This window comes from Glycine max, chromosome 10 (assembly GCF_000004515.6).
Source record: "Glycine max cultivar Williams 82 chromosome 10, Glycine_max_v4.0, whole genome shotgun sequence".
NCBI classification, from domain to species: domain Eukaryota; kingdom Viridiplantae; phylum Streptophyta; class Magnoliopsida; order Fabales; family Fabaceae; genus Glycine; species Glycine max.
In genome coordinates this window covers 1,752,512-1,823,026 of record NC_038246.2, presented here as the reverse complement: position 1 = coordinate 1,823,026, position 70,515 = coordinate 1,752,512, and the positions used below count along the sequence as shown (strand labels likewise).

Sequence of the window (70,515 nt, the reverse complement as noted above, 5' to 3'; positions counted from 1 at the left end):
TTTTAAATTTTAAATTCATTGATATATTAAAGACACTCATTAACACTTGTTATTTATGAAAAAAGGAATAAAATAAATATCAACATGCATGAATGTAAAGTAAGAATTTGGTGGAAGGTATAACTTAAGAATATGGTAAAGATGAAATGGATCCACCTCCATATGTTTGGTTAGGTCAAGATGAGAATTAGAGATCATTCTTACAACGTAAGAATAAACATTCTATGAAGTTACGGAATCTGAATTCTATTTCACTAAAATAAAGGTATTAGAGAGCTAGCTTAATTCATTATGCTAGTTTTTCAGTTCCAGGGTTATTTTTGAGTCATTGTTTTCCTCAATGGGAAAAAATTATGCTAGAAGACATATAGCTCAAATTAAATTTTTCATTACCGTAACATTACACTAAAATTAATTAAGGCTTTGTCACTTATAAATTCATAAATTGATATTTTGTTTGTATCACTTGTAACATATACTAAACATAAAAGAATGGGGCCATTATTTATATTTTTGTCACTCCAAACAAAGCTTAAGAATGAACATTTTAAATCCATTATATTTTCTATTTTCACTTTTATTCCTTTAAAATAATTTTATCCAATCATACATAAGGAAAGAGTAGACTCATTGTTGTAATTTTCACAAGATTTTTAGCATGGGTCATAGTTCCATTGGTTATTCGTACGATGGCCCAGGGCTAGCTAGCTCATGATTAGAATAAGCCTTAAAATTAATTAAAAATATATATAATTGTATAATTTTTTGTTATAAATATACAGATTCAAATTTTTGTTTCATTTCTCTTTTTATCTAAATTAAAATGTGATAAGTAATTAGAAATCTCTCTCTCTCTCGGTTATTTGTTTCTTTTTTTAAGATATTTTTTATATTCATAAATCTATGTTAAATAAATTTTCAACTAATTATGACATATCAATATATATAATGTATATGATAATAGGCTTTAAATGTTTGTTTTTTTAAACAAGATAAGATAAGAAACATAAACAAAAAATCAAATCATAAAGAAAATAATATTAAAAGTTGATATATTTATAAAGAATAAAAAATATATATAAGTTTTACATTGAAATGATGAGAAAATAATAATTATATACTTTTTAGGTATTATCTTGAGTAGTAAAACCTAAAAGAGATAAGACAAGAAGAGAGAGAAAACATACATGTAATAGAAAATATACATGATGTGATAGAAATATAAAAATAGAAGGAAAAAAACAATAGAGGAGTTATAATAAATAAAATTGTATACGATCATTATTTAAAAATAATATATACATATTGAGTGTATATGCTTTTTCTTTTAGGGAGTATCCTTATTTATAGATATTTGTGTGTGTACTTTTTTATGGGAAGACAAAATGATAAACAATAATATAAATTGAATATCAACTTTTGCTTCTAAAAAAAATGAGTGAAAAATACATCTTTTTATAGTTTGTTAAAATTATATTATTCACTTAATGCAACAAATATATCATTTTAATAATAAAATTATTAATTTTTATTTTTTATGCAATATGTACAAATTTTTTAATACTTATATATAAGGAACCTTATCTCATTTTGTCTCAGACTCATAAAATATCAAGGATGGTCTGAATTTCTTAGTATAAATTTATTGATTAATGACGACTTTATTATGGTTTTTTTTACTAAATAATGTAATTTAGCTTCAATTGTTTTTTCCTACGGTAGCTCCAAAGTTGTTAATTAATTACTAGAGCAAGTCTAAAAAAATTATTACAACACATATATATCCTATCGGACTTAATTACCCATTTAACAATTTTTTTAATTAGGATGTTTCTTTTTACATCCCATAAAAATCAAAATTAATATTTTTTCTTTTAGAAGTACAGAATGTGGATTGAGGATTGAGCTTACCAAAATAGAAAGGGAGTATTGTTTGATTTTTAGAAAGTGCAGGAAGCTTTATATATATATAAACTGATTTATTATTGGTAAAAAATATAAACTGATTTATTACGAATAAGCTGGAATTGAATGAGGCACATTCTGTACTTGTCAGTGTGTGTAATACGACCAGTATAGCGTAATATGAAACCAATAATAATGAAAACAAATGGGCCAATCAAAACCGTGAAGAGATTGATGACATATGCAGATTCACCAATCACCATTGTCATAATTACTAGCCTAAAAGTCGATCTTCACGTGAAGACTAAGTACTCATATCCGCTAACAGAATCCATCGACATGGATTTGCACATTGTATGATTGCGATCAATTCAAATGTGTATACCTTAAAACGTAAGCTATTATATACTTTACCTTATAATGCTTTTTAATAAGCGGCTTTGAAAAAGACTATTATCAGTATTATACTTAAAACAAATACTGACAAAAAGGTTCAAAATAATATCAGTATGGATATAACAAATAGTTTAATGGGCTATTATGATTTTATGAAAACAATGATTATTTATAATTAATAGTAACATATCATGGACATTTAAAGAAAGATAAATATAATAATAGTAACACAAAGCAACCACACCCCATTCTTATTGAGTGTAACTTTCCAAGATCCAGCCATAGTGACAGGTACCAGACCAACACAATGTCAGAGTTCTCCGCAAATACCATGCAACAAGAAGATGGAGAAGGTAAGCTTGAGCTGCAAATGTTGCCTCACCATCTGTCAACTGTCACCTGTACAACTCTGGCACGTGCCCAAGTGAAATGCACATGTGCCTTATCTGTAACTACACATGGCTTCTTTAACGTCATCACGAGAAAGAGCATGTACGTGTAGGGCTTCCCAATTAACAATGGAAGATGTAGGAGGCATGACATATAATCCAGTGTGTGATGGAGGGAGAGGGGTTGGGAAAGAAATGAGGGGTGGGGGTAGGGGGAAGGATGGAAGTAGGGTAGTAATTTCATATGAGGAGAGGGTGCCAAGAGCAACTGTGGCGGTGCTAATAGTAACTCCCTGGATTGTATTACAAATGTGCTGGAATAAGGCCCATCCTGCACAACTCTGTGGGTAATTTGCTTGGGGCACCCGCATTTGTTGGACACCCAACAACACAGTAAAAAGGCCGTGCATTATTAATAGAACACTTAAACCAACTTAGTTAATAGACACATTATGTCATAGATAAATAGTGTCGTTATATATAACACTAAAATTTTTAATTTATATTTAATGTACATGTAAATTTACATAATAAATTTTGTGATGATTATTTTTTATCTAATAATTAATTTGTTTACATAAATAAATTATAAATAAAAATCATAGGTTTAATATATATTTACATATGTAAAAAAAATATCAAATTTATTTAATTATCAATTGCTATAAAAAACATTTCAATACATCATTCAATTAAATATCATGTTTATTTAATTTTTAATCATTATAATAAACATCTAAATACACCATTTAGTTAAATATCAATTTTTTTAATTATCAAATTTTGTAAATAAATTAAATGAATAAAAAATTTCTGAAAAAACAATTTTTAAATTTTTTTACTATCATGATAGTATATAAACTGGATCGTTAAGGTCCTACTTTTGTGGGGTTCTAGAAAATTTTGTAAATAATTTTTAAAAAATTAATAATTAAGAGTTGATATTAAATTAAGGATATTTTTATAAAAATGTATTTCTTTATTTTCAAACAATATATATTTTAGAATTTTAGGTGTTTTTCAATTGTAATTTACCACATTAGTAGTTGTTTATTAGATTTAATGGGTATTGCTTTTTTTTTAATAAAAAAAACTAAATTTTAATAATTGATTTTGCATTGTAAAGTATAAGATTACTAAATTTTAAATAGATTTAAAAAATATATTTTATATATTGAAAAGCTCATAATATAATGTTTGTTTCTATTATATATAGAGATACTATTTGTTTATAACATAATGTGTTTATTAGTTCAATTGTTTTGAATGTTCTATTAATAAATCGTAAATTATATTTTTGAAAAAAAAATCATATGGGCCACTTAAGGATTGAGAATTCGTAGGTCCAATACGAATTGAGAGTCCGTATGGACCCATGGATTGACAATTCATAAAAAAAAAAAACTCATACGGAATATTTATCTGTATGAGTTAAAAAAAAACTCATACGACTTATCGATTCGTGAAAAAGTAAAGAATATTTTGACTCTTTTACTGTGTTGATGGATGTTCCAGCAAAAATACCAGATGTCCCTGGAAATTCCCCTCGGTGTGTTGTGTAAAACAACTAGTATATAACAGTATGTGATCAATAGTGATAGCAATGAAGGCCCAATTGATAAACATGTGCAGATTCAACAGTGCTATGCTAGCCTACAGTTTTCGCAGGAAGATTTAAGTACTCAGATTCCGCTAACAGAATCATTGACATTGAATTGCACATCATATGACGTGTAATTGTGTATATCTTCATAATCTTATATTTTGAGCCACATAGAACTCCATATTAAGCATATGTTAAATGTATATGACTTTATACTACAAATAGTCAGGGGAATATAAGTTTTAAAGTTGAACTTCAGCATAATCTAAATCGTATGCCAGACAGTGACAGATAATGTCTAGCAACCAGTAAATAGGCTTAATCTATAATCCTTTTTGTTGGAATATAATTGTGAAGTAAAGTCTCACATTTTATAGAAATAAAAAAATTAAATATCATATAATTGAAGAAAAGATCAATAAATTTGAATCTTGAGGTTTTAATTTAAAATGTAATATTAAATTCATTTATGTGATTATTCATGACTCATTGATATAAATCTCCTCTCGGTTGCACAACACTTGACATCCTCTTCCTCCACTTTCCAGTTTTTCCAATATTTTCTCGTTCTTTTTCCATTTTTCGCTTTTACCATATATTCCTCTTATCAAACCATTAAGGATTTAAAAGGACGTGACATTATGAACGAGAGTTCAGTGAGGATTCCAATAAAAATGTTAGCTTTAAGTTTTGGGGTTGCTAGTTTACGAATAAAAAAGAAAAAAAATCCATAATTATGGAAACAATGGTTCATAAACTGAATAACATAACTGTTCACAAGTTTGAACGAACTATTTTGTAGTCCCACATATGCCAAATAGTTCTATTCTTCCAGGTTCCATTGACTTTAATTAGAATGCATTTTAACAATTTGTCAAGCATTAGTCTCCTGTTTTAGTTCAAACTTCAACACTACAAGTCAGAATTTTATTATGTTCGATCAGTTTTAAATCAATGCTGTTAATGCAGGTCAGTCATTTCTTGTTTTTGGGTAATAACGGAGGTGCAGGTATTCTAGCTATCTTCATCCAAGGAAGTGATCTTAGACCATATGCTTTTACTTTATAATTCAAAATTGTTATTATCATCAACTATATATATCACATGGTGTTGAAAATATCAGTTGGGTTGTTCTTCCGTAATCTGTAACATGAATGCAATATAGTCACCAAAGAGGCTAATGCTTAGAGTACGTACAACAAATCATACGAAGGTGATAATAAGTGGCATAATTAGATAGATCCACAAACAACAAAAAAATAAAGAAAAAAAATTAAATGTGCCCCATATGCTGGCCATGCACGACCATGAATCTTAGTCTTGAAGAAAATGGTGGATACATTTTTTTTTTTTTTATATACTGACAAATATTAATTTTGTTAGTAGAAGAAATCGAAACTGTGACTTTTTTCTTGTTTTCTTTTTCCTTAATCATACATTAGATTTACCTTGCAAATAGGCAATTTGTTATAAATTCTTGTATATAAAAGAAAAACGGGTAGCAGATTGAATTGGCAGGGGTATCTATATGGATCTGATTACGAAACGAGAACAGTTAAATGTCAATTGAATAAAGATTTTGAAGCCTAACTATCTAGTTATACATACCATAGTTCACATTCAAATATTTGTATAGTTCTCTGATTAAAATAAAGTCATGGGAGTCCATCTATTAGCTTAGACAGCTTAAACTTCACTCTTTTTTTCTTCTTCTTCTAATATATGATAATATGCGACCAATATTAATGCTAGCAAATGATGGCCCGATGAAACTATGTAGAGGTGAGTTGAGCAATAGCTGAGAGATAACTTAAACATATTCATCACTGAGGCTAAAAGTTTCACGTCCATATTGAGTAATCAGATTCCCCTAATCAATTCAAGCGCGTAAACAGGCTTATGAGTTTTGTTGAAATTCAGGACTTAATTCAATCGAATTTGATTAGTTTAATTTGATTCGATTTTTACAATTTTTTATTCGAAATCCAACACAATCCAACCCATTTATGAACTTTGGTTCAATTCAAGTTATGGGATTATCCATTTAAATTTGATATTTTTCTTAGAAGTACTATTTTATATCATGATTAATTTAAATATCTAATATAATTAATACAATATTATCAAATGTTTGAAAGTAGTAATATTAAATCATTTAATATCATTAATATAATATTCTATAATAAACTAATGCCAATTAAAACAAAAAATTCTTCAACGAGATTTATTATAATAGTCTAAATTACAACTATTTCCTACAAACTAATTTTTTGTAATAAATTTTGGTGTAACTAGATTTGTTATATCTAGATTTGCTGAAACAAATGAATAAAATATGATCAATTAATATTATAAACATGGTAGAAAAAATAAATATGAAAAAAAGATGAAATAAATAACAATATACCTGAAAGTAATATCTTAAGAAGTTCTAACATTATTAGTCCCAACACACTTTCAAGTAGTATTTAAAATCAAATCAAACAACTTTAAAATTTTTGATTAGTTTTGATCAATTCGATTAAGTTTTAATCGGATCTATAACTTTAAACTCATGATTCAATCCGTATATGAACGATTTGATCGATTTGATTTGGTTTTGATTCAAATACATAAATAATATAACACAAACTGTTCGGATCAATTTGGATCAATTTAGATTAGCAGGTGACTCGTATTTGTGAACACCCCTAAGTCAGCCATAAATCTTAAGATTTTTATCCAAATAAAACTCTATATTTTACACATGCATGTTTAAACTTGAAACATATCCACAAATAAAGGGAAAATAATTAGTACTCCTTGGCATCTAAAAAAATGTTAAAATTGAGCTTAAGATAATATAAATAGCAACAATCAGACGGTGGCAGATAGATGCCTAGCAACCTTAATCTGTGGTCCAATCCTCTGTATGCCGAAAACCGTCTGCTGCTTCTGTGGTCCTTGACGCGTTATTCCACCACTTTTTTTCTGCATATTTTCACTGCTTTTCTATTTTTGTCTCTTCCCTAACTGATTTTACCATATATTCCCCCTTATCAAATCATCATAGATCTAAAGGAACGTGAAATTATGGTTGAGATGAATGAGTATTCCAATAGCAATGTTTAGCTTTGAGTTGAGGGAATAGATATTTTATAAATAAATAAAAAATCCATAATTATGAAAACACTAGCTACATAAATAAACGAAACAACAAATATTTACAAGTTAGAACGAACAATTTTGCAGTCCCAATTTGTTCTAGCCTTAGTCGACCTTAAAAATGCATTTTAATTTTTGACAATATACCTATTTTATTTCTTTTTCATTCAATCAAGCAGAATTTCAGTTCAAACTTTAACCCATCAAGTCATAGTCTTTCTTTAATTTAATGTTGTTAATGCAAGCTGGTCATTTTATGTTCGGGGTTATATATAACAGAAGTGCATGTCTTCAATCTTACGTACGAGGAAGTGATCTAATCATGTGCTATTGTTTTTTGGTTCAACTTTGTCTGTTCACCAAACGCGTACAAGACTTAAACTATCCTGTATGTGATGAGTTTGAAAACATTTGGATCAGTTACATTGTTCTGTACTTTGAAATTATTGTAACTGCCGAAGAGGACTAATGTTAGAGCATTACAAACTATATCATTGTGATGAGATGTGGAATACATAGACGGATATGGACAAAAATAAAATATGCCTCATGCACGACCATGAATCTTATTCTTGAAGAAAGTGTTGGATTCATTAGATTTACCTCAACAAATAGGCAACTTGGTACAACACATACAATGCAGTACAGAAGCACAAATATAGGGAATCAAGTTAAATTTTCCTCTACGATCTTATTCTGTTTCTATTATGACATCTAGGGCGACAATACAATCCTCACCACTATGAAACAACTTATATATAGCCCTTTAATGGAGCTCAGTTTCCACATAGCCAAGTTTAAAAACTCTTCACATATAAGCTGCATTACTTAGCAGTTAGCACTATTTTGCTTTAGCTATAAGTGTTCTAGCTAATCATGGACCTAATCACTAGTATGGTAGCTGAAAGGCCTGTGGTGATCTTCAGCAAGAGCACATGTTGCTTGAGCCACTCCATGACCACACTGATACGTAGCTTTGGTGCAAACCCTACTATTTATGAGCTTGATGAAATGACAAATGGGCAACCGATTGAAAGTGCGCTGCTTCAAATGGGGTGCCAGCCAAGTGTACCAGCTGTTTTTATAGGACAAAAATTCATTGGTGGATCTAAAAGGGTCATGAGTCTGCACCTTAGAAATGAGTTGGTGCCACTGCTCATAAATGCCAGGGCTATATGGATTTGATGCAAAGGTAATTTCTACTATAACTACCAATTAAACAAGAGAACAGTGAAATGTCAACTGAATAAGGATTTTGAACTCTGGCTATCTGGTTATACATGCCTTAGTTCACATTCAATTCGGAGATGTCTTTAGTTCTCTGATTAAAATAAAGTCACGGTGGTCTATCTTAAACTTTATTTACTCCGTATTTTTCTTCTAGTGCAGAAGCATGTCATGTGATTTCAGCCCTTATATATATGACTACCTTTTTTAAAAGAATATATAAAATGAACATTTGGCATGTATTACTTTGATTGTCTTTTTTTTTCTTTTAATGTTCATCTCTTCCATTTTACCAAAAACAGGAAAGTCCATAATATATGTAATATTGAGCTCCTCAATAAAATGTTATTTGAATAAACTTCATCATAGCTGACAGGTATGTTACAAATCAAAATTAGGCCTATAAATTATTTCTGATAAAATCATTTAACCATGAGCAATATGCATTTTTCGACTATGACAAAAACGTACTTTATGCATGCTATGATATTTGAAATTGAGATTTTCTAATATACTATAACAGTAAAAAAAAGAAGCATTAAAATATGGAACATGGATCTCTTGCATGCCAATCAGGTTCATGCTTACGTGTATTCTTGTGCAACAATAATTAGCATGCGTGAACCTAGCGGCAAATGTATATATTATCTTCATCTTTCACTTTTCCTTTTTGAATGATGATGTCGCAGGTGTTCTGATTAAATAAGGATGCATGATACACAAAACCTGTACATAAACGTAGGGGAGTTCTTCAATACAGTGTTGTTAAAATCAGAATGTACTAATGACTTAGAAAGGATATGGACAGAACATATCATAACATATAAAACTCTCATATATATATATATATTAGAGGTTAAACTTTTGTGTTCACCAAACGCCAATGTTAAACTTTTTGGTTGGATTGATTTTTTTTCTTTTCCCTTGAGGGCTGGGGCCTTCTTTTAATTTACAAAAGTGATAGGAATTTAGTCCTCACCGCTCCATATTATGACAAATTAGGATTTCCACTAGGTTGCATAAGACACGTGTACGTTCTCCTAACATTTTGAACGTCGTCTGGAATAATTATTTCCTTTCAGTGAAGAACACAAATTGAATGGATGCTTGTATAGTATGACAAAAGGTTAAAGTGAATTAACGGGTATATCATTTCAATCCCAACAGAGAAGCCATTCTTTGTAGCTTCTAGAAAAAAAATTAAGTATAAAACGGAAGTCTCTCTTAGTAAACACGAAAGCAAATGGTCAATAAAAGTTGTTAAATTTTCTAATCCAAGTCTTCTTCAATTGTTCATATTCCATGTAAACAAAATAGTTGGCTAAGAATTTCATCATGTGAAAACAAGGAGGAAAAAACACAGAAGGGTACTGCTAAATTCCCCTGCACTTATTTTAACAATATTTTGTATTTTGTCGATAAAAAAATCCAATATTTTTATTTTATTTTATTGAAAAGCTGTTTTAACAATATGTTAACACGTTTTCAATGATTTAGACTTATCCATATAGTTTTCACAAATGCAGTGTGCAATTTAATTATCGTACGTATTAATATTCCGTGAGAAATTGGCAATTGCAAATATTAGATAGATCGAGCTATAAACTATACAAAGGCACATTGCACATAGCCACGATCATGGGTTTTATACAATGAGGCAGCAATCAAAGAGGGAATATTGGGAATCCACTAATGACAAAACGTACCTTTAGAACATTTACATGCACAAGTATCCAGTGTCATCTCCCAGACTAATTAAACCAACTGAAGCTAATATAAATGGACCTTCTCTAGAGCTCAAGTTCAAAAGAGCAAAACAAAAATTCTTCAAGCCGCTAGCTTTTACCTTAGTTAAGAGTTAACCAACACTTACTCCTTCTAAATACTCAGATTTTGCAGCAATGAACTGCTGACAAAGCCAGTGGTGATCTTCAGCAAGAGCACTTGTTGCATTTTTTTATTGATAAATGTTAATTTGTTAATTTTATTATGAATGTCAATTGAGAGACTTTGAACCTCTAATCTCTTCATTCTTTCTTTCGCCCTTTATCATTTTTCAAACCACTGAGTTAACCTTATAACATCAGCACTTGTTGCATTAGTCATTCTGTGAAGGCTCAGATGCATGCAGTTTTGTTGCCAACCCTACAACCGTTATCGAGGTTGACAAAATAGCAAATAGACAGGACACTGATTCAGCTGTACCAGCAGTGTTCATTGGAACAACAACTAATTAATAGGTGGTGCTGATGAACTCATAAGCCTCAACGTCCAAAACAGATTCACCACTGACACTCTAGGTTAGTTTTGTAGTAGAAAAATATAATAAACAAAGAAGAAGAGAGACAATACAATGTGGAGGAAATATAATGATTTTTTCTAAATCAAATTGTTCTCAGCAACAATATAATATATAGCAAAACAGAAATTAATCACTTATTAATTTTAGGAAAACTGAAAATTAAAAGTGACTTGCTCCTAAAGTATAAGAATCACTTATTAACTAAATTACTCCATAACTGAAACAAATAAAAATAAAATATGTAGTTACAAAAGTAATTTAAAGAAATTTAAACACTCTTCCTTGCTTTAGGAACTGTAAACTCCAATTCTTTGCCTGAAGAGTTCAAATTTGTTGATAGGTAGTGACTTTGTAAATATGTCAGCCAGTTGATCTTCAGATTTTTAGTAAATTAAGTTCACTTCTCCACTTTGCTTCATCTCTCTCAAAAAATAGAGCTTGTCGAAATGTTTAGTCTTCTCATGACACACTCGATTGTTTGTAATAGCAATGACTACCTGGTTGTCAACAAAAATTTTAGTTTTGTTTTTGTGTATCATAGACATCTCCTTCTCCATTGCAAATTTTCATTTTGAATCTTGTAGTGCTTCCTCACAGCTAGTAGGTTCATAAATTGCTACATTACATTTTTGATAGATGTCGGACAACAGCCTTTTTCCTCTAATTGGAAGGTCATCTTCTAATTCATTCTGCATAAGCTCTGTTGTTTGCTCTCCGGGATGATTGTCTCCACTATTGAGGAAAAACCCAACTATTTGTGAATTGTTCCAATCCCATTTCTAACCTTCATTGAAGTGCACATCTCTAGTGGCTGTCATCTATTTAGTTTGAGGATGACAGACTTTGTAGGCTTTTGAAACTGAACTGTAGCCCACAAAGATGCCCGAAATTGCTTTCTTGTCAAGTTTGTCACACTTAACCTATGGAACATGAGCAAAACAAACACAACCAAACACTTTAAGAAAGGTTAGTGAAGGCTTAAACTCATACCAAGCCTCAAATGAAGTTTTATCATTCAAAGCCTTGGTTGGAAGCCAATTTTGCATGAAAACAGTCGTATTAGCTACCTCTGCCCAAAATGTTTTAGGCAGCTACATCTCATGCAACATGCACCTAGCCATCTCCATCACGGTTTTGTTTCTCCTTTCACTAACTCCATTTTGCTCTGGAGTGTATGGAGCTGTGAGTTGATGTTCAATGCCAGCTTCTTCACAGAATTGATTAAACTTTGCTGAAGTATACTCCTTCCCATTGTCTGATCTTAGAAATTGAATCTTGCAGCCACTTTGGGTTTTTATCATGTTCTTGAACTTCATAAATACTCCAGCCACTTCATGCTTGAATTTTAAGAAAAAAATCCAGCACATTCTTGTAAAGTCATCTATGAAAAGAACAAAGTAGAGATTACCTTTTAGTGATGATGTTCTTTGAGGTCCTGCAACATCAATATGAATTAGCTGTAACTTTTGAGAGGCTCTCCAAGCTAATTTTGAGAATAACTTTCTGATTTGTTTACCAAATTGACAAGCATTACAATTTGATAAATTATAAGAAAATTCTGGTAAGCCTTTTGCCTAGTCCTTTTTTTTCATATCTAGCATTCTTTCAAGATGGCAATGACCCAATCTCTTGTGCCAGGGTTCCGTGGGTGTGACATGAGTGAAATAGGTTGCATGCTCCTCCTCTGTTGGATCAAATGAGAAACTTTTACCTCTTATTTTAACCTTTAGAACTTCCCGGCTAGCAACGTCACAAATAAGACAATGTTTATGTTCAAAGAACAATTTAAATCCCTTTTCAAGCAATTGACCTACACTTAGCAAGTTTTGGTCAATTTCAGATACATAAAGAACATATGATATTATTTTGGTACCTGAACACATTCAAATTGCAATGGTTCCTTTTCCTTTTGCAGAAATATAGTCACCATTCCCAATCCTGACCTTTGAGACATTAGTTGGCTTCAAATCCTTGAATAGAGTCTTATCATACGTGGTTCATACAACCACTATCAATCAACCAACATTCAGAAGTGCTCCTCATCGAATAACATGTTGCAGCAAAAATATAATCTTCTTCATCTTGCTCCACAACTTGGGCATTGGCTTTAGGTTGCTGAAATTTGCTTTTACAAATTACAGCTTCGTGTCCAAGCTGATTGCACTTACTGTACTTTGCATATGGTTTTCTCCAACACTTGAATGGTGGGTGACCCAATTTTCCGCAATGTTGACAAGGTGGGTAATTTTTCCTTTTTTCCTTACCTTTATTTTGGTTGTTTGCACCATTTTCATTGCTTGCTGGCTGGTTCTTCTTGAAATTTTTCTTTCTGCTGTTCTCAGAGTCATGATGCTTGGCTTGAAGTGCACCTTTAACCACACGATCTTCTCTCATCAGTCTTCATTGTTCTTGGGCTTGCAAAGCATGTACCACTTCTGCCAATGTGATCTTAGATAGATCCTTTGTGTTCTCCAATGAGACTATAGATGCTTCATACCTCTTCGGCATCGTTACCAAAATTTTTTCAACTATTCTGGAATAAGCAAAATTACCACCTAGATAAGTCTTCACTCTGATTATTTCTCTTGATACTAATTGTTAATTTTGTAGCAGAAAAATATAATAAACAAAGAAGAAGAGAGACAATACAATGTGAAGGAAATATAATAATTTTGTCTAAATCAAATTGTTCTGAACAACAATATAATATATAGCAAAACAGAAATTAATCACTTATTAATTTCAGAAAAATTGAAAATTAAAAGTGACTTGCTCCTAAAGTATAAGAATCACTTATTGACGATTAATCCATAACTGAAATAAAAAAAAATATGCAGTTACAAAAATAATTTAAAGATATTTAAACACTCTAGATAACATGCACAAACAGATAGCAAAGTACTTGAATTCAATTCCGCTAGCAGAAATCTTTGACATTGATTTGCAAATTTTATCACTGCAATCAATTTAATTAAGGACCATAATCTAATAGTTTGGTCCACGTAGAACTCCATATTTTTCACATGTTTAAACGTATTATTATCGTCACTAATAATCAGGAGAATATACGTACTCCTTCACATCTTAAAAAAATTTAAAATTAAACTTAAGCATAATGATTTAAATAACAAGTAGCAACAACCAGACGATGACAGATATAATGTCTAGCAACCTTAATGTGGTCCAATTTTGTATGCTGAAAAACGTATGCTGCTTCTGTGATCCAATAATCCTTGATGCGCTCTTCCATTACTTTTTTTCGCATATTTTCACACCTTTTTCTATTTTTGTTTCTTCCTTAACAGCTTTTACTACATATTCCCCTTATCAGATTATCCCAGGTCTAAAGGAACGAGAAATTGTGGTTGAATTGAGTTGAGTGAGGATTCCAATAGAAGTGTTAGCTTTGAGTTGTGGGAATAGCTCATTTATAAATAAAATAAAAATCCATAATTATGAAAAACACTAGTTTGATAAATAAACGGAACAAGAACAACATATGTTTACAAGTTAGAACGAACAATTTTTCAGTCCCAATTTGTTCCAGCCTCTGTCGACCTTAAAAATGCATTTTAGTTTTTGACAATATACTTAGCTATTTTAATTCCTTTTTCATTCAATCAAACAAAACTTAAGTTCAAACTTTAACACGATAAGTCATAGTCTTAGATGATCTTATTTTTTAATTTATCAGTACGTGCTGTTAATGCAGGCTGGTCATTTCGTGTTCTAGGGTTATAAAGAAGTACATGTCTTCAATCTTACACACGAGGAAGTTCTCTAATCGTGTGATATTGTTTTAGTTCACTACTTCATGTCTGGTCATCCGATACAAGACAAACTAGTATGTGATTTGAAAACATGTAGACTATTTAGATTGTTCTGTACTTTAAAAGCAATGTAACTGCCGAAGAGGAGTAATTTTAGAGCATTACAAAGTACAAACTATACCACTGTGGTGAGATGCATGTGGCATAATTAGACGGATATGGACAAAAATAAAATATGCCTCATGCACCACCATGAATCCTATTCTTGAAGAAGTCTTTGGATTCATTAGGTTTACGTTTACCTCCACAAATAGGCAACTTTTTTCTTTTTCTTTTTTTTATCAGCAAATAGGCAACTTGTTACCAATAGAACACATGCAATGCAGTACAAAAGCGCAAATATAGGGAATTAATCCAGTGAAATTTTCCTCGACGATCTTATTCATTTTCTATTAGGCCACCTTCAAAGGTGCTACTTATATTACTTATGCTTACCAATGAAGCACTGATACTTAATATTATCTTGCCAACTGGAGTTGTACTTGTACATATTAAGCATCTCTTAGAAAGTAGGTTCTTGTTTAAACATTCGGTTCTTAATTAACTTTTTTTAAGTCATTTAATATTAAAAAACTAATTGATAAAAATTTGTTATATGAAATTTATAATTAAGGATGTGAGATTATTTATAGGACTCATTTAGTAAAATTTGTAGTGTTAAGTTGAAAAAAATAGTTATTATTTTTTATATGTAAGAATCAAAGATAAATATCAAGAATTTATAATAGTTCATACACTCTATCAAATTAATTGAGTTAAAATGAAAAAAAGAGTTATGTTGTAAAATATAAAAAATTAGTGATATATAATGGTGGGACTCGATCACTTAAAATGTGTAAAAAAATTAAAGAGAAGTGCTGAAATGGAGATGCTCTTGTGATATCTTGGGCGACAATACAATCCTCACCACTATGAAACAAGTTATATATAGCCCTTTAACGGAACTCAGTTTCCACATAGCCAAGTCCAAAAACACTTCATATATAAGCTGATCCATTATCTAGCATTATTATTGCTTTATTAGCTATAGGTGTTTTCTAGGTGATCATGGACCTAATCACAAACATGGTAACTGAAAAGCCTGTGGTGATCTTCAGCAAGAGCACATGCTGCATGAGCCACTCCATCAAGTCACTGATACTTAGCTTTGGCGCAAGCCCCACAGTTTATGAGCTTGATGAAATGACAAATGGCCAACAGATTGAAAGGGAACTGCTTCAAATGGGGTGTCAGCCAAGTGTACCAGCTGTGTTTATAGGACAGCAATTTATTGGTGGCCCCCAAAGTGTCACGAGTCTGCATATTCGGAATGAGTTAGCACCACTGCTGCTCTAAATAATTAATATGCCAGGGCTATATGGATTCGAACCAAAAGTAATTAATTTCTACTAAATAAAAAGATTTTGAACTCTGGCTATCTGGTTATATACATGCCTTTGTTCTCTTACTAAAATAAAGTCACAATGCGTGGTCCATCTCATCTTAAACTTTATTTATTTCATATTTTAGTTTTCTTACTAGAAAATATTATTAGCAGTGTTATTGGTTTGAATTGGATCAATTATTAATTTTAGTTTTCTTATTAGAAAATATTAAATAAATAATAAGATATATAATAAACATTAAAAATATCTAATATCTCATCTACAAGTTATTAAATAGTTAATATTAATAAAATTCTTTTAATATAGACTATGTAAATCGTTTGATAATTTCATTTATATACCTTTACTGAAATTGTTAATAAATTATTATCTCTAACTAATCTATTTTTATAAATAAGTACAACTATAAGTGTATGATAATTTTATAAATATAGAAGACATAAAAATATAAATATGAGTAGTATATATTGTATTAAATTTATAATTTTTATAGACAAATGTGAGTTCAATTTCAATCGGATTGATTAGTACAATCTCAAAATCAAATAAAAAATCTAATTCAATCTAATTAAAAAATTTGGTTTTAAGTTTATTCCGTTTTTAATTTTTTAATTGGATCTTTCAGTTTTTATTGGATTCAATTGGTTTATATATGAATACTCTTACTGAGGTGTCAGAACTTCTGACTTCCTATTCAAAAAAAAAAAACTTCTAACTTCCTTTTTTAAAAGAATATATAAATGAACATTTGGCATGCAATTACTTTGATCATTTTTCATCTCTTCCATTTTACCAAAAACAGGTAGTTCTATATATTTAAGGAACCGGAAATTTAAATGGCTTATTAACATTGTATTGTTCTCTTTCATCTAATTTGAGATGATGTTTCACTCAAGTAATCTGCATGATATTTTGTTGTATGTAGTATAATGTTAGTTGGTTAGATGGGGGATTAGCTGATAGCCTTAGTTAGGTAGTTATTTTTTGTTATTATGTTAATAACAGATGATATGTATGTTAATTCTGTTTTCTGTTAATAAAATAACACTAATGCTTTCTGTTTTTAATTTCTGTTTCCACAATCAATTCATCTTCTTGATTGTAACATATTTTAATGTAAACATTTATTATCCAGATTACTAACAAACCACAATTCTAATTGAAGAACTCTAAACACCTCAAGAACATCTAAGTTCTGTCCTAAATTTTACTTGAAATTTCATCTCGGCTGACATATATGTTACTACTCAAAAGGTGTAATTTATGATAAAATCATCTAACCTAAGCTTATATGCAATTTTCAACTATGACAGAAATGTACTTATGCAGTGATATCTGAAATAATATAGATGAGTAGAAAAAAGAGGAATTGATGTATATATATATATATATATATATATATATATATATATATATATATATATATACACACACACGGAACATCGATCTGTTGCATGCGTACGTGTTCCAATCAGGTTCATACTTACGTGTATTCTTGTGCAACAATAATTAGCATGCGTGAACCTAGCGGCAATGTATATATTATCGTCATCTTTCCGTTTTCCTTTTTGAATGATGATGTCGCGGACTACTCTTAGTTGTTCAAAGTAAATAAGAACGCATGATGAACAAATCTGTACATAAACATAAGGAGTTCTTCAGTACAGTGTTGTTAAAATCAGAATGTACTAGTAATGTCTTAAAAAGGATATAAACAAAACATCTTAACAACCTAGAAAACTCTCATATTGTTATCACTATTAGAGGGTTATAGTTAAAACCCTTTCTGTTCACCAAACACCTATGACCAATCTTAAACTTTTTGGCTTGGTTGATATTTTGCTCTCCCTTTGGAGCCTGCTTTTCAGTCCTCACTGCACCCTTTCTCACAAAGTAGGATATTTCTACCAATTTGCAAAAGACACGTGTTCTCCTAACATTTTAAACGTTTGGAAAGAAAAATTAGTTCAATTCCTTTCAATGAAGAAAAAAAAAACTAATTGGATTCTTGTCTATTACGACAAAAGATTGAAGTGAATGGAAGGGTATCATAGGTGCGTGCTTGGTTTTTAACCTGAGATCTAAGTTTAATGTAAAATCACGTCCAGCTCAACACCAAAAACAACTATTTGTTGTGTTGGATAGCCGTGTCTAACTTGTTTACAAACACATTACTTGTCTTAATCAAATATTTCACCTGTGAAAGATGATTCTAGATAAATTATTCTTGTGTTGTGGTTGAGATATGCTCGTTTTATTAGATAGAAAATGGTGATTGCCAAAATAAAAGAAGCAAAAATAGAGATTTTTTTTTGTTGCCTTATTTGGTTAATGTTGAAAAAATATGATTTCAATGTGCTTCTATTCTATAATTAAGGGATTAAATAGCATTGAGCAGGGTTTTAAAGTGTGGTCGCAGCTGCGATTTTGTCGCATTTATTTATATTGTATATGGACAAATTCGGTCTACAATCAAAATTATAGTTGCAGAGACTGCAAAAACCTTGATGTTGTGATTGAATCACCGGTAGACCATTTTTTTAAAACAAATTAATAGAAGCATTAATCATTGTGGTAAACTAAAACCGTGAAACACCCATCAGAAGTGTGTTTCCACTCTACTATATCTTCGCCTGCATCAAGACAGCGTTTGAACAGCAAGGATTATTAGTGTTACAGACATTTTCTGGAAGCCACACACTTAGCACCTCAACATTCCATCCTCCACTTGGGGAGAATTCAAATCCTAGCTTTAAAGTTAATTAATATTAGATTATTTAACTGGAATATAAGAGCCCAAGGAAGAAGGATTTCAATTGAATTTACAACTTAAGCAATCAATTCACATCTTTCAAGAGCATATGAACATCTATGGGTTGGCATTTAGCAAATTTCATCAACTAGTATATAGAATCTTGAAATTTACTTTGTATGTTAACAATTATGCTTGGGTCAAACAAAAATCCGGGGCTCTGCTTCATTAGCTTTGTCAGTCTCTAAATAATTGCTAACATACAGAGTAAATTTCTTACACTTTGCCAAAGCAGGCATTGGAAAAACTCTTGTAAAATAATTTTGAAGAATTACTTTTTAGGAGAAAATAAAAAATAAGACTTGTTTGTAAGTATTAATTTTTTTAAAAAATAGAGATGAAAAAGTTAAAAAAAAATACTCGGTAAATTTATTTTGAGAATATGTTTCCTTGTTTTCTAATATCCTTCTATGCATGTTTCCTTTTTCTAGAATTAAAAAAAAGAAGTTAAAATAGAAACAGTCTGTAGTTGTTTCTGTTTTTCAATTTTAAAACAATTAATAAGAAATTTTAAAAAGTAGCTACACAAAAAGATTTTTTGTTTTTTCATTTTAAAAACAAAAATTCATTTTTAAAATTGATATCAGACAAGACTTTAGTCTCCAAATAACTCTGCTTCACAAGCCTCACAAGTTTCAAAGATTATAGGAAGCCTATAAAAAGTTTCAAAATTTTATAATTAAGAAGAATGTTAATATTAATTAGAAAACCAAAACCTTGTGGATTTACAAGTTTCTACTATGCTTATGCACATTTAATCGCTGTAATATGCAGATAGTCACTTGGTTAGTTCAAATGACAACATTATGAGGATCAAGTGACCTTTCGCTTTATTTTTGAGCCGTTTATATGTATTGTGGAACATCCTAAGATATAGAATTTGGGACAAGGAGCCAAGGGGTTGTTTTTCCAAGCTGTAGCCACGTGTTAAATTCTGTTGCTAGAAGAATATGAATAATGTCTACATACGACAATGTAATTTTAATGTTATCTTGAAATGGAATGCCTGAGAAAGAAAGGAAACATTTAATTGGATGCATATCTGAATTGAGATTACAAACTCTCAGTTTTTTCTCTTTTTTAAGCGCAATCAAATAGCAAAGGAATCGCCTCTTCTTTTATGTATTCCCATTGCAAATAATGACAACAATTACTGACATTGTGTGGAGGACCTCCTTCTCTTTACTAACCGAGCATTAATCCATTTACGTTATTGTTATCTGAATGGTATTTTAAACGTAGGAAAATTCACCAACAAGCATATCCTCTATCTACATGCAAGGCTGTTTTAACTTCCTGATCAAACTTTGCTATATTCTTTGTTGTGTTTGCATTTCACAAATATTCAAAAAGGTTTAAATATATTGTTCATCTATATAAGTTTACACTTTTTCAACTTTGATGATTTTTTTTTCATTTTTTATCCATGCACGTTTGCATTTTTTTCAATTTTATCCTTGTATTTTGTTTTATTCATTTTTAGTCCCTCTAAATTTGGATTTTTTTTCAATTTTGGTCCTTGTAAGTGTTAACTTACAAAAACTAAAAATGAAAAAAGAGAATCTTAAAAGACAAACGAAAAAAATACAAACTTATAAAGATTAAAAATGAATAAAAAATTATAGGAAAAAAAAAACATATTTAAGCCTATTCAAAAATCAATGATGAACTGAGTTACCTATAAAATAGAATTTGAGCTTTCCTTATTAGGCTTCTGTATAAGATTAAAGTTGTCTTGAAAAGTTTCTAATGACACCAATCAACAAAAGATGCCTAAGAAAGGGTGATGGATCCTTATAAAGTTTACTAGAATAATCGGGGAAGCAAAAAATATAAACCTACCATCCAATACTTTTGTATTTGCACCACATAATATTGATATTAATCCAGTTAAATAACTCAATGAAAAACGATCCATAGAATCGACGATTGAATGGAATATGCCACAGGCTTGTGCTAAGTTTGCCACTGTTTGATAAAATTCATATGCTCTAAAGCACAGAACATCTTCTCAGCATCTTCCCCTGTATAGTACAATGTGGGAAAATGTAAAAATTGGTGGGCACCCAAGGGTAGCGTTTTCTGACCCCATTTTCTATGCGATCCTTGTGTAGATTTTCATGATATATTTGGGCTAGATTAGCAAAAATAGGCATATCCTATCGGGCATATATTACCTTTCAATCAGCATCTTCTCCCTCCAAATATCTCTTCTATCATCTCTTCTATCGGGCATATATTTGGTATTTAAAGTCTATGCTAATCTTGTTAAGAAATTAAGTAGGTGTTTGTATTCCAATCTGAATCGTACATGCAATGCATCACATCCCCATCCAACAGTTGTAGCTTCTAGAAAAATCAAATATAAAACATAAGTCTCTCTTAGTAAATGCAAAACCAAACATGCTATAAAAGTTGCTAATCCAACAGCTCTCCAATTGTCCATATTCCATGTAAACACAGGCAACTAAGCATTCTGTCATGTGAAAACGAGGGAAAAATTAATGATTTAGCCTTATCCTGAGGTAGTTTTCACAATGCAGTCTGAAATTTAATGTATTAATATTCCATGACAAATTAGCATTTGCAAATGATAGAGCTACAAACATAACAATAGGTACATAGCCACAATCATGGGTTGGATACAATGAGGCAGCAATAAGTTACTCCTCATTCACTTTGCTAATAAAGCATATGGGTGGTTACCATCAAGCAATCAAAGAGGGAATATAGGGAATCCACTAATGACAAAACTTTTAGAACATCTATTCTTTTTCGGATGTTATTCTACATACTATCCGGTGTCATCTACCAGAATAAACCAGCTGAAGCTAATATAAATAGACCTTCTCTAGAGCTTGAGTTCAACAGAGCAAAACAAAAACAATTTCAAGCCAATTGTACCATTAGTTAAGAGTTTACCAACTCTTACTCCTTTTAAATACTCATATTTTGTAGCAATGGACTTGCTGGCAACTTTGACTGCTGACAAGCCAGTGGTGATCTTCAGCAAGAGCACTTGTGCCATTAGCCATTCTGTGAAAGCTCTCATATGCAGCTTTGGTGCCAACCCTACGGTTATCGAGATTGACAAAATGACAAATGGTCAGCAAATAGAGAGGGCACTGATTCAGGTTGGTTGCCGCCCAACTGTACCAGCAGTGTTCATTGGACAACAACTTATAGGTGGTGCTGACGAAGTCATATGCCTCAACGTCCAAAACAGGCTTGCCCAGTTGCTTTTGAGGGCTAGAGCTATATTTATCTGGAGTTCATAGCCATGCAATGCAAAATCACCTCAGAGGATCAAACAAGAGGCTCTAATCTTCTTAAAGCTAATAATATTACTACATAGTTCCTAGCTATGACTACTATATATCAGAAGGTTTAGTAACAGAGCTTCTAGTCTGTTTGTACTCTTAATTCTTCGTTTCTTGTTCTGGTGCACTATGTCATTCTCAATTTTTGTATAATGTAAGTCAAGCCTATGCTAGACATGACTGTCAGCCATGGCATGCACGTGTTATCAAATGCAACTATGCAAGGCTCAGTTATAAAATGAAATATATTCTGATTTTCATAAAAACGGGCATTTGGAATTTGGGTAAAAATTTTAACTTGATATCAGAAAATTAACAAATACGCACCCTGCATAGAAGGAAAAAAATAATAAAAATGATGGTGTAATTTTTTAAATAACATAAAGACTGGATATGACTCAGACAAATCTAAAGAAATGACATATAATGAAATTGTTTGTATTGAATTGTACTTGTTTAATAAATATATTAAAAATAGGTATCTCAATTCCAAGTACAAGATTAACGATGTATTTTAGTTTATTAAACCAAACCTATAAAGCCAACTCAGGTTGCTTGTTCCATGCACAAGCACAAGTTATAGTGTATTCGGTTTTTCATTAGGAATCTCCAAAATATGATATGAGCAAAAGTTATGACAATCAGGCTTGTACTCAAATCATAAATTAAGACTTTAAAAAGGAAAAAAGAAAAAACATGCACTTAACCACCGAAAGCTTCTTATTAACGGAAAGAAAAAGAAAATAAAGTTAACAAAATCCATGCAAAGAGTTTTTCGATTTGAAATATGAATAAAAAGTAGTTGATCAAGTAAATCAGCAGTATTAATAATTTGTGTAGGTTATGTTTTACTCCCTCAAGATTTCTTTAGATTGTAATCTTCAAATAAATAAACAAACAAAAGTCACTATAAACCAATTCAATTTAGTAAGATATGATTATTTGCACAATACATGAAATAATTTTTAGAGTTGAATGACTATGCTCTAACAATATAACAGTGTCATCCATAATCCACTGTTGGTATGACTTTTAGTAAATAGTGATTAGATGACGGTATAAAATTGTTGTATTCATGGTGTCGATGCATAGTCATTTTTTCTCTAATTTTTATACCAAAGTGGTGTAGCTACGACGTTAATCACCATCTTCTATACAAAAATGTTGTCATGCACCACAAATTCTTCTTAATAAGGATGGTTGCAGGACACCAAAACAAAAACAATACTGATTTTTAACCGTTGTCATAGGGGAGAATAGCATAACTTCCTCATACATATTCCTAGATTAATACGTGGGTAACGTGGTGAATGGAGAAAAGAAAATAAAATACAAACATCACATTCACAAGCAGAACCTGATGTCTAGGAATCCATAGTCCCCACTGTGATGCCAGGAACTGACCTCGCACCACCCACCATCTGCACTAATAGTGGGAGGGAGGACCAACAATAATTCAGCTTCAAAATGTTGCCTTCATAATATACAAATGTTACAGAACACAGTGTTGAATATCAACAATTCGCGTCACGGTTGACATAAATAAAACAATAAATTGAGTTACAATGACATACCAATATGCTTCAACTAAATTGGTTTGGTCCTGTACTTGATTGATACTAATGTAACAAAGCACATGCTATTGGGGATTGGGGGAAAATTTCAGAATGGGACATACCCAAGTGGCAAGATGGAATCTTTATCAGGTCTCAGATATAGGAGAGAACAGATGAAGTTGGAATTACGCTGAAAAATGACGCCGTTATCTCTACGCTACGCTCCTAGCCCTAGATCGTTGCCTGAAGCACTGAACTGATACGACGTCGTGACTTTCCATTTAAAAGTTAAAAAATAATACTGATTTTTAACCGTTGTGACTTTTTAAGAACTCGACTCCACTGGGGATCGAACCCAGAATCTCTGGTTCCGTAGACCAGCGCCTTATCCATTGGGCCATGGAGTCTTCTGTTGGTATTTTTTTCCTAATAGTATTCATATAGTATTTTTTATTCAATTAGAGATATGCTAAATTCTTGATAAAAGCACGGATTACAGAAAATTGGTAAAGTATATACTATTTCATTCAAATACAATATAAATATAGCTCCGCCACTCATTTCAATTCTCAATATTTTGCTTTTCTTTTTTTATTCATAAGTATTTTCTGAAACACTTTGTTGTCATATTTATAGCATGTTTGGAAACTATGTGAATGGATTCTTCTCTAAACTCCAAAGCATGTGTGAAGTCATGTTTAGTTAAATACTCATTTTCTTCCATTAAAGATGTATTTTCTTTTGGGATTTTTTTATTACTTTTTATGTAGGTTTGAAAATATAATATTTTCTTCTTAATTAAATTTTTAAAAATTATTTGTATGCATTATTGATTCACATAAAGTATTATTCTTTTATTTTGTTTAGTTTTTATTTTGATAATAAAAGGTGAATATGTCAATGACATAAGAATAAAAAAATTATTTCATAATTCAACTTTTAACTTCTTGCTAAATTGTATTTTTAATTTTAAAAAATCATTCTTAAAAATATAATTATATACTTTAACGCAAAACCCACATTAAGCAATCAACTGTTTGTTTGGATGGTATGTCTAATTTTTCTTAAGGAAAATCTGAATTCGAATTCTATGGATTGAAAATAACTTACTGGAAAAATTAATTTCAATTTACTATAAATATTTACAATTTGAATAGCATCTTCTCTTATAAAAAAATGTAACTTTAGACAGAAAGGGAAAAAAAAATACTACATCAATGATTTTTGGACAGATCATAAGTTACTCGTACTACTCATTCGAGAAAAAGTAATCTATGATGATGAATTTGGTAGGATATACTCCCTTCAACCCATGATGGTACAGGTTGTACACACTTTTATTGAGGCGCAAGCTCGAGCAGAACGTCATACTTGAAAGGAAAGACCTTTGATAAGTGATTGCATACTGAAAGGGAGAAAAACGTGAAGCATTTGTTGCATAAAAATATAATAATATCTGCCTACAGCCTATTCCAGTGTGTGTGTGTATATATATATATATATATATAAAAGATAAAATAATAACGTAAATAGATTTTTATTCATGAATATATAATTTGTTGACAAATGTGTCTCTAAAAAATATAAATGTAAAATTTAGTCTTTGAAAGTGTTAAAAATACAACAAATATATTCTGTCGTCATAAAAAAGTTGTCTATATGACATAAACGATAAATTTGTCATAAAATTAATTGTCAACTTGCTCATGATTAGATTGGACGAGAATGTTAGTAAAATATTATTTTTGGACGTAAATGTCAATAGTATTTTGTTGGATGAAAATGTCAATATTTTTTCTTGAAAGAAATTATCACTAATTTTTTTAACCTAAATGTTAGTACGTTCCATTGGACCAAAATGTTAATTACCAATATTGGACGAAAATATCAATAATTTTATTTTTTAGGGACAAAGTATAATTTTATGGTAGATTTTCATCATTTTTTATCGTTATAAATATAACGTCACAATAATTATTTAAAAAAATATTTTGACAAACATAATTTAAAACAAACATAATAATATCAATAATTTTGATTATGAACCATAATTTATCTATCATAATATAAATTATCCAAAATATATTGTCCAAAATATAAATCTTGTATTTTGCAACTTAAACTTGTTGTCCTTGTTGGTTTTCTTTGTTTTGCAAACCTCCATGTCGTAGGGAATTGCAGTACTTTTCTCCAGTTCTATACTAGCAGAACTTTTCAGAATGACATATTTTGTAGTAAGGAAAGGGAGTCACTTGACAATCTTCTAACATTGATATTCTTTTCACAATCTTTTTCTTCTTTATTTCCCTTTTCCCTAAATATCATCTTTCCTGCTTTGTTGCTACGTTGCTTCCTTGAGAGCTTGGAATGAATAGATCCTTCAACAACTCATCAATAAATACTTATTGGCTATTACCCTCTAATGCTTGATTGTAAGGAATATGCATACATATTAATCTTAACCTCTCAGATTTATTGAGGAAGAAGTGAGAGGTCTTTTCAAAGAAGCGTGAAGAAGAAGAACAGTCAACATTTGGCAAAGGAAGCAATGGAAGTGTGCGAGAAGAACTACGGCCAGCGTTACAAAATGAAAGCATCTAAATTACATGATAAATATGTTGTTATGTTTACAATTAGATATGATCTTCACTCTTTTCAGAAACATATTTATTAATAAATTATACATTCAAAAATAAAAATAACTATTTATCTTAAAATAATCCGTGAGCTCCTAATATTAAGGATGTGAAAATGACGCTACTCTAAAGTCTATATATCAAAATGGAACAGGAGTCTGTACCAAAAAAATATGGAAAGGAAGTTGGAAATAATCATGACAAATTAATTTTGTCACATGTCATTATATATATAAATAAATGGAATAGGAGTTGGAAATAATCATGGCAAATTTTGTCACGGGTTACATATATAACACGGTTTCTCACTTTGTACACGCAATGATTCTTTTATAACATTTGTCCTCACAGAAATTACCTGTTTATGATTTCGATAACTCTTTACATTATATAGCATTATGATGTTTGAGAAAACAAGTCAAAAATTCGATGTTTCAAAACTGTTCTCTGGTCCCCAGTGTTTAGCTTTCTATAGATATTATAATATATATGAATGTTGTAAAAATTCTCAACCAGAGGTTAGTAGTTTAATTGAGCATAGTCCACCCAAGGTTTGGTCACCAAACAAATTAACCAAGGAGCAAGCATTACTCAAAAAACAAAAAACACTATTCACTGGAAATTCAATATTAGTGACCATCACTGCATGCATCATACATATATACTATACATTAATTCTGAAAATGTACACATATTTTGGAGTCATGAAACTGAGTGACGCCTTCTCTTAGGAAAAGGGAAGCGACTCTCAGAACCTGGCTTAATACTGTTAATCCGAAACATAGCATTTAGCTTGCTTAGTTTTTTGGTGAATGATTTGAATAGCTTGTTGGCAGGGTGAGACCTCACTAGCTCCTGCTTCATGTTGACATGGTCTTTCTCCAAGTCAGTGAGCCTCATTCTCATTCTTGCAACTTCTAGCTTCAGCTCTCGGTTCTCCCTTCTCACTGATGCATAGTTGTCTCTCGGAGAAATGGCTCCACTTCCTGCACCACTCCCTGAGCGTTGAGGGAATGGACCATTAAGTCCTCCTCCAAAGAACAATTGGTTGTGCCCTCCATTCATGGCATTGCGGAGCCTTATTTGCTCAAAGTATAGAACCTGAACTGCCATCTGCACTGGTAGCCTTTCATTCTGTGCTGCATGGCTGCATGCTTCTTGAGACATTTTCTGGCAATCAATGGTTTTGCATAGCCGGTACCGTTCTGAGTCCTTTATGTTTGGATGAACCTATATATAAAAATAATAATAGAAAATCAACAAATTGGTAACTAGAACCATGAAAGGTTAAATTTTTGCTTCAATTCTGTTGGAGTACAAATGATAGAAATGAAAAGAAAATACTACATAAATAAAAAGGTTCAACACTATATAAGTGAAGGAAAGTCCCATAAACCAGATACTTAAGGTTTTTGATTAAAGTGTAATGTCAAATTCACTTATGTGATTTTTGTCCGTTGATGTAAATCTCTAAACCATACATTTACTAGAAATGACATAGTTTAAGTCTCTAATCATATACTAAAAATTATAACATGTGTTTCTATCAAAATGTAAATTTTTATGGAAATTAAAACCGAATTTTGAAAAAGCTTGAAGGACAAAAGGAACACATTTCACTCACTAGCAAATAACAAAAATAGTATAGTTTAAACTTTAGAGAGATTAAGAGTCGTAATAAGATGGTAGTGAAAGGGAGAAGCAATTTCTCACCTTAAGGAAGATATCAACAGCTCTATAGAGCCCATCACTCACAATACGTGCATGATCTGGAAGTAGTTCAGCAAGGGATATGAACTTTGATGGCAACAAGTTTGGGTCTAGTGCCACTTCAGCAAGATAGTTGTCCATTAATTTGGATACCTTTAGAATTGAGCTTTGTTTTGGAGATCCGGGGCTGTCAAAGTCATAAACCATTTCACTTTCATCTCTCAAGTGACCATTATTATCATCTTCATCCTCCTCATCCAAGTTCAGAAAATTGGAAAAAATCCTCAAAATTGAATCCGTGTCATAAATAGCCCCATGTGTGTTTTGATGTGAATTTGTTGCGATTAGGATGTCTTCAAGAATAGCCTGGTCAAGTTGTAGACCAATCCTTTTCTCCAAATCAGATCTGCAAGAAGTGGATGCTGATGCAGCTATTGCAGCTTTCAACAAACTTGAGAGAAATGCCATAGGAACTAGGCTTTTCCTTGATTGAGTGGGTAGTAAGCCAGCTATTGCTTCAACAATGACTCTTTGTTTCTTTTGTACTTCCAAGTCAGGAAAACATGCTTTCACTGCTTGGTGGTCCCTAACAATCCCTTGAAGGGAATTATGTGCATAGTTTATCAAAATTTTGCTGATCATGTCTTGTTTTAGTCCCTTTGACTTCACTGCAGACAAAACTCTTTGGAAGAAATCAAGGCTAAGAACATTGAGAGATTTCCCCCACCATTCTGAGGGTGTTTCGGGTTCCATGTTTGAGGCGGTTTTAGAAGGGAAGTTGTGGTCCAGTTTTTGCAAACCAGTGGTGAGTTGTTCTTTACATGCATTGCTTGCAATTGCATTGATTAGTCTGCTGACAAGGCTAATCTCTTCTGAAATGGGAACAAGAGATTCACAACGGTGAAGAACAGATATTGTGTTTGATATATTTGGGAGCACTGTCTCCTTTAGATATGCTTCGGCTTGCGTCTCCAAGTTTTTCTCTGCAAACTCTTCTGTCATTTCTAGGAAATGCGCTACACATTTTAGCATGGCAACATTGGAGAGAGTGAACTCAACATTGATCCCATAACAGAATTTGGCAGCCAGCTCAAATGCCTCTGCACCACCTGGCAAGTTTGGGAGACTAATGCGCGAAACTTTTGAATCTTTTGTTTCTAACAACATTTTCCGAAGCCTTCCACTCCTGGAAACAAGAGGAAACTGTAGAGAAAAGAAAAATACAAACAACTTAGGACCTGCAGTATCATTTTTCTCCTTTTTGTTGTTTTTTCTTTTTAAACTGATTCATGAAAAATATAGCATTATATTCATGATTATAATATTACTAGCTGTTAATGTCTAGTCTAGTGTACTAATGTTGAGCTTGAAATTTTCTTCAAAGGTGTTACTCATGCATAAACAATCAATATTCGTACATATGGTTGGTATATTCTGCACAGAAATATATATGTCATTTATTTAACAATTAATACCTACGAGAGTGAAAGAATACTATGCTGAATATGAAGTAACTTATTAGAAAGGCAACTTGTAATTTCTTTACCTTGTGAAGTGCAAAGCTTGAAGCTCCTACTTCGATGGTGAGATCACTAGAGACATCAGATATTGGCCTGTAATTTACAAACCTGGCTGAATTATTGCATGGCGTAGACATGGATGATATTTCAATATAAAGCAACAACTGCAGCTATGCATATTACTACTACCAAAATGAAATTATCAGAGAACTTGAAAGAGTCTTTTGCTGCAGCATGTATGTGCAATTAAAATGTACAAGATGGAATTAAAACTTTGTGTCTTGTACACCACACACTCGAAGACAATGTAATCTTCCAAGATCAAGTACGTAGGTCAGAATGGCCCCCAACTCAATAAATACAGAATGAGTGGGACTACTTTAGCAGTACCTCAGACAAATCCGACTACACGAGCTTTAAGTCCAATTTAATATTGCACGATTGCTTATATTGTGGAACCCATTAATACAAATCATTGACCAGTGACCACCCCATGTAAAGAAAAGAAAACCATTTGAGCCACACATGTAATGTCATGTTGATGTCTAAGCCTACTCTCTTATATCTTCTTAGAATTTGGATTTGGGATCGTTATATTACTAATAAGTGTTAAATCTCCAAGGTGACTCATGAGGCCTAACAATAATTATCAGGATAAGTTTTGATATTATCTTGACATCTTATTTAAAGTAAAACTTAATTCAATCTTAAAAATTAACTCATAAAGTGAAAATTGTCCATCACTTTTTATATATATATATATATATATATATATATATATATATATATATATATATATATATATATATATTATTTTGATCAATCACGTGTCAACGTGAGATCTCGGCCAACCAAAACTTTTTTCCGATAGTCGGTGAGCTCTTATTATTACAGCATTCCCGTACTCATTCAAAACTCTTCAAACATATCCATTGGTGCTAAAGATAACAAAAGCATGAGAATAATTGACAGACAAACATGAATTGGCGTTTTCATAGAAGACAGATCAAGATTGGGCATTCACCACGCAGCACCATACTGTTGTCTAGTTAGTACAGGAACATGACTATACATCAAAGTCAAGGTTACATGTTACAGCTTTATCTATACCTATCTATCTCAGAGTATAAATTGTACCATGAAAGCTAAGAGTGCTACTTTCTACCATAAAATTTGCACAGGTTGTGAGAAGGACCATGTCAGATTACAAGTTGCGGGAAATTAGAATTTGAATGAATACAAAAGAGATGAACACACACGAGCAATACGACAAGACAAAATGAAAGTTTCCCAGGCGATGTTCCTACTTAAAAACTGAACTTTCACAATCCTATAGGAAAAGGACACTTAGACCCACCAAAAGCTTGATACCGCTGAGAATTAACCTTGGGAGTGCCCTGAACCATCAAGAGCCTTTTGCGTTTCAAGAGTGGACAAATGCATTACCATGTCATGAATCATTAATCCCAAAAACTTAAACCGATAGGTGACACACATGAATATATGGTTTTATAGTTTTCCTAACGTGGAGCACTTGAATCCAATTATGTGTTCAAAATCTAATTATAGATATTTGAAAATGACTATACAAGGAAAAATAAAAGGATCTGTTTAAGTTTATAGTGGGTCATTAGTTCAATTTCTAGAAGTAACTCTCCTGTCATTTACAAGAAATTAAAGCATTAGTGGCAAAATTTTCCTCACTAAAATTTTATAGTCAAATTTTTAAAAATTACATGTAAATTGCTTTATCATTATTGTTTGTACACATTTATTCACTTTGCCTTATGAAAGGAAAAATCACCCTTATGTTTCATAAGGACATTAAGGAGAAACAATCAGGATTTCAAACAACACTTAATTCAACCAAAGATAATGAAAAATAAAAAATTAAAAAACATACTCAAGAAGATGTAGAATATTACCACTCAGTGGCATGCCTTATGCTTGAACTTGGACGAAAGGTCCTCTTCCCTGAGATGCTAGTCTTCAATTCTCCAACAGTGACCACTCCCATTTCAACAAAACTTAGCAATTATGATCACTGTACCCCACTAAAAATTGTCACTCTGAGTGAGGTGACTGATATGCTACCCTTCTATTCCATGTCAGTTAATTAAACCAAAGCCACTAGAAAGCTCTGCATCATTTCTCTTGGGAGATTCTTGTGGAGGAGTGAAAGTCACATGAACTCATGCAGTGCTAACTAAGGGAGGGAAGGATGAGAGGAAGGTGGTGGTTTTGAAACATACTTTATGAGTGTTTATAATGATTTTAATCTAAAAGTCAAGGAAAACGCAGGTGTGCTTGCACTTTTCGGTGGAAGGTAGTGAGCAAGTGGACTTTTTTATTTCTTTTAATATGGTTTTTGACTTAAGAAATTGCAGGAATCCGGAAGCCTTGCACTGCTGTTGGGTGCTGTAATAATGGCTAGCCAAAGCTACACACATAAATTTAGCATAAATTAACTCCTTTATTATGTGTAAAGACCACAAAAGTGGAAAATCTAAATGATGACTTGGATTACATGATACAATGAGAACCGTGCTATATTAGACATGATTAGCTCAGATACGTACGTACTATGTTTTTGACTTAAGTAACGGAATTTTTTTGCCTGATGCAACATCTGATGTAAAATTCCAATTCCATTACTTCAAAGTGATTTTGCAAGTAGTAGATGTGTTTTTTTGCAAACCTAGGCTATGTTTGGATTTTCGTTCAAAATGCGGTGCAAGAATTCTAAGATAAATCTAATGGTCCACAAATTCAGTTTTGCAAAACAAATAGTCTGGATGTTTTTGCAAACCTCATTTTGTCCCAAAAGTCTGTTCGCAACAATAAAATAAACGTGCACCTAAACATTGACTATTGAAGTTTAGTGCATTGTCTAAGTCAGAAAAGAAGGCCAAATGAGAACTTGCGTAGTTGTGTCATCTCCGGAACCAAATCACCTATTCTCATTTCCTATCCCATTGTCCTTTTTCAATTAAACTTGAAAAAAAAAATAAAACTAACAACCAGAGTGTTACTTTTTAACCATGCCTTACTTTTAATTAGAGAACAGGAAAAGGACACAAATTAGAGACAGGTGAATGTAATAGCTCCAATTGTGTACGTATTAAATGAATATTAGTTCATGATATAGATTTATTGACATTAATGTGATCATCACAACTACTCAATGTGACAACTGTGGGAACAATAATGGTTTTAGATTGCATCGATCCGGTATCCATGATTAGGCCATCAAATTTTTATTGTATGGTAGGTAATCAGCAATTTCATACGTTTTGATTAAGTGAGTGTGGTCTTCATTTAATTCAATCACTTTGTGTTTGATAATTTTGTTTCATAAAGGATCAATTTATCTGAGCCAAAGTTACAGGCTTTACAGCTTCTCATTCCAAAGAAAATAACTAATAAGTACAGTTGGCAGGTGGTCCTGTCCTATGTAACTCTGAAATTTTATTCCTATCTAACTAGAGGGAACTAAAAGCATGAAGCAGATTAGAATCAAATAGTAAAAGAATCTTAAATGTGCATAACTTTTTATTCTTTTCTCCTTCATGGCATGCCATTTCTGCTCCCTTGTTATGGGCACTCTGACTTCAAAGTGGACCGTGTGTGTCAAAGCTCAAGACTAAAAGTGTGAGATCCCATAGCACAACTATGATTTAGTTTAGTTAGGCCAAATTTTTTTAAGGAGGGTGTGCTATTAAAGTGTTTCTTTGTTTGGTGCCATATTTTGCTAGTCTAAATTTGATTTGCAGGTTAAGGCACAGCAGATTCTTGTACCGAGTCTGCAGACATGGGAATCAATTTGCATTAATTTCTTTCAATTAGGTAAGACTGAAACTAAGAATGATACATCCATTCCCTTTCACTATGCCTTCCATTTTAATGATACAACTTTTCATAGCAACACATAATGTCCATCTAAACATTTTTACTTTTTTTTGTTTTCAATTTTTAAAAGTAGCTTTTGTTGTAAAAGCTAAAGTAGATGAATGAAACTAATAGGCTAATAGCTTATTGCTAGCTCTATTCATTCATAAAGAAATGTATTAAAGTTCTAGGTATCAATTATGAAGCGGTTGTGTGAAGAATAATCAATTATGGAGCTTCTTTCATTTTTTTTAAAAAAAGGCATAATAAATGGTTAGCTAAAAATTACTGTAGTTCTTCAAAAGCATTATTTCTCTATGGTAATGGGAAGAGGACAAATGGGACAGCCACAGCAAAAGAGGGTTTTTCTCTTTTTCACACATAGGGATGTGAAAGAGACTCAGTAATATCATTAGTGCAGGTGTGGAAAGATGGTGGCCACAATCATGATTCATGATATGCAGAAAACATGTGACCCTACCTGTTTAAATCTTGGAGAGTGGGTACACAGACTAAATGTCTACCTTCAATCGCAGGGATTAATGTGTATGCAGCTAACCTTCGACTCAATTATATAAAATGTATGTATTTCATCAACAACATGTGCCTTTCTTACCATTTGTCACTCTCACACGAGAGAGGTCACTAACATAATTACACCAACATGTATTAGGAAAATTTGACTTGTTTTCCTATGATATAGATTTTTTTTTCCTAATATAAATGCGCGTGAATATCTCTCCTACAAATTTAATGTTCTTATATTAATTTTTGAATTTTTAATATATATATATATAAAGAAAAATTTTTGGGAATTCAATAATAAAATTAGAAGTTTTCTTCTATATTAAATAAAGAGAAAAAAAATCAAATGAATTTAGTTCAATTGCTTAACCAGATGTCAAGCTGTTATCAATTACTTAGTATTTATCTTTAATAATAAAAATAATTAAATGAAAAATACACTTTAATGGAATATTGTTTATTATTTTTTTTTGTAAAAAAATTCATTTACTATTTGACTTGTACTATTGGGAATGTTGCAAATGTTTAATCAATACTCATCTTTTTACAAAGCGTAGAAGTCTTGCCTTATGCTCATTTTTTATTTTTAATTATTTCATATTTTCACAAACCAATAGGTCACGAATCACAAACTTTAATCAATAATCATAACTTAAATATGATGTTAGTGGCACAAATAAGAACAATTTTGAATATAGAGAAGTAATATAGAGCGGTGATGCATTTAAGTTTTGTCAAACTTATTATTTTATTGGTTTAAATATATTTTAGTATCTGAAATTTAATATTTTTTTATTTTTATGGCTGCAAATTTTTTTTTGTATTTTTAGTCCTTACAAATTATATTTATTTTATTTTTAATTTTTAAGACATTTTAGATAACTTTTTGAACAATGAAAAAGTGTTATCTAAAATACTTTAAATCTATTTATAATGACTAAAACTTACAAGGATGAAAAATAAAAAAAAATTGTAAAATTAATGGGACTAAAAATGTATTTTAAATCTATTTTATTTAATAATTTTTTTATAAATATTGAATACTTTCAATCTAACTACTAAATTGAAAATTCATAACAAATTAAGTGTACAATCTTTGGTATAAGATGGGCGAATTGAATATTTTCAATCAGACTACTAAATGTTAACATCATTAAATTACGATGATCAACGAGCGAATCTATGAGCAATTATTACTTTCAAGGTGAATTTAAGGAAATATAGGATTCGTTCTTTTTATTCAATTCTCATTAATAAGTACTTCCTTTACTCTTCTACATTTTTTTTTCTTAATTGATTTTGGTTCCAAAATGGCCTTAAGAAAAAATGGTTTAAGAAAAAATGGTTCCAAAATGGAGAAGTATATATGGATCATGTAAAAGGTGAACTTACTTAAATTCACTTAGAGTCCATAAGAAAAACATGGTAGAACATGAGATTGTGTTTGATTCCATAACTAGTTATGCTTTTTTAATTTAGTGATTTTTGTCTCACCACAGCAATAGTGAATATGTGTTTTTCTTCCTAGAAGAAAAAAACTAGTGCTAGAATTTCAGTTCGTACATGACATAAGATAAAATGTTTTTTTTTATATAACTAAAATTCATAATAAATCATTTTTAATATATATATATATAAGTTATATTACAATTAATATTTATAAAAAACAATATATAAATAATATTTTGTATTTACAATGAATAATTTAGCTTATAATATATTTTTATTTTTAATTATTGACATTTTTTTAAAAATATTAAAATTCAATTTAGAGATAAAAATAAAAGAGGATATATTGAAAGGGATGGGTGATTAAGAAAATCAAGTGTACAAATAAAGATAAAGGGGTGATAGATAGTTGAAGGATAAATTTTTCAGTTTATTGTGGAGATAATGTGTAAAATAATATACATCCAAAACAGAAAAAAGAAATAATGTTGAAAACGTCTAATTGAGAATAGGAAGAAAGTGAAACTCTTACTTTTCAAGTTGTGTATTCTAAAATGGAGATAAACATGAGGATGCAAAACGAAATTTTATCTAATCTCACACGAAACTCATACGTAGGAAAAAATTTGGTATAATTCTAATCTTTTACCCGTGAAAACAGAAAACATTATGGAGGAGTCAAACACAAGCTCATTCACTCATACCAAAAGCTATCAACCACCCTATTGAATTATGCGTCTATGTGCCAAAAGAACCAAGCCACCACTACAAACGTATAGTAGTCATAGTCATAGCTTAATAGCTACCACATCTCTACCATTAGAAGAATGGAGAATAATTGGCACTAAATTTCTTCTTTTGCCTCATACTTATTCACTCATTACCTAAATTGCTAGTCACCCCTATTGAAACATGTCCCAAATGAACCAAGCCACTTCCACAAACTCCCATAACCATTGTATATCTGCCATCAAAAGAATAGAATTGAATGAACTTTTTTTTATTCCCGCACGTCCTTATCCTCCCCTGTGTTTTTTCTTTCTAAGTAAACATATAGAATCATCCCCCAATTCTATAGCCTTTTTATGGATTCCAACTTCCAAGTGAGACTAGAAAAGGAATATCTTTTAATTACATTACTCATACCCTTGTTTTGGAATTGAAAATCAAGAGAGAGAGAGAGAAAGAAATAACAAAATCGGAAGAGGAAGCACCGACAAAAATAAGAAAGCAAAGAGCAACATTTTTATTTTAAGTTTATTTTAGTCACTAAATCGGAAGAGGAAGCACCGACAAAAATTATTATTTGTAATAATTTTTTCTATTAAAAATAACCAAAATAAGTTAAATGAATTAATCTAGTTTGTTCAAAGTTTAAACAGTTTTTGGGAGAGCCTCATTAGTCATACAAAAAAAATTCAGTGAAATATAGAAATAGAAGTACTAGCTATTAATTTAAAAATCTTTAACAGAAAGCGTGTGCAACAGAGAATTTCACTTGGTTTTGTACTCCTAAGAATCCTGAAATCATTCACGGATGGGCTTCACTGGCACTTGACTGTCTCCACTAGATCAAGGCAAGCATGCAGTTACAGGCAACAAGTATGAAAATCAGGAACCTGTCTTGACCCACCACCCTTTTGTAATTAATAACATTGTTATATGATTTGATGGTAAACCATACAAACCATTGCAATGAGTTAACTGATGACATTGTTATGCGATTTGATGGCAAACCGTGGTAACCAATGAGTTATGATGACCTTACACGGTGAGATGATACAAGAAATAGTATCCAGCTACATGAGATGATTCCTCTTATTATGATTAAAATGAATCTAATGTTGGGTTGTAGAATAAAAGTTCAAATGAGAACACTCATATATTTCACTTATTTAAGTGGAGAAGGGTCAAATTAAAGAGTTAGAGAAAATGAGAGGAACTCTCGAGATGGTAAAAACAGGTACAAATCATTGGAAGACAAAATCAAGAAAATCAAGAAGGAGAGAGAAAATCATTGTGATTTTTGCATATCCACTAGAGAACGTTTTTTAATTTTTTTTAAATTGAAATTGTGGATTCGTTCACCGTTGGATCGGATTGTACATTATGCAGTTGGATCTCAGAAAATATATTTGTAGAGAGAGACCTGTGTTTCGCATTATCTGTTCTATATTTTGAGATTTTATCTTCTTGTCTCTATTGTACATTAGGGGTTTGTTTTGATATGATTGATTTAGCATGTTTTGTTGCTTATTACTCTGTTAGTTTGTTATTGTGTTGGCCTATCTTTCCCCATCATACAATACTTTTCTAACAATTTTTTATTATCAAATAAACCTCAAATGATTTTTTTAAATAAAGAAAAAAATCTAAATAATTTAGTCAAGTCTATATATTTTTTTTCATTAGTACGAAATAGTTTCCGTAAAAAATAATAAGGAACTATGAGCACATACATGATAAAAGTTGCCCTCACAATAAGGTATATTCCATAAATAAATATTACTTCAGGATAAAAATATATTTTGAGAAGTGTTCCAACAAGGTGTATTCCATATATAAATATCACTTCATGATAAAAAAAATTATTTTGAGAAGTGTTTATAAGGAAATGTGTTCTTAATATTTCTGTTACTATAGTTGTAATATTTTTTTAAAACCCAAGAATCATGGGTTGGTAGTTAAGTACCGATTTCTTTAGAAATTCAACAATGGGCATATTTCAACAGATGTATTTTCACGGGTATAAATTAAAGCAGAAGTTTGTTCTAACTTGATTTGATCAATAATTTCAAATTCAAGTCTCAGGTATACAAGGCGATGTCATGTTGTTCGTGTCTTAGGAATTTTGTAGAAAAACAATTTATTTAGTAAAATAATTCATGTTGAATTTTATTCATGTGCAAAAAAAAATAGATATAGATCAACAGTCACGCACTGAACAAAATTATATTTTTTGATTCAGTTAGTTGAAAGACATTCATAATCTCTAACATGAGACAAAAAGAAAAAAAAAACTTGTTACCCATTATAATCCTATCCTATCTTAGTTGAATTAAATTGCTTCCAGTAAAATAAACACAAGGTTTCTTTTAATAATACCCCTAATATATATCCAATAGCTTAACCATCTGTTGTGTTCCGATTCTCTCAAGTGTTAGACAGGTGTTAGATACTCTTTGTTCCCTCCCTCAAGTGTTCCATTCTCTCACTCTGTGTGTGTGTTCCGCGTATATACGTACGTCAGACAGATAAGAATTAAGATGCAGAAGCTATACAGCATCAACTGTACGCACCATCGAGTTAGTATATTAGTGTGTTTAGTTCCATATTTTGGATACAATTTTAAAAAATTATAATAATTATAACTTCCACATCTAAAGCGCGATTTCATACATCTCAAAAGAAAATAAAATAATTTAATCCAGTACAGACAGTCCATCCAATAATAATCTAAAAAAAACTATAAAAAAAAATGCCAACCTCGATTTTCCCTCCAAGAATGTAAAATCGCCAATTTGCGTATCAGATTTAGGAGAATATATCTCTCTCGGGAGGGAGAGAGAGAATTGTAGTGTATGTAAGTTTGGTAAAAATAAATAAATAAAAAAAATCCATAAACTAGTTAAGCAGTGGCTGAACTGGAACATAAGCTCTCTCATCATCTTAGTAGGGCAGGGACTAGGCCTTGTCTCAAACACGCATAAATGTAATGACAATCATCACACAAACGCTATAAACAAAGAATAGTAGTAATGTGCAGAAGAGAGGAAGAGTAGATAATATGGAGTTTTCTATTGAAGCTTATTTGAAATACTAATATAATCAGATGAGATGAGCATAAAAGAGAATGGCCTAGTATCGGCTATAAACAGGATTGGATGATGAATTTTCAACAGCGAATGTGAAACTTTGAACAGTTGCCTTCAAAGTACTGAGGACTATAGACAGAAGTAATGGAGGCTTGTGAAATCACATCCAATAGATAATGAGTTATTTTCAAGTTTGCATTCCCGTATCTCGCGGCTTTGTCTGGTGCTTCTGCTACTGCTTAGAGGGGGCGGAACTCTGACTTGAGAGTTGCACATTAGATAGCGAAACAGACCCACCTTGTGAGAAAATTAGACCCACAGAAGTACCAGAACTATTTCCAGAAGAAGATATTCTGGCTGCAAGGGATTCCTTTTTGGACCCTGACATCAGTTCAGGCCGAAGCTCTGAAGATGTTGTTGAAGGAGCCAGCTGAGAGAGCAACGACCCAACTGGGTATGGAGTAACTGGCACATCAATGAAAGAAGATACCCATGGTGTGTATCTCGTAGATCCCAAAGGATGGTCAAATTTGCACGTGGAGCCAAACTTGCAATGCCCATTTTGCAAATAAAATGCACAAGGTTGAACCCCCTGTTTTCTAGAAAACGAATTAATTAAGAAAAATCCCAAAAATGAAAAATAAAAAACACATAAATTGCAATGCTGAAACAAAACACGAGAATGTGCTTAAGAACAATTAATTCTTCCACATAAAATCAATGCTTCAAACCAATAACATAAATCCTTTAATCAGCCACTGAACTCTAACCACTAGTGTAAATGAGAGGAAAAACAAGTATATGAATTGATTATGCTGTGATCACTATTGCTACATGTGGGTAACTCCGTTGTGAATAATAGTATTGCCACATGCATTCTGATCACAAGTGTGCACAACTGCATAGGTTGTTGCATGTAAGTCTATGCAAGGCTACCTGAATTTGAGTAACTTGTGCTGTTGTGATATCCAATAGCTGAGAAAATAGCATGCTGCCTTAATAAGGCAGAAATATAGTTGACCACAACAGAAATTTACATCCAATGTATCGATGAATCCAAACCCTTTCTGATGTAGTCCCCAGTTCAGATCCTATGTTTCCATCTCGTATCCCCCAAACATGAGGTAACATCAATCATGCAAACCTCAACTCAAGATAGAATGGAAACTACCACGCTACAAAATTGGCATCATGCATGCATATTATCAGTACATTGGCCTTGTCAGTTGGAAACTCAAAAGCCTTAACCATCACTTGCATGGTAGAATTAAGTTTAAAACAGAATTTTAAATTTCAGACATACGGAATATAGCAAGTCACATTTATACCATATTAATTTAAAAAGAAAGATAGAGTGAATAGCAGGTTTTACATTAGGACTGTTATATATATAGAAAAGAAAAAGAATACAATCACATGCTCTTATTCAACAGCTTAAACTATTTACGAAAGTTGGTTTTTGACATGAAATGATGGCTTCTATGACCATGTGACTATGAGTTCAATCTTAGCTATCCCCATTCTTCTAAATAAGAAATTGAATTCCACATTTCAAGCCAAAAAGGCTCGTGTGGAGGGCATGATATATACATATATATATCATGTGCTGTAAAGAGCCAACTCTGCAATTGTGCAAAGCAAAAGTTGAATATTGTCTCTTACTCCTGATCGATTGCTGTCCATGTTGATCCTAGTGCACCTGAAGCCAGGCTACGAGTTAATTGCTAAGCAGGGATACTTTAATAATATCAGGGCCCAAGGCACAAAAGAGCAGCTTGTCTAGACTACCTACAGATTTTGATTTCTAATAAGTAGGAAATATAAGTAGTGTTCCCTGAGCAGAATAGATGCTTTATTCATACTTTTGTATATACGTACATTTATATGGATAACATTAAAAATTATGACAAATTCTGTTAAGTTACTCCATTTTTATACACAACTTAAAATTTAAATAAATCTAAAACAGACAATTAAACAAAATAATCAAATCAAGTGAATAACCATACATACCGGACGTAAAGGAAGTCCAACAGGGCTAAGAAGTGGCCGTGCCACAATATGATCCCGAGGATGATGATATCGACAAGCTAATCCAAATTTACAGTCCCCTGTTCTCAGATAGTATTGGCATTCAGGTTCACCGGGTCTTTCAGGAAAAAATTGATCCTTCAGATTGCTTCCTGAAGGGCCGGTAGTAGAGGACAGAGGAGTATATGGTCTAGCAAAAGCTGATGTTGGGGATGACAACTGGGTCACTCCATATAAAGAAGTGGCCCCAACAGTAGGTTGAGCGCCAGGAGATAGCACAGGACTTACAGGTGCCTGCACCAATTTAAAAATGTCAGAATAACGCAACTGCTGAAATAAAAAATGTTTTGACTTTTCTCTACACACACACACATGTCCCTCTCACCGAATAATGACTCCATCCAGGAAATTGGACAACCCCTGGAGAAAGAAGTACAGGACCATAAGCCCCTTGTACATATGAACCAGGCAATACAGGAGGCCTGGCCACTCTCAAGCTTGTGGATGCTCCTCCATACTGTTCAGGCAGAGGAACCGTGGGAGACTGCACCTGTTGATAAAATTGAGGTGCAGAAGTTGGCAATGATGTGCCAGCAGGTTGAGGATGATGGAATTTACAAGATATACCAAATTTGCACTGCCCCGTTTTTAAATAGTAGGAGCATTCTTTCTCACCCTGTTTAAACAAAAGGCATGGTTTAATCATTACATTTATTTGGTGTAGGTAACATGAACGAGCAGAAGAGCAAAAAGAAGAGTCAAACCGGCCGTAACGGGTATCCATAAATATTTAATGGAGCTTGGGTTAAATATCCACCTCCATTTTTTGGATGGTGGAATTTACAGGATGCACCAAATTTACAGGTTCCAGTCTTTAAATAATACTGCTCATCAGAAAGAACAAGAATTAGTATAACCATTTTAAATTGGAAACATAACAATCTCCAGATTTACAATGAAAAAAATAATTTAAGGGAGAGAAAAAAAAAAACTATACCTGACACGGAGGTTCCCCCACCCTTTCTGGGTAGTCCCCTGTAACTCTTACTGCCGCAGCAACCTAAGCAACATTTGACTCAACTGAGTCAATTCATACTTATACACTAGCAATACGAAGGAATAAAAAACTAGTTATCTACATGAACATTCTTCTAATCCCAATTCCTTCCTGCTAAAATGGGTTTATGCAACACAAAAAACAGCTTATCACCTAATCTAGATTCTCACTTCGAATTTGAGAATGTCATAATTCACATCCCCCCCCCCCCCCCCCCCCCCCAAAAAAAAAAAAAAAAAAAACTTAACTACACAATAAGTGAACATTGGAAAATCAGGGGCAAAAAAGGCATGAAATTGATGCCTACTACTTAAACAAAGAGCAGCAAGAGTGTTTCATGAAATTATAACCTAATGCAGATTATCGCAAAACGATGGAAAGTGTTACCGCAGCACGATCGCGAGGGTGATTATAACGACACCTGCTACCATATCCGCACACACCGGTTCGCATGTAATACACACAATTGGGCACACCGGGTCGCTCCGGGTAAGATTCACCACCACCCAGCGTTAAATGCCACATCGATTCTACAACAAAAATCAAAACCCTAATTAGAAGACAGAAACAAAACCCCTAACCTAGCATACCCTAACTTCCACATTAAGGAAACCCTAACAGAATGGGAAGAAAAGGGGAATCGAACCTTCGAGGCCAGTGTCGGTGCCCGGCGAGCGCCATTCAGGCTGGTTCACCGGGTTGGATCCATTTCTGGCCTGACCCCGACCGTACAAGTCCATGCAAACGATTTAGTGTTTGGTTGTTTGAAGTGAAGATTCTCGTTGGTTGCTACTAGAATGTTCCGTGAGATCGGCGAGGTTGTCTTGTTTCCTCGAAGGAAATTTCCACAGCTTCACTTCACTGTACAAGCGTGCGTTGGTTTGGTGTAGTGTTGTGTGTCTCTCTGACTAGGACTGTACGGTCTCTACTCTCTAGTGTGCTCTGATGGACTTTTCAGCTTCATTTTCTTTCTCTATTAATTTTTATTTATTTTCGCTTTTTCCTTGTTTGGGATTGGGGTGTGTGCCTACCCGCCAAATACACCAAAATGCTCGCCGAATGTATTCTTAGTTTCAAACGGAAAACGGAGTTCTAACTTAACCGGTAACCGACACTCATCCTTTTCTAAAATGACGCATATGTCCTTCCGCTTATTTCCTCCTTTGGGTTGGGAGTAGGGTTCACAAACATGGTTTGAAAATTAATTCCTTCAACTTGCTTCATGAATCACTCAAGATTTTAATTTATTAATTAAATTAATTCAATTTTAGCTATGTATAATTCATGAATTGACTCAATATCGATTTTATTTATTGCCAATTTAAAGCTAGATAACACGTATTTTATGCGAGCTTTCAAGTTATTTTTCAACAACTTCATATTTTGGGTGTGATCTTCTACTTAAAGGAGTGGTGGAAAAGTAATCTAGAAAAACTTTGATGTTCAAAGTCAATAAGACAAGAGCTAAAAGGTCATCAGAATAGAGTTCATACATGACTTATGATGCATATTTGTATAATAGATTAATAGGCTTTTTCGGGTGTTGATATGAGGAGATAAAATAGGACAACAAGATAATCTTTTAGTGATAAAGTAATTATTTCTTGGTTGGAAAATCAAAAGCTTTTAAACTATCTTTAGATTATTAGGAGACTCTTCGTTTATGCTAATTGTTGCCAATTTTTTCTGACTTGGAACTATTGAGTCTGGCTAGCTTCCAGTAGTCATCTTGAGCTTATGGGGCATAATGAACTTGAATTATGTCAAGTTCGAAACAAATTTTATTTTTTGTATCAAATAAATAAATGTAATATAATATTAGTTTTAAATCTTATCAATTATAAAAAAAATCAAAATACTTCATAAATATTAGTAAAATAATAAGTCGTGTGCGGTAAGCATATTACATTGACAATTAGATAAAATGTTACTACAAAACTTTATAGTTTTAACCTTTTTAAAATGTTAGTCTTATTTTAAATTTTGCTTCATGTGATTTGAATTAACAATTTAAACTGAATTGTTTACAAATTTGAATTGAATTGAGTTTGAATTATAAAATAAAAAAGAAATTCATATTTACTTCGAGTTTAATTTATTCTTATTGAAGTTTATTTTGTAATTCAGATTTTAAATACAATGATTTTCTTTGCTTTGTACCAATAGAGGTAGTTAAAGTTACTGGAAGATTAGTGACAAAATTTGGTCATTTTAGTTGTGATTGATGACTTTTTGACTGATCAGCTGAAATTCTAAACTGTTTGCTTTTTTTCTTTTATGTGGGGACAAGAAAAGGGTAGTCAATGAAATTTGAAATTGTTTGATGTCCTATTTAGAAACTTAAGTAATTATGCAACCATAAGTATCGTTTCAGACCTTGTGGCTCTTTATCTTTTATAAATAAGTATTATTATTGTACCGTTATTATTATATTATTATATGCACACTGAAATTAAAATATAAGCACTCTTTTTTTTTCATTAGGAAAAATATAAGCACTCTTATTATATGTATCTCATAACTTTATTAAGACTATTCGATGGAGTCTGGGGAAAAAGAAATTTAAAGACGAAAAAATTGTCAAAATACAAAAATTAAAATCTTCAACTGTTTGTATCAAAGATGAAATGACGAGGGAATGAAAAGAAGTAATAAAAAAGCCCATATAAAATAAGAAAACACTCTAATTTCTATTAATCAATTAAAGTTTTGAATATTGACTTTTATTCATATTTTTAATATTTTTCTAGATTCAAAAAAAATTGTCAATAAGCAAATAATGTGTAAGGTCTCCCTCCAAGGTCAGTCAAATCGCCAATTTGCGCATTAGATTAGAAGAGAATGATACTGTAAGTTTCGTAAAAAATAAAATAAAAAGACATTTATTCTATAAGCCAGTTAAGTATGGGGAAAATGGCAAGTACTCAAAAGCAGTAGCAAAACTGGAACTTGTGCCCTCCTGTACGGAGTATGGACTAGGCTCTGTCGCCATAAATGAAGGTAAAATAATAATATTCAGAAGGGAGAAAGAATATACAATATGAAGTTTTCTATTGAACCTTATTCGAGATAATAATATAATCAGATGGGGTGAGCACAAAAGAGAATGACCTAGCATGGGGTTCTAAACAGAATTGGATGATGAATTCTAAACAGCGATAGTGAAACTTTGAACAGTTGCCATCAAAATACTGAGGACTATAGACAGAAGCAATGAAGTCTTGTGAAATCACATCCAACACAAAACGAGGACTCATTTTCAAGTTGACACAAGCCAGGTCAACGTATCTCACCACTTTGTCGGGTGCTTCTGCTACTATTTGTAGGGGCAGAGCTCTGACTTGAGAGTTGCACGTCAGATAGCAAGACAGACCCACCTTGTGAGAAAATTAGACCGACAGAAGTACCAGAACTATTTCCAGAAGAAGGTATTCTGGCCGAAAAGGATTCCTTTTTGGACCCTGACATCAGTTCAGGCCAGTTCAGGCCGAAGGTCCGCTGATGTTGAAGGAACCAATTGAGACAGCAACGACCCAACTAGGTATGGAGTAACTGGCACATCAATGAGAGAAGATGCCGATGGACTGTATCTCATAGATCCCAAAGAATGGTCAAATTTGCACGTGGAGCCGAATTTGCAATGCCCATTTTGCAAATAAAATGCACAAGGTTGTAACCCCTGTTTTCTAGAAAACAAATTCATTAAGAAAAAAAAATCCCAAAATAAAACAACACAAAATGCAATGCTGCAACAAAACATGAGAATGTGCTTAAGAACAATTAATCCTTCCACCTTAAATTCACGCTTCAAACAAATAATATAAATCCTTTAATCAGCCACTGAACTCCAAGAACCAGAGAGGAAAAACAAATATATGATTTGACAAAGCTATATTCACTACTGCTACATGTGGCTAACTCCATCATGAATGATTGTATTTGCACATGCATTATAGTCACAACTCACATATTCACAACTGCATAGCTTGTTGCATCTGAAATCCATGCAGGGCTACCTGAATTCAAGAGGAATAACTTGTTCTTTCGTGCATCCAATTGTTCATTTTTCCTCAGTAGGCAGAAAAATAGTTGACCGTGAACAAAATTTATTTGCAACGTAATGATGAAACCAAATCCTTTCCGTTGTAGCCCTGGTTCAGATCCTATGTTTAAATCTCATATTCCCCCCAAACATAATGCAACATCAAGCATGCAAAACTCAACTCAATATAGAATTGAAACTACTGTGCTACAAATTTAACATCAAGTACATCATCAATATATTGGCATTTATACTTGGAAACTGAAATGCCTTAACCATTCAAAGATGATACCCATATAAAACATTCATGAGATAGATTTTATTGTTAAAAGTAAAACATAGAACTTTTAGACATATATGTAAAATATAGCAAGTCACATTAATATCATTTTAACTTGAAAAGAAAAATAGAGTAAACAGCATGTTTTACATTAGGACTGTGTGTATGTGCATGTGCATGTGCATGTGTGTCACTAGCTTTTTGGAAGGTTGGTTTTTGACATGAAATGAGGACTTCAATGACCAAAGTCTCTTGTGTAGAGGGCATGTGTGTATCCATATAAAATCAATCATGTGCTTCTAGGACCAACTCTGCAATTGTACAAAGCAAAAGTTGTACATTATCTCCTACTCCAGATTGACTGCTGTCCGTGTTGACCGTAGTGCAACTGAAGCCAGGTTACTGAGTTAAATACTAAGCAGGGAAACACTAATACTATCAGGGCCCAAGGCACAAAAAGAGCAGATTGTCAAGTACCTACAGATTTTGATTTCTAATAAGAAGGAAATGCAAGTATTGAGCCCTGAGAAGAATAGATGTGGTATTCACACACTTGTATATGTATCATACAGCATAATTGAATCTAAGAAATTAAACAGACGATCAAATAATCAAATCAAGTGAGTAACCACATACCGGACGTAAAGGAAGTCCAACAGGGCTAAGAAGTGGCTGTGCCACAACATGATCCTGAGGATGATGATATTGACAAGCTAATCCAAATTTACAGTCCCCTGTTCTCAGATAGTATTGGCAATCTGGTTCACCAGGTCTTTTGGGATATAATTGTTCCTTCAGGTTGCTTCCTGAAAGGCCAGTGGAAGAGGGCAGCAGTGTATATGGTCTAGCAAAAGCTGATGTTGGTGATGACAACTGGGTCACTCCATATAAAGATGTAGCCCCAACACCAGGTTGAGTGCCAGGAAGTGCCTACACCAATTTAAAAATGTCAGAATAAAGTGACTCCTAAAATGAAGAAAATATTGACTTTTCACCACACACACACATCCCTCTGACCGAATAATGATTCCATCCAGGAAATTGGACAACCCCTGGGGAAAGAAATACAGGACCATAAGCCCCTTGCACATATGAACCAGGCAATATAGGAGGCCTGGCCACTCTCAAGCTCGAGGAAGCTCCTACATACTGTTCAGGCAGAGGAACTGTAGGAGACTGCACCTGTTGATAAAATTGAGCAGCAGATGCTGGCAATGATGTGCCCGCCGGTTGAGGATGATGGAATTTACAAGATATACCATATTTGCACTGCCCTGTTTTCAAATAGTAGGAGCATTCTTTCTCATCCTGTTTAAACAAAAGGCATGGCTTAACATCGCATAATTTGCTGTCAATTACGCGAGGGAGAAGAAGAGCAAAAAGAAGTGCCATTATCATACCGACCGTAACGGGTATCCATAAACATTTAGTGGAGCTTGGCTTAAATATTCACCTCCATTTTTAGGATGGTGGAATTTACAGGATGCACCAAATTTACAGGTTCCAGTTTTTAAATAATACTGCTCATCATAAACACCAAGTGTTAATAACCACATTAAATTGGAAATATAAGAAGTTTCTAGATTTTACATTGAGCAAATCATTTAAACGGGGAAAATAATTATACCTGACACGGAGGTTCCCCCAACCGTTCTGGGTAGTCCCCTGTAACTCTTACCGCCGCAACAACCTAAGCCATAGTTGACTCAATTGAGTCAATACATGTCTATACTAAGACGAACAAAAAAAAAAACTAGTCATCTAATTTTTCTATCTGTCATCTACATTCTTCTATGCTTTTTGGTTTATGCAACATGAATCCAATTTACCCTCTAAAACTGGACTCTCACTTTGAAATGACACTCCCCAATGAGAAAGTCAAAATTCAACTCCCCCTTTATCACTAAAAACACATCAACTATTAGTGAAGATTTGGACAAAACAATAACCTTTAGAAATAACACCAACTCTCAACACCAGGGGAAAAAAAGGCATGAAAATAACACCTAATACTAAAACCAAGAGCAACAAGACACTTCCATAGAATTCTAACCTAATGCAGATTATCTCAATTCTCATAGTGATGGGAAAGTGTTACCGCAGCACGATCATGAGGGTGATTGTAACGACACCTGCCACCATATCCACACACCCCAGTCCGCATGTAATACACACAATTAGGCACACCGGGTCGCTCCGGGTAAGATTCGCCACCACCACCCAGCGTCAAATGCCACATCGATTCTACACCAAAAATCAAAAACCCTAATTAGAAAGAGAGAAACAAAACCCCTAACTTCAACATTAAGGAAACCCTAACAGAACGGAAAGAAGAGAGAAACAGACCTTCGAGACCAGTGTCGGTGCCCGGTGAGCGCCATTCGGGTTGGTTCACTGGGTTGTGTACATTTCTCGCGGGGCCCCGACCGTACAAGTCCATGAAAACGGGTTAGTGTTTTGGTTGTTTGCAGTTTGAAGTGAAGAATGAATCTCTTTCGTCCTACTAGAATGTTCTGGAAGATCGAAGAGCTCTGGTGTTGTTTCCTCGTTGCAAACCTGATAGAGAGAGAGAGAGAGAGAGAGGGGTTTTTCACACTTTCTCTGTTAACAGGTTTAATGGTTTGGTTTGGTGAGTAATGAGCATGTGTGTTTTGTGTGGAAATTACATTGTTTTTTCAAAAAAAAAAAATTATCGTACCTAAAAAAAAAATAATGAGGGGAAAATAATATAAATAAATAAATAAAAAATTAACTTTCAATACAAAGACAAAATAACTTGTTTTCTTTTTTTAAAAAAATTAATCAATTGGCTAGAGAAATTGGGAAAAAATTTAACTTTTCTTTCTCTTAATTATTTTATGGCTTTAGCGTATAATATATTTTTTTTTCTCTTTAAACCTCTGTCTAATCAAACGAGTACACAAATAATTTAATTTTTTCTTCTTTATTTTTCATTTTTCTTATTGTTTCGTTTAATGGAAATGAAAATAACGGAAATCATGTAGAAAGAAAGATCTAGAATAAATATATAAGATTTTTATTATTTCTATAAAAATAAAAATAGATAAAATATGTGCTTTTACCATACTTTGAAAAAATAAAAAATTTAATATCATATTTTTTAGTTGTTGATAAGGCTGGTTATGTTTATTACTTTTTTTAATGTTAATTTGTCCTCATAATTTTCATGTAGATAAATCTATTTAAACAAGTTTTATGTATTAAATCAATTAAGAAATAAAAAATTAAAATCATGCATAAGAAATCAAAAATAATAAAATTTTCAAAGGATTAACATGTCATTAATTAAATAAGTAAGAGAAGCATTTTTAAAAATTTTAAAATTAGAAGAGCAATTTAAAAACTCAAAATAAGATAAATGGTGATACTTATTTTTTAACCTAAAATAAATATTTAACATGGGTCACGGTCAACACTATTTCTCTACTACTTTATATTTTAGTGTTAGCTGAAACAATAAAAAATAAAATAGAATCTAAAAGTTTGCGTCTATAACATCGACTAGTAGCTTGGTGTTGTGGTTAATGCTAACTTTTTTACTACAAAACTCACATTTCTTGTAGTGAACAAAAGATATTAAAGTTGAGGTGCAATTAAGTAACCAACTCCTGCAATTATTAACCTATGACAAAATTGGTGGTAGATTAATATCTGAGATCCTTTATATCAAAAACCTTTTTAATAATATAAAGGCCAAATAGTATATCTTGTTAATTGTTGAAGTGAGTGTATGAATAAGAAGTTCAACATTAGATAAAAATAAGCACATTGAATAACATATAAGTGGATAACAATAAGGTCCACATATGTTTCATGTTTCAAGGTTTTGAGTTCAATTTGATGTGAATTCATTTGTATGGTAAGTTGGTAACTGTGTTATGACTGATGACTTATAATGCATATAAAATGTGATTTAGGACAAACATATCATACATTATAGTACAATGAACCTAAAGTTTGAATAGCCTACCCTAAATACTAGTATTCGTTCCCAATAACTAAATTCTGCTAGTACAAGCGTTCCTATTTTGAAGGTTTTATCAATCTTTTGTAGAAAAGCAATAACAATGAACAAACAGTTAAAACTAAAACGTGAGATGAAATGCACAGTTTCAATAAACAAAACAAAATTAAAAAAAAAAATACAAACCTTCCCCTTATTCGTTTTAAAACACCCAAACTCCTCACACACTTTGCTGCACCGTGTTTTAACAAAAACTTAATCACACATTTTATCAATTCTTATTATTTTGTGAATTTTCCACCTTTTTTTTCACGATTGTTATCATGAAAATTTTTAGTTACCGAAGTATTTTACTAATGCTGATGTGTCACTAGAAAAAATGACTGTTATGCTAAAATGGATATATTAAAAGAACTAAAATAAAAAAAATAAAGAGAGAAAATAAAATTGTTATTTTATTAAGAATTAAACAAAATATAAAATACTTAAAATAAAATTTATTAATTTATCAAAAAAAATATTTCCATAAAAAAACATTTTAACCAATCTTAAATAGAATTTTTTGATGTCTTTCGTATTGAATTCTCTAATTATGACACAAATATTTTTTCAATTATAAAAATTCCCATTAAACATATGCTGCATAATTGGATTAAATAAATAAATAAGTGATAAAAAATATTATGTAAGTTCTGATTTTGACCCGATTTTAATTAATTTGGATAAAAAAGTCAAATAACTTAATTGGTCTTTTATCATTTTTTTTAAAGTTCATTTTTTATCTTTTATTTTTCAAAATGATTTAGAATGATCCTTTTATTTATCTAAAGTTAACACCCTTGATGAATTAAAATATTGATGACTAAAAATCTCCGCAAAAGGGTGGATTTTTTCTTTCTTTCTTCATCTTCTTCCTTTTGCTTCTTCTTCCTCTGCAACTAAAACTATTATGCACCAGAGCAAAATTAACTCAGCACTAAGATGCATGAACAACCTCCTCAATTAAACCAAATACTAGTAGAACTCCCTCCTGCATAATAGCAAATCGCACCAAGTAGTACTCCCTCCTGACAGCTTGCAGACTTAAAAAACACAATATTTCAGACCATCAATTAACCTCTCCTTGATCATGTTAAACACTCCAAGGAATTCAAAATCCAACTCGAAAATGAGTAGGCAAAATCTGCTCTTCGAACTTTCAACCACTTCCAAGACAAAATTTGTACATGATCCAGAATCTCCAAAGCTAAAACAACTCAAGTCTAGCATTTGAAATGACCCATAAACTATAAGAGCAGGTGCACATATATACTCTTTAAAAGTCCACAAAAGATTGATAGTACAAAATCAAAAGTAACCCCCCCCCCCCCCCCCAAAAAAAAATAAAATCTGATCCACACATTCACAGCCCCAAAAAACCAAAATCAAATAAACATCAAACAATGAAACGAGAACATATCAGAGAGATTGAGGAGAATGTCATGCTTCCAGCCTTTGTTGCAGGCAGATCAAAGAAATTGAGGTTGGGGAGGAGAGGGTCGGTGGTGGTGGTATCACAACATGATTGTTGCAGTCTCTGGAGGCGATTTTGAGAAGAAGTCAGCGAAGGAGAGGGCCTTGGAGCCTCGGAGGAGTGGTCGTGGGTGGCAAAGCGATGGTTGATGGAGTTGGCAATGACACTCACGTTGGGAGAAGAACAAGGGAAATTGATACACATTTTTTAGCGGTTTTTAATCTCCACTACTTTTAATTACTATGAATTATTTTTAACCTATTTAAAAAATAAAAGAATCAAATTAACCTAAGATAAAAGTAGGACATGTGGCATGACTGTTATGACTTTTTTTTCCAGGTGACACGTGTGACATACGTCACACACATTTGCGTTAGATCAACGTGATTCTTTCTAGAGATGAAATTGAAGTTCTTGCTGAAAGTTATACGATACGATACAATTGAGCGTGTGGCTATGCGAAACAAATTCGAAAAACCCTAGTTGGATTTCAGAATTGGAAGAAAAAGAATAAGAGCATGGGGTTTAGAGTGAGAAATCTGAATCCCATATACCGAAAGTGCGTAACAAGGTTTTCGTCTTCTAATTTTCTCCCACCGGTGCTGGAATCACTTAATTCCCATCCGTTAGAGTCTTGTTTAACTGAAAATCCCGCGTTCAAAATCCCAAGGAGATGGCATTTGGGTCATAGTCATTCCCACCACGACGACCGCCACCACTACCACAAAGAGGGAGAGAAAATTTTCCGGCTGGGACTCGCCGCTGACATCGGTTTAGCCACCGGAAAAGCCTTCACCGGCTATCTTTCCGGCAGCACTGCCATTATCGCCGATGCCGCGCATTCCGTATCTGACGTGGTAAGTGCTAACTCTCACTCGATTCCTAAGTGCAACTTGTCGTGAAACAATGTTCATTCTCAATTCTCATTGTTTTTGTGTTGTCGCAGGTTCTTAGTGGCATAGCTTTGTTGTCTTTCAAGGTTGCCAAGGCGCCTAGAGATAAAGAACACCCATATGGTCACTTCATTTGTATCTACGCGCTACTCCATTTATCTCTTGTGCATCAAGTTACTGTTTATTAGATATTCTGGGAGTAAATCATCACTTTGGTCCTTCAAGTTGTGAATATCCGTCAATTTAGTCCATATGTTTTACTAACGTCCAGGGACTAATTTGAAGGATTTTTCAATACTTAAGGGTTCTAATACTTGAGAGATTACTTATTTAAATTGTTTACTTTAGGGACTATTTAAGAAAGAGAGTAATGGTTTAGGGATGAACTTGATTGTTTATCCGATATTTCGGATGCTAACATTTCACAGGCCAATAGTTATTTGAATATAAATGGATTGATTATCTGTTAGTTTACATATAATAATAGTTAAATAATGCTCGTTTGTTCTGTTATTTTGTTGTGGTTTCTCTTTAGACTAATGTTTTCCATTCGTATGTTATTTACTGAAAGGTTTCTGTTTCATTTATGATTATATTTTTTATATATGGCCTTGTATCTCAGGACATGGTAAGTTTGAGACTCTAGGAGCTCTTTTGATTATCTGTTAGTTTACATATAATAATAGTTAAATAATGCTCGTTTGTTCTGTTATTTTTTTGTGGTTTCTCTTTAGACTAATGTTTTCCATTCGTATGTTATTTACTGAAAGGTTTCTGTGTCATTTATGATTATATTTTATATATTTGGCCTTGTATCTCAGGACATGGTAAGTTTGAGACTCTAGGAGCTCTTGGAATCTCTTGCATGCTTTTGGCAACTGGAGGTGGCATTGCATGGCATGCTGTAGACATTTTGATGGTATTGAAATTCAAACTTTAATCTATTTGTTGCTTCACTTATTCCCATGAACTTTGTGATTTAAAGAAACTTTGATTGAGCTTTTTGTTAGACTATGTATGAAAAGTAGATATTTTTTTTCATCTTTTCAATACTTGAAGTCACTGTTATACACTTGCAGGGATTGTTCTCATCTGGTCCTGAAGTGGTTAGCCAGACATTGGCACATGGGCACAAGCATAGCCACGGACATGGTGGACATCACCATGGAATTGACATGGAGCATCCCATCCTTGCTTTGAATATGACAATTGTGTCAATATGTGTGAAAGAAGGGTACTGCTATTACTTAATATTTACTTGTACTGGCTGATCCAAAAATAATAATAATTTACTTGTACTGGGCTGAGGAGGTCCTAGTATTCCTGATGCCTATTCTAGTCACCTGTGTCCTATGTCACTGTTATAAATATGCTGACTTTGACTAATCCTTCATTGGGTGGTATCTGATACTTCTCCACCGTAGGTGTAAGATACAAACCAATAAAGTTTGATGCAATCTCAAGTCAATGAGACAGATACAAAAGGATAATTAGTTAATTACTAAATAGGAAACCTTTAGAGACTAACATTTAATTGAATGAAAACCTGGAAAAATTAATTAAACTATCATTGTAGTTATGTTAGCTCAAGCACTTTACTTTCCCAGGGAATGCGTTCCTGTGGTCTTTACTCCTACACTTTGCCTCACCTGACATCTGAACCTTGTAATTTAAGTTTCTTTCCTTATTTCTTTCTTTTATTGATGGACCCTATGCTTTGATTAATATGTGCATTACTAGGTTTTATTTTTTCTGCAAGACTTCAGTATTTATATTTGCTTTGCATATCTGTAGGCTTTACTGGATAACAAAACGAGCTGGTGAGAAGCAAGGGAGTGGACTAATGAAAGCAAATGCATGGCATCATCGTGCAGATGCAATTTCATCAGTAGTTGCTCTCATTGGAGTTGGTAAATAACTTAGTTCTTTGAAAGGTTATTAGGTTTGTTATTCAGTAAAAGTCCTATAATGCTGGCTTCTAGTACAAGATATGTTGTCAATAAGGTTTACTTGCTTACACGGCATTGTTGTTGGGTTATGATTATTAATTGTATGATATTAATTATACAATCGCATATAAGTTATAAGTTTTTTGTGGACATCTTTTAAAAATAAGAAGTGGTCATTTGTTCATCTAACACCAATGGTTAATGCTATAATTTATATTTAGCAATTTTTATTGTGTTTGGATTTATGAATTCATGAGCTTTTTTTGTTCATCTATTTTTTGGTACATTAATAATGGTTTTTCTGTTGTTGTTGCTACTGTTATTACCTAAATTGACACAACTAAAAGCATGGTCACTCACCTTATAGTGGCTCTGAAGTCTGAATCTGAGCTTAAGATTTCTTATGTAGACAACTTGTTTGATTTAGTTGAATTCATCAGATGACAGATGGTGCTGTTTTGTTTAACATTAGAACACCCTAAAAAATTAAAATATAACTAGTGTTGTGTTTACTGTCTACATAGCACAGGCTTTGACTTTGGATACTTGATCCATTTATGTCTTGGGTCTTGCTTAGGTTCACTAACAATAGATTTTCATCTCTATGTTAGGAGGGTCTATTCTTGGAGTGAAGTTTCTAGATCCCCTTGCAGGACTTCTCGTCTCCGGCATGATTTTGAAAGCTGGAGCTGAAACAGGTTACCAGAGGTACCTATATCTCTTCCCTGGTGTATACATGTCAACCACATTTTGGAACCTAAGTTAAACATATGGGAACTAAGTGTGATCCTGATACAAGGATACAACAAAATATTGAACAAACCTATGCTAGACATAGATGACATGTGTTGGATACCTACAAATTAGATTATATTTATCTTGTTGGATATAGCATCTAATTAATGTAACAAGTTTACTTGTTTTCCCCTCAACTTAGAGGGATTTTATGTGTGTAAAGCATTTTTTTTATGGATGGCTTTGTCATTTTGGACTGATGTCTTAATGATGCACATTTGGCATATGTAAATTGATGAGTCCTTTCTTTAAGACATACTAATGAGCCCAACTAAATGACTAATACAATGCAATTATTTAATAATAATTTCAGGCATAGAATTTACTACCTCTTTGTCCATTATTAAGATGGCAGAGAATACAAATGGGTGTAAAGTGACTCAAAATGTGTAACCACTTGGGGTAAACTGATTCCGCCTAAACTAAGGGTGTTAGAAAAAAGTTCTAGTTTCTACTCCACCAGAAGTATCTATAGGCAATTCTGATTATGTCCAAACTTCTAGCTCTAATGTTCTTGTTGCTTTTGATCAATTATCAGTGTCTTGGAATTGGTGGATGCTGCAATCCCAGCACAACATTTGGATCCTATTAAACAAACAATATTGCAAGTTGATGGTGTCAAGGTTTCTTTTTTTCCAATATTATTTTAAAAATATTTATTTGGCAACCTTGGAACTTTGCATATGATTTCTTTTCCAATGTCATCTTTTTACTTGAAGAAATGCATCAAGTTCTGCTTTAATTTTTTGCATGCACTTTAACCAGGTATACATTAAGTTTGGTGTTATGCATACAAATGTATGAATCTAGATTACATTCTTTTTATTTCTATGTAAAAAAAATTCAATTTGTATGCAGGGGTGCCATTGTTTAAGAGGAAGGAGAGCTGGTTCATATCTTTATCTGGATGTACATATTGAGGTCAGTTCTGAATATTTTTTATGTCACATGCAATATGTGTCATGAACTCATGATTGGACTGCATGCATCAGTTTTCAGGGTCTAATTTTTAGTTTTACCTTGCAGGTTGATCCTTTCTCTAGTGTAAGTGCTGCACATGACATTGGTGAAAATGTTCGTCATCAAATTCACAAGTCTCATCCTACTGTGGTTGAAGTTTTCATACACATAGGTCTGTTTTGTAGTTTTATATTCTTACCTTGGCTATTGCAGAATGGTAGCTATTTGTTATGACATTTTTTTTTTAATAATTGACATACTTGTTAACAGAAGTTACTTTGTAGCAAGGTGATTCACTATAATTTTAATAACATAGTTGATAGTTGTGAATTGCAAATTGCATTGAATTAGATTTAGAGATACAATGAAAAGTAACTTGAAATATATCATATAAATGATGTATAGTTCTCAATGTTATTATTAACTAGGAATTGACAAAAGTAAAAAAAGCATAAGCCTCACAAAACAAAATCATTAGTTGTGTGTCATGTCTTCAAAACAAAAACAGGGTAAGTATTGATATGGCTAGGTAAGATGCAGTTCACTTTGTCAAGTTTCTGCTTTAAAAGAGTGAAAACTGAGTAATGGAATACAATGTTGTTAATGGCGGATGGCGGTTCATGGCGGAAAGTCAAAAATCCGCCATAAAAATATGGCGGATGGCGTAGCGGAAAATGGCGGATGTCATGGCGGACACAAAAAAAAAAAAAACATATATATAAACTCATTGAAATTGAAAAAAACAAAGGATTGCATTCAAATAAACTAAAAAAGTTTCATGAGTTCATACAATAATCAAGTACCAACACCAAATAAACTCATTAAAGAGTTCAAAATAAGAAAATGATAAAAACATAATGCAAAGTGCAAAGTGAAGGTTAAGGCTCTAATCATCTTCTCCAATCCCAACATAATCATCTTCGTTGTTATCATATGGTAATGGAGCATCTCCCTCTCCCCCTTCCCCATCAGACGCCTCAAAATTGACCATGATTTCTTCTTCTTCAGATTCAACATCAATATTCTCCTCAACATCTAGATCCTCATCATTTTCTTGGACTGCTTTTTGCTTCCTTGATGAAGATCCAACAACCATTGCCTGTTTTTTAGAAGTTTGGGCAGCAGCAACACTTGTTTTTTGCTTTTTCCGCCTAGTATACATCCTACACTCTCCAACCCCTGAAGCCTGATACACAGTTGCCCAATTTAGAGCATCATCATCTTCAAATACCAAATCATTTCCAGCATCATTATCATCATCTTGATCCATCTCTCCCACGAGCCATTCATTGCATACATCAATATCATTAAGAGAAATTGGATCAATTTCATCTCTTGCATTATATCTTTGCTTCAATTGTTGGTTCTATTTGACAAACACCAAATCATGCAACCTCTTGTGCTCAAGCCTATTTCTTTTTTTGGAATGAATCTACAACATAACAAATAAATGTTGATTTCAATCTCAAATATACTCCAAATATAACTTGATCATCAAAATTAAATAAAATTAAAAAGTATAGTTAGAGTTTTGTCACAATTACTTGCTCAAACACACTCCAATTTCTTTCACATCCTGAAGCACTGCAAGTCAAACTCAAAATCTTAATAGCCAGCTTCTGCAAATTTGGAGTTTGTGACCCAAACATTCGCCACCAATATGCTGCGGGTGCGCTTAGAAATCTTCTTCATTAAGTCTCTGGGCGGCAAGCACCTCCTTTTTTTTCTATAAATAGTATGATAAAAGTTTCTTACTAGGAGAATGGGTTTTCCTTTGAGCCATTGCAAAGTCGGAACCAAAGTGGTCAGCACCAATCTTGTAAAGATGCAACTCGGTTAGAATTTTCTGTTGCACATCAAATTGTGGAATCAACTTCTTAATGCACTCAAACAAACCATTGGTGACCTCAAAATCAAACTCCAAGTCAGTGTTGTCATAAAAGAACTCTGGATTTAAGAAGTGGGCAGCTGCATGCAATGGCCTATGAAGCTGACAATTCCATCTTTTATCAATGATTTCAAACACATCTTTGTACTTGTTTTCATTGTTGTTGAAAGACTTCATAATTGTTTCTTTTGCCTTGTCCATTGCTTCATAAATATAGCCCATGGCTGGTTTCCTTTCACCATCCACAAGACGAAGCACTTTCACAAGTGGAGCCATGACTTTAAGAGTGTAAACCACACTATTCCAAAAAGAAGGCATGAGCACTACCTTTGCAGCTTCTTTTCCCTTAGGCTCCTTAGATAGCTTGTTCAAGGTCCATTCATCAGAAGTAAACATCTTTCTAATATTGGCTTTCTCTTTGTGAAGCCTTTCCAAGGTTAGATAAGAAGTGGCAAATCTAGTAATAGCATGTCTCACCAATTCCCTCTTGTTTGTAAAATTTCTCAACAAACTTAAGGTACTAGAATGGGCATAGATAAACCCAACTAGATTAATTGCCCTTCTAATGGTCTTCCTTATCAAGGGAAGCTTCCCAATATCTTCAAGCATCAAATCAATACAATGAGCTGCACAAGGAGTCCAATAAATATGTTTCCTTTTCTCCTCCAACAACTTACCCGCTAAAACATAGTTGCTCCCATTATCGGTTACAACTTGAACAACATTCTCTTCTCCAACTTCCTCCACAATGGCATCAAGCAACTCAAAAAGCTTTTCACCTGTCTTGATGCAATCCTCCCTAGGAAGGGACCAATCACTAGAACCATGAGCAAGAGGCTCCAAGAAGATTGTCTTCACAAAATCAGAACCATCAACAGACTTCAAAAACATGGTACCAGCTTGAGAGTTAATAAAAAAATTAATGATGCATCTTTGTTTCCGATCAGTCCATGCATCGGACATAATAGTACAACCATACTTGACCCATTGCTCCCTATGGCCTTTCATCAAATTTTCAGTATATTCAACTTCCTTCTTCAAGAGTGGAAATCTGATGTCATGATAGCTAGGAATGGGCAAATGTGGCCCATATTGACCAATGGCTGCAACCATGTTCTCAAAGCTTTTCAATTTAATGAGGTTGAATGACAAACCTGCTTGGTACCAAAAGCGAGCAATATGTTGATGCACCTTCAATACTTCATTCTTATCCATTGACTCTCTTATGTTCATTTGCCTCAGCATCTCCATTTTTCTCCGATTGATTGCATTTTCTGGATTCTTACAGAATTTGTCCATTGGTCCTTTTTTAGTCCCACACTTTGTCTTTGCACTTGCAGCAGCATTACAAGAATCCGCAAACTCATCTTCTTCACTTCCATCACATCCAATCGGTTCACCAAATTCAAAATCTCTTATATTTGCCATATTACCACTGCCAGAAGTACTGTAAGTGGTCCCGCTTTTTTTTGTAGCCATATATTCCTTCAACTCTTCAACTACATTTGGGGGAGTTTTCTTGCAAGCTGCAACGTTGCCCGACTTCCCAATCAGGTGTTGTTTGGCTCGGGTTATTCCTCCCTTAGTGATTTTTCCACAAAAATTACAAACAATGGTGTTTGTATCTCCTTCCACTAGTGAATGGCAATATTTCCAGCCTGGGTCTGCCTTATTTTTCCTCGTTGCACTTGCAGTAGCAGCATCGGATGATGGTTCAGCCATTTAAAATCACTAAAAAGGGACTGAACAGGAAAAAAAAATTATGGTGTCAAATACGAAAAAAAAAAAAAGGGACTGTTAACAGTAAAAAGGGGTGTCAAATAGCAAAAGGAAAAAAAAAGTTGTAGACAGAAAAATGGGGTGTGTCAAATAGCAAAAAGCCCAAATCAAAAAAAAAAAAAAAGATCAAGGTTGGCTGACCCGCGTCTGCGTCTTCGTCTTCTTCGTCTTCTTCACGAGACAGAAAGAAGAGGCGTCGCGGTCGCGGGAGGCTGCGTTGCCGGGGCTTGCGCGAAGTTGGCCTTCGTCTTCGTGTAAGGGTGTCGCGAGCGGCGGCGGTTGGGTGCGCGGACTGTGCGGGTGTCGCCTGTCGCGGCGGCGGCTGGGTGCGGCGGGGTGAGGGAAGGACGCAGAGGTGAGGGAAGGACGCAGAGGTGAGGTGAGGTGCGGCGTGGGACAACATTTAATTGAATGCATAACCGGGTAGGGTTGGGTCGGGTTGGCCCAACTCCTACCGCGGACAAAAACCAAGCAAATCCCGCCATTTTCCGCCACCCCGCCATAACCGCCACGACCGCCATGGCTATGGCGGCCGCCATGGCGCCGCCATCCCAAACCCGCCACGCCACCGCTATTCGGTGGCGTTTTTTCGCAAATCCGCCACCTAAATCCGCCATGGCGCCGCCATGGCCGCCATTTAACAACACTGATGGAATATGACCGAATAGGGTGCAAAGTGAGGGATAGTGTCAAGCCCATGTTTTAGAAGAATGAAATCTAAGCAATGGAATAAAATGTCAAGTACTGAATTAAGGTATGTATGAGATTATTATTGTTGTAAATTATGTGATAGAAATTGTTCCATTTACCAAAGTAGACATACAATGTACCCTAGAAGTAGAATTAATTATTTTTCTCTTGTAAATTGTGTTTTGTATTTATTAGGTTTATAACCATCGTGTATATAAATCACCTAAGACTGAGTGCATTTTTCACTCACCTAACAGTAGCTAAAATATTATCTCCTTTGATCTCAAGTTGGCGTTGTTGATGGATTGGCAAGTGCACCAATTCCTCTCAAGCAGTAAAGTTAAAACGAAAGTCTAAGTGTCGAATTCATAGGGACTTTGTTTGTACTTAGGTAGATGAATATTTTATTAATAAAAGAAGTTAAAGAAAATTGATTTGAAAAAATTATGAGAAAAATAATAATTTAAATTAGCAGAAAATTAAATCAAACAAGAGAAGAAATTAAACAAGAATTTAAATTGATTAATTAAAGACAGAAAAATTAGAAAATCCAATAGTATTGCAGAAGTATATTCAGAAGATGAGAATGTTGGGAATTTAATTTACCAGAGCTACTCTTTGATATAATGTTAATGATTTTTTCTCTATTTATAATTATTCCAATTTACACCTGCATCTACTAATATACTCTAACTTCTTTGGTCCTTCGCATGAAAGAACCTAATTTATATATTTTCTCTCTCAAATTCCTTTACAGAGCTAAAATAATAAATTGCATTAAAAATATAAATGTATAACAAGTTAAACAAATATCAATATATCCTTAGTGATGACTTTATTTAGATATCATTTCCCAGTTCTATTAGAAAATAACGTCTCCCACCTAAAACTTACCATGCAAATGGGTGATCAAGCTACAAATAATAATATTAAGCACAAGAAAAGATAATGCAAATGTAATATTCATAAATAGATAAGATAAATTACAAGAGTAGTATAAGAAGAGAAATAACAAGAGTAGTTAACTGTCAAGTTCCCAACAAATGGGGTTTAGTCTCTCATAGTCATAGGAGGCTTTACAACTGCAAGAGGGAAATATTTAGTGAAAGAAAATAAGATAAGGAAAGAGGATGGAAGGAAGGAATTGTTCCTAATGATTACTTCTCCTTCTTCTAGCCTTTGTCTTTCATAAGGAATTGTATTCTCTTAGAATTTATGTGTGTTTTTTCCTTATTCCCTCTTCTTCTTTTATAGGTGCAAATTAGCTTAGTGCTAAGTGGGCTTCTCGCGCTAAATCCGCCTTTACTTTTCTTAATTAGCCTGTTTTCGTTAATTAGTCATGTTTTCCTTAATTATCTTGCTTTTTTTTGTTTTATTTTACTCACTAAGCATCATAAATTATCACTTTTAATATTCTCTGCACAAAAATTTAAATGATGTTAATTTAATAATTATTTGTTCAAAAAGGAAGAATTAAGAGAAAAAAATTACAAATTCCTATATAATTTAACCCCAAAATATACTCATAATTGGTAGTTATCAAGCATCATCTCTGTTTTGCATCCTTATTTCAGCCATTGTCAAGGCTGAAATGCAGTATTTTGTCTTGGGTTCTTCTAAACCAAACCAATTGTCACTGTTTCAGCACTGTTCATGAAAACTATTCATCAGTGCAAGTGACCATTATTTATGTATAGAAAATGCTTAGCCTGTTATGAATGTCAAAAGGGCAAATTTAAATCTGTCACCACTGGTCCTTCTTGCTATCTTATTTTACTGACTATATATCAGTGCAGTGGTGGATGTACATACATAAATAGCTTAAATATGTATATTTTGCCTCCCTAATTTTGAATATTTAAACCCCTTACCCCTAATTTTTTACTCCTTTCATGTATTTATTATTTTTATTTAAGTATTTAATTTAAAAAATTTATTTTATATTCTTCCCAATTGACTCAGTAGAATAGGATAAGATAGCTATCTTCTCCTATTGTATTCCGTTGTTTGTTGCGTCAATATATATGATAATGTCTTAGATCCATTACTTTATCAGTGCATGGCAAAGATATGCCTAATTTTCTAATCATTCAGCTTTTATCTTCAAATTATAGCCTTATGATGACTAAAATTCACTAATCCCAATGACATATAGTAATGAGGTTTTCTGAAATCTAAATCTCTTTTTTTTTTGTAGTCGATGCCATGTGTTCTGCCATTTTGAATCATTTAACTCTAAATTTGTCCTATTATTGTTTCTTTTTATAGATCCTGCCATGTCACATGCTTCTCATCAGCGAGATAGTTGGAGTGGAGACATGAACCAGAGCAGTATTGTTCCTGCTGAGGATAGTAACATTGAAGGAATTGTTTCTGATATCATCTCATCAAACTTTCCACAGGTAACATTTGTTTGTGAAAACTAGAAGACAATCAAAATAAGTTCAGTTTGGAATTTGGTGTGGGTCTTTCATCTATTGGGGATTCTTTGATTTTATTGATTAGAAATGAAAATATTATTCTTCAATTGGTTCAAGTTCTCTTAGCCATAAAATTTGGGGAATTAAATGATTGCTATTCTCTTTACTAGTACGAGTGTAGGTTTTTCTGTTTCAATATTAATTGAAGGTGGTGGGAAGTAACATTGTTAATGGAAGTACAGTTGTTTTTTCAATCTTTAATTGTCTCTAGCTGGTTTTCAGATGTCAGTTGAGCGCATAGCACGTCACATGTTTCAAAGCAAGATAGTTCTTCAAATTGAGGTTTCCATGCCACCTGATATCCCAATTGGGTAATTTCTATTGTCTTAAACCTTTAGTGAGTTTGATTGTGAATTGGGTCCATCTCCCATAGCAACTTACGTTTATTTACCCACAGACATGCAATGGAAATGGCAAAGCTAGCAGAGAAAGAGATTTTTAAGGCTGTCTCGAATACTATTCATGTTAGCATTCAGCTACGTTTGGGGCAACCATTCCCACAGATCAATCATACTTAGAACCATCCATGGATGGTGGAAAGCCGATTTTTTTGCAACTCCATGCATCCTTTTAGTATGATTTAAGTTTAATAGATTATTACAATATTGCTTTGTTGCAACTCCTACCTAGTCTCATACTATTCCATACTAGCCAATTACTTTGAGAGGCTCACAGGAGGTGGAAAGGTAAGCAGACCTACTAAAACCGAATATATTTGCGCCCATTAGACGTTTCATACACTGTTGAGTTCCCTCGTCGCCCTGCAAAACTACTGAATATGACTAAATAATGAACCCCCTTGAGTAATACAGTTTTTAACGGCAAATTTATGTCTTTGTTAGCGCCTTGTGAGTTATTCTATGATATTTTTGCAGTGGGTTAACTACGTACGAACATCGAAATATTGGCGCCATTTTATGAGATTTGCTTTTTTATTGAAACACTTCTGTTCATCTCTCCTTTTTTTTCTTTGTCGACTGATCCATTACTCATTTAAAGGTGTAAAAATATTTTTTTTAACAATCAAAGATTTTCATTTTCATTTTAAACCACAAGATATGGATTAAACTTAATTACAAATATTACATGTGATATGTTACCAAGATTTTTCAAGTCCCACCAAAAGAAAAAGAATTAAATTGATTTTGTTTTACCTAATAACAAATACTATCATTTAATAAAGGTTATATCTGATGATTTTGGCATAATCATTACTGTACACAACTTTTGAAACCGTGTACCTATACGCCACCCAATGGTACTCCAGCAGTTTGAGTTAAATCACCAATCAAAATTTAATAAATTTAAACAAAAATTGAGATGGATAAGTTTAAATAGAATATATTGTTCTGAAAACATTTATTGCCCTCGTAATTTTTATTTTCATTTAGAAATCGAGTATATCGGCCAACTCGTATAACTTCTATTAAATTTTATTCTAATTAGTTTCTCATGGTCGAACCAAATCAAATTTAAAAAAGAAAAAAATATGATGATAAATTGAAGGGGAAAAAACAACTTCCAATACCTTACCGTGCACGGAAAAGCTATTTTTTTTTTGAGAAATAAACTATTATTTTTTATGAAGAACACTTCATGGTAAGAGAGCCATTGATTAGATAATTGTAGTATGATTAACAATGTCCACATCTATTAAATTCAGAAAAAGGGTATCATCACTTCAATGGCACTCTCCCTTTCCCTTTGACAACAGCACAGTCAATTTTATGATCTATAATAACAAATAAATCCAAATAAAAAAATGTAGAAAAGCTCAGAAGGATCCATTGGTAGTTTTGTAGAAAATTCTTCATTCCCTTATAAAATAGGTAGTTCATACCATCATTGCCTCCAAAAACAATAAAACACAAATTGAGAGAAAGAAAATGAAAAAGATGAAAGAAGACGAACAAAAAGAAGATAAATGGTACATAATTTGAAACTTAGACTGAGCAAAATGTTCTGTTCGACGAAGAACACAGGAGATATGACCGATTTTGCTGTACACACACACATACGTGATCTAATTAAGGTTAGGAGTTGGGACTTTAGATTTTGGCCAATTGTGAACAATGAAGAGAGGAAACTCAAGTTCAATGTAAGAACTACCCCTCCAACAAAGGGGATTTTCTTCCTATGCCATTTAAATCTCATGTACACCATTCAATTTTTTATTAATTTCAACATTGCCCTTTTAAATAGGCTATATGGATTGTTAATCTGTATTGGCAATCCCTATGGCTTGGCAACAACCTTTGACTTTTTGCCTTTGAATTTATCAAGAGGAGCACTATTGCCAAAAGGTGGTTCTTCTTCTTCTTGTTATTGTTGTTGTTCTTCTTTTTCGACTTTGGAGGGGAAGATGGGTAGGTCGCAAAATCGCTGGATCTTGCGGGTGAATTTTTAAGCAGAGACCTTGATGGGCATGCCGGTGCAGTGGAAGGCAAAGGGGAGGAGGACGTTGGTGCTGCATAGGCGGCGGTAGGCAACAACAAACTCAAGTTTGGAGAGGGATAAGGCATGGGCGAGGTGGAAGTAGACATTCATGTAAGGGAAAGGGAAGTTGTCAAAGAATTTCTCGCTAGGCAAAGAATGGGGATTCTCACCTGGTTCAGCTCTGAAGACATCTTTCTCTTCCCACCATTTTTGGACCTTCAATTCGATCTCGTGCAGATGATCACGCTGCGCAAAGCTCTTGTTTCTGCCCTTGCTTGCCATGTCCGAGTGGTGGCGGAACATGGATGGGTGATACTTGTGTTTGTGTGTTAATGAAGTTTGAAAATGGAGAAAAGAGTGCGCGAGGCGAGATTGCTTGCGACAAAGCAACACGGATTGACAATCTGTATAGACCATACGGATTACAAATCCATATAGGCACACGAGTTATCAATCCATATAGGCATACGAATTGTCAATCCGTATTGACAACACGGATTGTCAATCCGTATAGGTAGAATACAGTGGAAAAAAAAACTCACAACTATTAAGTGAAGGGTACTGTTGGGTCTATGAAGAACTATACTGGGTGCACAGGAAGAAAATCTCCCAACAAAGTACTTATGGGCTTTTCTGACCTGGGCCTATTGACCTATCAAACACAAGGTAATTGCTTCTTGCATTCTCCCAACGACTTCCTGAACTTCACATATTGCTATTGTGTTGTATACCCATTTTCATTTTCAGTTTTCCACACCTTATTGATTTTGTGTCGTATACAATTTTCTTAAACTGTAATTCATTCTATGGCTTTCTAGCAATGGATTAACTACGAATCAATCAAACCACGACTAAAACATAAGCCTAAACCATTACAAAAAAAGTACATACTATTTTCTTTTGGTACATGAATTACATTTTTTTGTAACGACCGTAATTAGAGTGTTTGATTCCTTAGTGAGACTTCATGTATTTCACAAGTTTTAGTTCTTTGGATCGACTATATACGAGACTAATTTTTAGCTTGAAGACACTTAAAATTCTTCATCCCTTTTCAATGGTGTATTATGTGATAATCAAACCAAATTACATACTATTTAAACTAATAAGATAATGCTCTTACATTCTTTGTCACTCACCAATTTAAACTTGTACAAGGTTCAATTCCCCGATCAATTTTGAACATATACTTCCTCCGGTCTTTATTATAAAGTTCAATTAACTAATACATGTTAAGGAATTTAGTTAAAAACATTAAATTGGCCTTAAATTAGTATTTTTTTTCAAAATTATCCTGTAAATAAAATTAACATTAATCTAGTTATGTTTCTTCATTATCATGTCATTTAAGAACTAATGTTAACGAAAAATATTTTTTTGAAAAGTAATTAATGCATCTGAAGTTGCAGATTGAATTTTATAAAACTAAAAGGATCAAACAACACTCCTAAGTTGGACCTTAGGATAAGGATCCGAAAGATAGGCGCATTAATTATTAAGATTAATTGGCTGAGGAATCTGTTACCAGACATTAAATTGTTACTACAAAGTTTCAAAAACTCATTTAAATGAAGCATTCTCTTTTCTTTTAATCTAAACTGGACACAGTTTGTGTCGGTTCTCAAATGTCCCAAATGGATTTCTCCATAGTAGCAGAATCCCCATGTGGAAGGTGGTGGTGAAAGTGATTCATAATCTGCAACCTCTGGTGGGTTAATGTATCTAACTCCAATCTTTGCTGCTGCTGTTTTTGATTCTGTGGTTCATGCACCCTTGAAGTTGCACCCCCAACGCCCAAGAAATCATGAACCAAACTCGAATTACCAGTACCGATCTCTTGCTCCACGTTCTTCATCAATCCTTCGTTGTGGTCACTTAATTCCCATGAACATTGTACCGAACATTCTCATATCATTATTGTTGGAATCGAATATCAGTGACATTTCTTGTTGCCCCTTGTGAAAAAATTGCATGTGAGATTGATCAGGGTTTGGATGATGGAAGTGGTCATAGGAAGAAGAATTATGGTTGTGGTGAGGACCAGCCATGCCGCTAATAACAAAGTTTTTCTGCATCATGGTTGGAGAGTTAATAATAATGCTATTATTATTATTATTATTGCTTGCAGTGGCACCCATTTGTGCTGCTTTCTGCAATAAAGCCGTGGCAGACATGTGAGCTGATGAGGCAGAAGCGTTGTTTTGCAGTCTTGGAAGTGATTGAAAGCAGTGGTGTTGTCGAGCTGAGTTGAAGAGGGATGAGACATGTTTTTTGGACCACCAAAGATTGTACTTCCTCTCTTCTCTTTTGTAAGAAAAAAAATTCTCACATATTAAAAAAGTTAATTTATTTTATTAAATTGTTACTTTTAATTAAAAATAAATATATTTTTTTAAATTATCATTTATTGGAATTTGATATTAAACATAAATTTTTTATTAAATAAGATAAAAGTAATTAAGTTTTTCTTGTATTTAAGGACAAAAATTTGAGCTTTTTTTCTTATAAAAGAGAAGGAAAGAATTACCTGAAGTGGACTTGAATGGCAATGGGACAATGTGTTCTTGGAGTGGGTTCTTAGGGTCGTAGTTGTTGTTGAATTCGGATACAGTAGTGTTGTTGGAACTAGTGCTTAGAGGCACTGTGGTGGCAATAAGATCCGGCAATTCAATTTGCTAGGTTGTTGTTGTTGGTGTCATATTGCCACTCTTTAATGAGTGGTTTACTCGGTTGTTTTCTTCAGTTAATGTGTCACAAAAGGCTCTGTGCGTGATAAAACTGTCTCTTCTGCAAGATTCAGATAAATATAACGTGTTGAATGTTGACATGTACTGGTAGAATTAGGAGGCACTTTAATGCTAACTAACAGTTAAGAGACATGCAGAATCTCACCATTTAGACAAGATGATTTTTTTTTATTTGGTGTCTTGACGTTGTTCATTTATTGAGAGGATAAGGCAGGTAAATAAAGAGACAAATTATTTCATTCTAAAGTTATGATATTAAATTTAACAACTCTTGTACTTGGAATTATGGCTCCACCTTAATTTAACACGAAAAAAGTAGAGCCACATCAACTCAATGTTGTCATATGTACATGTATTTTGTAGAACTGCAAATGTAACAGTTGTGTTTTGACACGTATTACTCAAAATTCAACTTTATGTATCTCTTATTGGATCAGTTAGTTTACAGTATATCTTGAGAATCTGTTTCTAAGTAGTTTATACAATTGACCTGATGACAGTTTGATATATAAGAACACTTGCAGTTTTTAATATGTACTAGCTAGTTCTTAAGAATTGTGAGAAAATTTGTTAACAGAATTTTAAAAACTCATTTTAAGTTGTTAAAGAAAGAAATGTTAGAAACACACTTTTTTTTCTTAAAGATTACATCATTAAAGTAAAAATTGGTTGAATTTTCTAAGTCTAATGTGAGATTAGAAGATTCACTATAATTAAGTAACTTCACTGTGGTTGCACCGTTGGAAATAGTGTACGAGCCAATGGAGTAGACTCACATGGAAGAATGGACCACACCAAATGAATAATAATGGTGAGTAAATGTTATCTGTCAAATCCAGCATGCAAGTGTTTTATTTATGAGCACAAACTACCATGAAGCATAATCTAATGAAAAATATATCGTACGTGTCAACACTTCTTCATGTTTCTCTGCAACAAACCAATGTATCTAGTACTACTGTATTACTATTATGAGAGAAATGAATTAGCATATTATTATCTAACCCTCTAAAAATTAGCTCCCATGATTGCCTTTTGGACCCCAAAAAATCATGCAAACGATTGTACTTAAAATTTAAAATTGGTTCAGGTTGGTTTTAATTGCCGGTAACAAGTCCGAGTTAAAGAGAAGTTGTGTTAAGGCCTTCGACAATCAAAATAAAACTCACTGGTATATTAAATATGGTAAAACATCCTGTGCATGTTTAGTTTACAGTCAAAAATTTTACGATGCGTGTTTTAATGTCGATCGAATAAAAATAAAAACAAGAGTTCTCTTCATTTGTAAAAATAATTTTATTTTTCACTTAATTTTCAAACATTGCTCACTCTTATACTAAACATGGTAATAATAATAACAATAATATTAATTAATGTCTACCTTGGAAAATATGGTTCCCCAATCACATTTGTATTCCCTAGTGCCACATGTTTTCTGGTGGGCCTTCCAGTCAGATTGGACAGCATATCTTCTAGAGCATTTGTCACACTTCCATTTCTTTTCACCATGTTATCTGCTGTAATTTTTTTTATGCCAGTGCTGTCTCCTAATGCACGAGCTGGGTTATGGTGGACACA

At 32.9% G+C, this 70,515-nt stretch overlaps 7 protein-coding genes, 3 long non-coding RNA genes, 3 other non-coding genes and 1 pseudogene across 19 annotated transcripts in view; 4 read left to right on the top strand and 10 right to left on the bottom strand.

The window, feature by feature from the left end:
• Window positions 1-8,240: 8,240 nt before the first annotated feature.
• Window positions 8,241-9,537, top strand: LOC100816947 (monothiol glutaredoxin-S6). Its single transcript, XM_041006294.1, has one exon. The coding sequence runs from the start codon at window positions 8,314-8,316 to the stop codon at window positions 8,620-8,622; it is 309 nt and encodes a 102-aa protein (XP_040862228.1). The 5' UTR covers window positions 8,241-8,313; the 3' UTR covers window positions 8,623-9,537.
• A 6,227-nt stretch (window positions 9,538-15,764) lies between these two features.
• On the top strand, window positions 15,765-16,268 carry LOC106794875 (monothiol glutaredoxin-S6). The gene has a single exon (XM_014762788.3). It carries the CDS (start codon window positions 15,844-15,846, stop codon window positions 16,129-16,131), a length of 288 nt encoding a protein of 95 aa, XP_014618274.1. The 5' UTR covers window positions 15,765-15,843; the 3' UTR covers window positions 16,132-16,268.
• A 4,682-nt stretch (window positions 16,269-20,950) lies between these two features.
• LOC106794949 (uncharacterized) lies at window positions 20,951-24,169 on the bottom strand. The gene is made up of 3 exons (XR_001383028.3): window positions 23,888-24,169; window positions 23,671-23,787; window positions 20,951-21,342 (listed from the first exon to the last, which is right to left on the bottom strand). It is a non-coding gene; the product is annotated as an uncharacterized lncRNA (long non-coding RNA).
• Window positions 21,533-22,586, top strand: LOC106794948 (monothiol glutaredoxin-S1). Its single transcript, XM_014762901.3, has one exon. It carries the CDS (start codon window positions 21,954-21,956, stop codon window positions 22,269-22,271), a length of 318 nt encoding a protein of 105 aa, XP_014618387.1. The 5' UTR covers window positions 21,533-21,953; the 3' UTR covers window positions 22,272-22,586.
• Window positions 24,170-24,203: 34 nt separating the features above from the next.
• Window positions 24,204-24,276, bottom strand: TRNAR-ACG (transfer RNA arginine (anticodon ACG)). Its single transcript has one exon. It is a non-coding gene; the product is annotated as a tRNA-Arg (tRNA).
• A 2,819-nt stretch (window positions 24,277-27,095) lies between these two features.
• On the bottom strand, window positions 27,096-32,142 carry LOC100807676 (BTB/POZ domain-containing protein At1g03010). Of its 2 annotated transcripts, none has more exons than XM_003536202.5 (4): window positions 31,661-32,142; window positions 29,762-29,828; window positions 28,219-29,418; window positions 27,096-27,735 (listed from the first exon to the last, which is right to left on the bottom strand). In XM_003536202.5, the coding sequence occupies exons 1-4, from the start codon at window positions 31,750-31,752 to the stop codon at window positions 27,208-27,210; spliced, it is 1,887 nt and encodes a 628-aa protein (XP_003536250.1). In that variant the 5' UTR covers window positions 31,753-32,142; the 3' UTR covers window positions 27,096-27,207. The 2 variants fall into 2 exon arrangements, with proteins under 2 accessions (XP_003536250.1, XP_006588602.1); XM_006588539.4 differs by lacking the exon at window positions 31,661-32,142 and adding an exon at window positions 29,925-30,274.
• A 7,234-nt stretch (window positions 32,143-39,376) lies between these two features.
• Window positions 39,377-43,560, bottom strand: LOC100805017 (zinc finger CCCH domain-containing protein 32). Of its 5 annotated transcripts, none has more exons than XM_014762894.3 (7): window positions 43,147-43,560; window positions 42,888-43,030; window positions 42,441-42,503; window positions 42,208-42,327; window positions 41,829-42,119; window positions 41,426-41,737; window positions 39,377-40,004 (listed from the first exon to the last, which is right to left on the bottom strand). In XM_014762894.3, the coding sequence occupies exons 1-7, from the start codon at window positions 43,238-43,240 to the stop codon at window positions 39,645-39,647; spliced, it is 1,383 nt and encodes a 460-aa protein (XP_014618380.1). In that variant the 5' UTR covers window positions 43,241-43,560; the 3' UTR covers window positions 39,377-39,644. The 5 variants fall into 5 exon arrangements, with proteins under 5 accessions (XP_014618380.1, XP_014618381.1, XP_014618383.1 ...); XM_014762895.3 differs by having other exon boundaries at window positions 39,377-40,011; window positions 43,147-43,559; XM_014762897.3 differs by having other exon boundaries at window positions 39,377-41,111; window positions 43,147-43,558.
• Window positions 43,561-45,434: 1,874 nt separating this feature from the next.
• On the bottom strand, window positions 45,435-49,446 carry LOC100797047 (zinc finger CCCH domain-containing protein 32-like; annotated as a pseudogene). Its single transcript, XR_416202.4, has 7 exons — window positions 49,169-49,446; window positions 48,921-49,066; window positions 48,450-48,512; window positions 48,223-48,342; window positions 47,840-48,130; window positions 47,459-47,752; window positions 45,435-46,179 (listed from the first exon to the last, which is right to left on the bottom strand). The product of XR_416202.4 is annotated as a zinc finger CCCH domain-containing protein 32-like (transcript).
• A 2,167-nt stretch (window positions 49,447-51,613) lies between these two features.
• LOC100796505 (metal tolerance protein 2) lies at window positions 51,614-64,490 on the top strand. Its single transcript, XM_003536181.5, has 13 exons — window positions 51,614-52,533; window positions 52,660-53,177; window positions 53,267-53,336; window positions 54,035-54,132; window positions 54,293-54,447; window positions 55,008-55,123; window positions 55,774-55,870; window positions 56,496-56,580; window positions 56,816-56,878; window positions 56,984-57,089; window positions 63,543-63,676; window positions 63,977-64,065; window positions 64,152-64,490. Exons 2-13 carry the CDS (start codon window positions 52,839-52,841, stop codon window positions 64,270-64,272), a joined length of 1,473 nt encoding a protein of 490 aa, XP_003536229.1. The 5' UTR covers window positions 51,614-52,533; window positions 52,660-52,838; the 3' UTR covers window positions 64,273-64,490.
• LOC102665433 (uncharacterized) lies at window positions 58,405-58,924 on the bottom strand. Its single transcript, XR_005886897.1, has 2 exons — window positions 58,673-58,924; window positions 58,405-58,580 (listed from the first exon to the last, which is right to left on the bottom strand). It is a non-coding gene; the product is annotated as an uncharacterized lncRNA (long non-coding RNA).
• On the bottom strand, window positions 59,877-61,708 carry LOC121172983 (uncharacterized). Its single transcript, XM_041006289.1, has 2 exons — window positions 60,726-61,708; window positions 59,877-60,547 (listed from the first exon to the last, which is right to left on the bottom strand). Exons 1-2 carry the CDS (start codon window positions 61,281-61,283, stop codon window positions 60,440-60,442), a joined length of 666 nt encoding a protein of 221 aa, XP_040862223.1. The 5' UTR covers window positions 61,284-61,708; the 3' UTR covers window positions 59,877-60,439.
• Window positions 64,491-65,363: 873 nt separating the features above from the next.
• On the bottom strand, window positions 65,364-65,441 carry LOC112998250 (small nucleolar RNA Z155). Its single transcript, XR_003263287.1, has one exon. It is a non-coding gene; the product is annotated as a small nucleolar RNA Z155 (small nucleolar RNA).
• A 79-nt stretch (window positions 65,442-65,520) lies between these two features.
• Window positions 65,521-65,609, bottom strand: LOC112998238 (small nucleolar RNA R41). Its single transcript, XR_003263277.1, has one exon. It is a non-coding gene; the product is annotated as a small nucleolar RNA R41 (small nucleolar RNA).
• A 2,055-nt stretch (window positions 65,610-67,664) lies between these two features.
• The window catches only part of LOC102665339 (uncharacterized), a 3,051-nt gene continuing 200 nt past the window's right edge, over window positions 67,665-70,515 (bottom strand). The window contains exons 1-3 of the long non-coding RNA XR_001383026.2: window positions 70,319-70,515; window positions 68,718-68,977; window positions 67,665-68,494 (exon numbers count right to left, since the gene is read on the bottom strand). The exon at window positions 70,319-70,515 is cut by the window's right edge and continues 200 nt beyond it. This is a non-coding gene — a long non-coding RNA (uncharacterized lncRNA). The remainder of the gene's footprint in view (window positions 68,495-68,717; window positions 68,978-70,318) is intronic.

Excerpts from the sequence above, each read along its gene's own strand:
- LOC100816947 (XM_041006294.1), top strand. The coding sequence starts at position 8,314 with ATGGACCTAATCACTAGTATGGTAGCTGAAAGGCCTGTGGTGATCTTC.
- LOC106794875 (XM_014762788.3), top strand. The coding sequence starts at position 15,844 with ATGGACCTAATCACAAACATGGTAACTGAAAAGCCTGTGGTGATCTTC.
- LOC106794948 (XM_014762901.3), top strand. The coding sequence starts at position 21,954 with ATGGACTTGCTGGCAACTTTGACTGCTGACAAGCCAGTGGTGATCTTC.
- LOC100807676 (XM_003536202.5), bottom strand. The coding sequence starts at position 31,752 with ATGGGAGTGGTCACTGTTGGAGAATTGAAGACTAGCATCTCAGGGAAG. Across the intron at positions 29,829-31,660 it reads ATAAGGCATGCCACTGAGTG|GCCAATATCTGATGTCTCTA; the intron begins GTAATATTCTAC and ends TGTAAATTACAG. Across the intron at positions 27,736-28,218 it reads CTGTTGATATCTTCCTTAAG|GTTCATCCAAACATAAAGGA; the intron begins GTGAGAAATTGC and ends TTTTATATATAG.
- LOC100805017 (XM_014762894.3), bottom strand. The coding sequence starts at position 43,240 with ATGGACTTGTACGGTCGGGGTCAGGCCAGAAATGGATCCAACCCGGTG. Across the intron at positions 43,031-43,146 it reads CACCGACACTGGCCTCGAAG|AATCGATGTGGCATTTAACG; the intron begins GTTCGATTCCCC and ends TTTTTGTTGTAG. Across the intron at positions 42,328-42,440 it reads TGGGGGAACCTCCGTGTCAG|TATTATTTAAAGACTGGAAC; the intron begins GTATAGTTTTTT and ends TCTGATGAGCAG.
- LOC100796505 (XM_003536181.5), top strand. The coding sequence starts at position 52,839 with ATGGGGTTTAGAGTGAGAAATCTGAATCCCATATACCGAAAGTGCGTA. Across the intron at positions 54,448-55,007 it reads TCAATATGTGTGAAAGAAGG|GCTTTACTGGATAACAAAAC; the intron begins GTACTGCTATTA and ends GCATATCTGTAG. Across the intron at positions 64,066-64,151 it reads CCACCTGATATCCCAATTGG|ACATGCAATGGAAATGGCAA; the intron begins GTAATTTCTATT and ends ATTTACCCACAG.
- LOC121172983 (XM_041006289.1), bottom strand. The coding sequence starts at position 61,283 with ATGGGCTTGACACTATCCCTCACTTTGCACCCTATTCGGTCATATTCC. Across the intron at positions 60,548-60,725 it reads AGACGAAGACGCAGACGCGG|TCCCTTTTTAGTGATTTTAA; the intron begins GTCAGCCAACCT and ends TTTCCTGTTCAG.